Source organism: Schistocerca americana, chromosome 5 (assembly GCF_021461395.2).
Source record: "Schistocerca americana isolate TAMUIC-IGC-003095 chromosome 5, iqSchAmer2.1, whole genome shotgun sequence".
Classification (NCBI taxonomy): Eukaryota; Metazoa; Arthropoda; class Insecta; order Orthoptera; family Acrididae; genus Schistocerca; species Schistocerca americana.
Genome location: NC_060123.1, coordinates 412,184,408 through 412,256,496, shown reverse-complemented (window position 1 = coordinate 412,256,496; position 72,089 = coordinate 412,184,408).

The window sequence follows — 72,089 nt, the reverse complement described above, 5'->3', positions numbered from 1 at the left end:
TATCCTGCTGAAATGTAGGGTTTCGCAGGGATCGAATGAAGGATGGAGTCACGAGTCGTAACCGATCTGTAGTGTAACGTCCACTGTTCAAACTGCCGTCAATGCGAACAAGAGGTGACCGAGACGTGTAACCAATGGCACCCCATACCATCACGCCGGGTGATACACCAGTATGGCGATGACGAATACACTGTTCCAATGTGCGTTCACCGCGCTGTCGCTAAACACGGATGCGACCATTATGATGCTGTAAAAAGAACCTGGATTCATGCACTCAGGTTCGTCGTTGAGTACACCGTCGCAGGCACTCCTATCTGTGATGCAGAGTCAAGGGTAACCGCAGCCATGGTCTCCGAACTGATAGTCCATGCTGCTGGAAACGTCGTCGAACCTTTCGTGAAGATGGTTGTTGTCTTGCAAACGTACCCATCTGTTGACTCAGGGATCGAGACGTGGCTGCACGATCGTTACAGCTATGCGGATAAGATGCCTGTCATCGCGACTGCTAGTGACACTAGGTCGTTGGGATCCAGCAAGGCGTTCCGTATTACCCTCCTGAACCCACCGATTCCATATTCTGCTAACAGTGATTGGATCTCGACCAACGCGAGCAGCAATGTCGCGATACGATAAACCGAAATCGCGATAGGCTACAATCCGACCTTTATCAAAGTCGGAAACGTGATGGAACGCATTTCTCCTCGTTACACGAGGCATCACAACAACGTTTCACCAGGCAACACCGGTCAACTACTGTTTGTGTAAGAGAAATCGGTTGGAAACTTTCCACATGTCAGCACGTTGTAGGTGTCGCCACCGTCGACAACCTTGTGTGAATGCTCTGCAAAGCTAATCATTTGCATACCACAGCATCTTCTTCCTGTCGGTTAAATTTCGCGTCTGCAGTACGTCATCTTCGTAGGGTAGCAATTTTAATGGCCAGTAGTGTATGATTAATGCATGTTCTTCTAGACGATAGCACTTCAGTTGGAAGGACCACGTAGATAATATTGTGGGGAAAGGCGAGCCAAAGGTTGCGTTTCATTGGCAGGACACCTAGAAGATGCAACAAGTCCACTAAAGAGACAGCTTACACTACACTCGTTCGTCCTCTGTTAGAATGTTGCTGCGCGGTGTGGGATCCTTGCCAGGTGGAATTGACATCGAAAGGGTGCAAAAAAGGGCAGCTCGTATTGTATTATCACATAATAGGGGAGAGAGTTCGGCAGATATGATACGCGAATTGGCATGGAAGTCATTACAGCAAAGACGTTTTTCGTCGCGGCAAGATCTATTTACGAAATTTCAGTCACCAACTTTCTCTTCCGAATGCGAAAATATTTTGTTGAGCCCAAGCTACATAGGTAGGAATGATCATCAAAATAAAATGAGAGAAATCAGAGCTCGAACAGAAAGGTTTAGGTGTTCGTTTTTCCAGCGCGCTTTTCTGGAGTGGAATGGTAGAGAGATAGTATGATTGTGGTTCGATGAACCCTCTGCCAAGCACTTAAATGTGAATTGCAGAGTAATCGTGTAGATGTAGATGTAGTACGAACTTAATCAGAGTTTTGGTCGACAGTCTGTCGACATAGAACATTTGGTACTGATCTGAGTGTCTGGAGGTATTAATTGAAGGCCAGGTAAATTGGTTCCCATCGTTCTGGACCGCACAGCCTGCAACGACGACGAACACACTAAGCAACACAGCCAGCTGCAGACGGGCATCACAGACGCAGTGCGCCGACAGGTTTCAGCAACGGCGAGCGACCCTCATCGGCGCGTAACGGGCGCTCACTTTCCGCTGAGCCGACCGTACGCGCACGCACAGGCAGACGCACTCGTACGCAGGCGATCGAATCTGGCGCCGCGATGCGTGAGACGTGCTCGGCCAGGCGTCGCCGCAGACGCCCGCGCCGGCAGACAAAGGCCGCCCGCCCCCTCCCCTCCCCCATCCCGGCGACACCTGATTACCCGACCACAGCACCCAAACAAAGTCACGGCCGGTAGCTTTCCTACAGCTTTTGGCGCGTGGCGATTAAAAAAACGCCGCGATGAACCTGGAAAAAAAAGAGGCTACCTACTAACGAACGGAAATTGTGCTGTAAATCTTCTATTTACGTATTCTGTTGGGGGACGACTGCACCGTCAAACTCGAATGCTACGCTTCTCAACTAACGAATTTCTGACCTTTTGGGAGAGTGGAATGAGTACTAGTTTCTCATTTCTGTGTCACATTCAGCAACCGAGCGAGGTGGCGCAGTGGTTAGCACACTGGACTCGCATTCGGGAGGACGACGGTTCAATCCCGTCTCCGGCCATCCTGATTTTGGTTTTCCGTGATTTCCCTAAATCGTTTCAGGCGAATGCCGAGATGGTTCCTTTGAAAGGGCACGGCCGATTTCCTTCCCAATCCTTCCCTAACCCGAGCTTGCGCTCCGTCTCTAATGACCTCGTTGTCGACGGGACGTTAAACACTAACCACCACCACCACCATCACATTCAGCAGATAAAGATGCGTCGGTCATGCCCCACAAACGTGCTGTGGAGAGAGTTAATATTCACTATACAGGGTGGTCCATTGATCGTGACTGGGCCAAATATCTCACGAAATAAGCGACAAACCAAAAAACTGCAAAGAACGAAACTTGTCTAGCTTGAAGGGGGAAAACAGATGGCGCTATGGTTGGCCCCCTAGATGGCGCTACCATACCTCAAACGGATATCAACTGCGTTTTTTTAAAATAGGAACCCCAATTTTTTATTACGTATCCGTGTAGTACGTACAGAAATATGAATGTTTTAGTTGGACCACTTTTTTCGCTTTGAGATAGATGGCGCTGTAATAGTCATAAACAAATGACTCACAATTTAAGACGAACAGGTGGTAACAGGTAGGTTTTTTTTAATTAAAATTCAGATCGTAGGTACGTTTGAACATTTTATGTCGGTTGTTCCGATGTACCTTTGTGAACTTATCATTCCTCATAACGCATGCTGTTACGGCGTGATTGCCTGTAAATACCACACTAATGCAATAATGCTCAAAATGATGTCCGTCAACCTCAATGCATCTGGCAATACGTGTAACGACATTCCTCTCAGCAGCGGGTAGTTCGCCTTCCGTAATGTCCGCACATGCATCGACAAAGCGCTGGCGCATGTTGTCAGGCGTTGTCGGTGGATTACGATGGCAAATATCCCTTTCAACTTTCCCCACAGAAAGAAATCCGGGGACGTCATATCCGGTGAACGTGCGGGCCATGGTAGGGTGCTTCAACGACCAATCCACCAGTCATAAAATATGCTATTCAATACCGCTTCAACGGCGCGCGAGCTATGTGCCGGACATCCATCATGTTGGAAGTACATCGCCATTCTGTCATGCAATGAAACATCTTGTAGTATCATCGGTACAACATTACGTAGGAAATCAGCATACATTGCACCATTTATATTGCCACCGATAAAATAGGGGCCAATTATGCTTCCTCCCATAATGCCGCATCATACATTAACCCGCCAAGGTCGCTGATATTCCACTAGTCGCAGCCATCGTGGATTTTCCGTTGCCCAACAGTGCATATTATGCCGGTTTACGTTACCGCTGTTGGTGAATGACGCTTCGTCGCTAAATAGAACGCGTGCAAAAAATCTGTCATCGTCCCGTAATTTTTCTTGTGCCCAGTGGCAGAACTGTACACGACGTTCAAAGTCGTGGCCATGAAATTGCTGGTGCATAGAAATATGGTACGTGTGCAATCGATGTTGATCTAGCATTCCCAACACCGACGTTTTAGAGATTCCCGATTCTCGCGCAATTTGTCTGCTACTAATGTGCGGATTAGCGGCGACAGCAGCTAAAACACCTACTTTGGCATCATCATTTGCTGCAGGTCGTGGGTGACGTTTCACATGTGGCTGAACACTTCCTGTTTCCTTAAATAACGTAACTATCCGGCGAACAGTCCGGACACTTGAATGATGTCGTCCAGGATACCGACCAGCATACATAGCACACGCCCGTTGGGCATTTTGATCACAATAGCCATAAATCAACACGATATCGACCTTTTCCGCAGTTGGTAAACGGTCCATTTTAACACGGGTAATGTATCACGAAGCAAATACCGTCCGCACAGGTAGAATGTTACGTGATACCACGTACTTATACGTTTGTGACTATTACAGCGCCATCCATCTCAAAGCGAAAATAGTGGTTCAACTAAAACATTCATATTTCTTTACGTACTACACGAAAATATAATAAAAATGGGGGTTCCTTTTTTAAAAAACGCAGCCGATATCTGTTTGTACTAGTGGAGCGCCAATTAGCGGGCAACCATAGCGCCATCTTGTTTCCCCCTTCAAGCTAGACAAGTTTAGTCTTTGTAGTTTTTTCGTTTGATGGTTATTTCGTGAGATATTTGGCCCGGTCACTATCAATGGACCACCCTGTATACTTATACATGAGTTTTCTACACTACGCGACTTCTAATCTGTAGAAGAATCTCATCTACTGAAGCCTTGCGGAAAGGTACTATAGAGGAGGAGCGACCTGAAGGAAAATAATACAGGTCTTTGAGGGCACAACAATCGCAGTCCATCATATGATATGAACACTAATGACTACGTGTTTCTATTCTCATCGTGTTGTCATGACATTTCTCATGCACGTGATTTGCTCATAGACAAAGTGCGTTTTTTTTTAGTCCCAACTGAAGTACACTTTCTGACAAGTCGCCAGATGAAATGTTTCTCTCAGACACAATTAATTGCTATTATTTACGTGTAGAATTCAAGACGAAATACAGAATGCAATAATAAAACAAACAACTTCTCTATCCCACCAAAATATAAATGATTACTCTTGAGAAAGTAAAATTCCTTAACCTAAGTTACAATGATTCTGATATGTGACGTGTCAGAACGTTAATTAGAGTCAGTAGCGTAACTTACAAACAGTGAAGCAGTGCACGGCACAATTCCTGAATTAGAATGTGTCAGCATAGCTAGCGTGAAAGGCCTATCACTTCGTAAATGAAGCAGTGTGACTGTAGTATAGTTTAAGTGAAGCACTCAACAATTCGATTTCAGGTCGTCTTCCGCACTATTAGAGAATGTGGTGGCAGAGTTCCGGGCGTAGTCCAGGTGGATAACAATCCTTCGGATTTCAGCATGTTGACTCGGCTGTCCAGAAAGCTGTCAAGAGCGAACGTGCTTCCTACTTGCTGCACACCGGTTTTATAGCCCACAGGGGCGTGGCCTAGTTATGACATGATGGTGTTTATAGATGTGCCCCGTCTATTGCACCGCTTACATTGTGAATGGGAAACTCTCTTCCCAGTATCCTATGGTCGCGAGGTATTGCTGACCGGCGTCGTCTTGTTGTACACGAAATAGCAATGGAGACTCGTGTCTTCCGTGTCTCCTGTCTCCATGGTCCTGTCCTTGGTGCCAACATAGCATTTCAAGCAAAAAGACCTTATTATTCTTGGAGGCTGGTATAGAGCTCAGCGTAATGCAATGCGTGTTCCAGTTTATCGGTTAATGGTTTGAGTGAGTAAAAATTACTTGGATTTAAATAGTCAACAAAACTGCTGGTCCTTGTATGCCTCACATGGTTAAGACGCAAGTTTGATGCACTTAAGTGGTGTACAAGCTCGCTCACCGGCCAGTCGTCAGTGGAAGTTAAGAACTTTGTATGTAGTTGAAGTAGACCAGAATGACGAAATACTCCGATGTAGCAAACCCAAGTACAAATTTTCTGCCAAAGGTGCGAAATTCCTCAATTCCGTGCACAACAAGGTCCCCAAACGGAATGTTAAGCTTGTAGCTAATTTTGTTTCTGCTACTCCTCAATATTTTCTCTTTGTTTTACTCCTAGTCCTTAATCTCTGCCCCTTACTCGTTCTATCCAACACGTCCTGTCGCTCTCGCTAAAATTCACAGAGGACGGCAATATTATCAGTGGGTCTTAGTGTTGATATCGTTTCGTTCTGAGTTTTCTACTTGCCTTACGCCCTATTCATCTTTTTGCATTTTTCTCCTGTTCCTTCGTTGTCCTTGTATATCACTATTTTTCACATACAGAGCTTACTTATCTTTATATTACAATCTTTCTTTACATTCCATCTTCTTTAAATCTTTCTTTATATTTCATTTTTCTCGATCAACAAGCCCTAAAAACGTGTTTCGATTTTCATTACAGTCTCGTACTGTTACTAAGCATACCGTCAGATCTCCGTCTCTTCTGCCTTCACCTCTACAAAAGCCAAACAGATTATCACGTAACAGACATTCACTTTATATTTTCCATCATTTTTTGTGTATTATTCTTGGCAGTATTATTCTTGTCATCAATATGGATGCAAACATCATCAAGCCTATTGATAATTATTTAATTCATCTGCCCTTTATCTTCTGGGCTGTGTAGAGGATACTCCTCTGCATGTCTAGTGTTCTCATAGACTGCATGTGGCAGTACTAGAAGTGGAGGATATATAAAGCGTGTAGGGAGGACGCCGAAAACGGTGAAATAGTTGTAAAAAGGAAACGAAGTGATCTATCTGTCGTCCAAAAGGGCATGATCACAAACTTTCGGGGCAAGGATGAAGCGTTTCCGAAACGGCTAAGTTTATAAACAGTTCGCGTGGCGCTATGGTGAAAGTATACTGTACACGGCAAAACTGCGCTATGGAAAACCGGCGGCGAGGCATTTGTGGTGCGCCACTGGCCGTAGATGACAGGGGGGAACACCGGCTAAAGAGAAGTGTACGGACGAATAGATGTGCAACTATTGAACAATTGACCTTCCAGATGAAACTAGGGCCTACTAACTTTCTCTTAAACGACCGTCCGGCGAACAATGCTGCGTATACGTCTCCGCAAGAAGCGCCTGATTCACGAATCCATGCTGACTGCTGTTCATCAGCGACAAACGCAACTGGATCTCCAAGGCTCCATCGGACAGATGGTAAGTGTAAGTCGTGAAACGTCAGAAATCAAACACTCTGCAACAATCGTTGGAAGAATCCAGACCAGAGAAAGAAGCTTTACCATCTGGGGAATGTTTTAGTGGCATTTCCTGCTTTATCTCGTCATTGTGGAAGGCACAATGGATCAATACAACTATGCAGCTGTCCTTGGGATCTTGTCCCCCCTCACAAGTAGTCTGCTTTTACTCGCCACGATGGCATCTACCAGCTGGACAATGCAACGCGTGGGTCACTTTGGAATGTACATGCGTGATTCGAAAACCACCTGGGTAAGCTTACCGTACTCCCATGACCACCAGACACACCAGATTTAAACTAAATCTAGAATCTGTGGGAACGCATCTGTCGGGCAATTTCCGCAACTGATCGCCAAACGAGAAACGTAGCGCAGCTGATCACTGCACTGGACTCGGCAGGGTTCCACATCCCAGTCGGTACCTTCCAGAATCTCACTGACCCTCTTCCTGCACGTCTAGCAGAAGTCAGCGCTGGACAAGGTGATTATTCAACCTCCTCACAGGTATCCTCATAATATGACTGACAGTGTAGGTTCAAATGGTTCAAATGGCTCTAAGGACTTTGCGACTTAACATCAGAGGTCATCAGTCCCCTAGGCTTAGAACTACTTAAACCATACTAACCTAAGGGCATCACACACATCCATACCCGAGGCAAGACTCGAACCTGCGACCGTAGCAGCAGCGCTGTTCCGGAGTGAAGCACCTAGAACCGCTAGGACACAGCGGCCGGCGACAGTGTAGGAAGAGTGCGCTAGTTCCCGGCTTTTTGGTACTCTAGCGCTGCCTTCCATTATCTTGAGAGCGACCGTCTGTTAAGACGGTCCAGTATGATCAGCAATTTTCTCATTAGGAAACGAGCAACAGCTGCGGTGGTTGTTTTAGTGCCATCACATTGTTTTTCATCGCGAGAATAAAGCATCGCAACTCCACTGACCGCAATATTCTAGTCTCTGTCGTTCGGAACTTGCCTTTCTGCACACAATAAAACGGGCAATTTCTTTCTTATCACGAGGGCAAGGAAAGTCCCTCAAAGCCTTGGTTCGCTCTTGATCAATTTTAACTCCTTGGGCAGAAATGAGATGGCCCAAAAATGAAACCTCCGGTTTACACAGGGTAATCTTCGATGGCTCAACAGTAAGGCCGGCGGAGCGCAACCTTCCAAAAATTTGATCCAGATGAGTTAGATGATCGGAGAAAGAAGAGCTATAGATCACCACGTCGTTGAGGTAATTATATAAAAACACAAATTTTAAATCACCATGTACGGTGTCTAGAAGACGAGATAGTACGGGAGCTCCAGTTGGCAATCTAAAAGGTACTCGATTGTAATCGTATAAATTCCAATCAGTACAAAAGGCTGTGATTGGTTTGGATGATTCGGCCAAGGGTATCTGATAATTAGCTTGATTTAGGCCCAAGAGGGTAAACACCATAGCATCGCTGTTTCTATGAACTGGACCTTTACTCGTTCAGATTTCGAACTGTGTTTGATGTGGTTCTTCTTAGTTTCATTCCTTACCCTACATCAAGACGACATCTCGCCAAGTCACTCACAATGGTCACTTTCTACAAAACAATCTGTGTCTTCCTGTAATAAACATTCAGGTTTAATCGCATTGAGGGGCCAATCAGCGTTCTGTAGCTTTCACCCTGTCCTTTTTTCTCTAATTTAAAATGTCATTTACGTGATGAAACAGCTGCCAAGAGAAGTAGCCCGACGTCTTCACGATCCAGAGCAGAAGATTAGCAGGTGAGTCCTGTTACCTGTCTAATTGAAAAACGATGACTAGCAGTGATTTCTCCATGTTTATTCATATCTTTCATCAAGTATGCACTAGTCGCTACAGATCAGACCTTTGACTCTCCTCTATTAATTTATTTCCTTCCACTAGAGAAATTTGGTCGGTCCTCTTTATAGAACTCGGGACAGTTACTCCCTGATGTATACCGCCCCCTTCTTACGTGTAACACGTTATGATGATTATCAATTGCCAGTCCCTGTAATCAAAGTCGAGTCTTCAAAGGTCTTCCTACGTTTTGCAAGTTTTTTGGCAGCCTGAGGATACCACGTGCGTCGAGTGATCAGGTCTTTCTCTGAACTTCTGTATGGTTGGTAATGAGTGTGGTGATATCTCTTAAGGAGGCAGCCCTTACACCATAGCTGAACGGTGCAGAATGTTTGTCTATCAATGGAAGAGTTGAACCGCGCTGGGTGACCTGCTCCCTTGTCACCGTGCATTCTCTACTGCCATGCGAAGCCATCAGAAAACGTATTACAGTTCTGAAGATCATAGATTTGGACATGGGTGGAGTGGATGCGGCGGGAAGGGGTAATGGGGGGAAGGAGGGGGGGGGGGGGGGAATTGAACAATACAGGAGTATTGCCACCAATCTAAAACATTAAAATAACCGTAAACGTTCCCACTCAAGGGTCAGCAGGAAGGACATTCGCCACCAGCGAGTAGACTTAACAGTAGAATTTGCGGCAACTCGGGAACACGACTGGACCGGTCGTCGAAGTATTGAGAAAAACTGGAAACAAGAACTCCTGTTTAAACGAGAAGTACACCATTAATCAGTCACTCCGAGAAAACCTGAAAGTTTGTATATGTTACCTCTCTGTAGCAGGAAACACCCTTTTTCGAAGGTGTCCCAGTGTTGGATATCAGATATACAGTAGACACCTGTTTCGAAGAATGCGCGACATCAAAGAAACACCAAACTTAATCTCTTACGAGTAGTGGGAATGAGATTCAGCAGACAGAAAGAAACAGAAAATGTCGGGCGTTTCACCATCGAAAATGGGCAGTGGCCGAGCGCTCGCCTCCTGGCCCTGTTCTTTCTCTGTCTATTACGTACGTATTGGCAATTTCGCCGTGTAACAAGGAGTGTCGCAGCGGGAGAGCAATCGCAGAGAAATGCAGCAATTACATTTTTCCATTAGTGATTTGTGGGCGAGGCGGGTGGCCAGCGAGTTGTGGTGGGCGCAGAGGGTTACGTGTGGAAGGGGAGGGGGGAGAGGTGGGGGTTGACAGCGGCGGACGCAATATCTGCCGCGGGCGCTGATTGGTCGCCGGCTCGCGCTCCGCCCCACGCCTTTTTATAACGCGTCGAGGGTATATTTCATCCCCCACCCGGTTACACGCAGATGTAAGAGGCGCACGGTCACCAGCAGGGATAGAGTTACACTACATTTTTCTATTTTCCTCAGACATATGCCCTCTCTAGCCTCACAGTTCGCATATTATAGCTACTGACATGGAGGTATTTTTGAAAGGGAAAGTGGCCATCTAATTGTCTTGCATACCATTCTCTCGATAAACCAATTAAATGTCGCGTGGCTACAAGTTTGTGGCGTTCCGTTACATTTGACACCGCTTCGGCGACTCGAGCGCTTGTTACGCTACTTGTTTTTCCATGCTGCGTTTCATTGGCCCGTTATATAATTACAGATTGTCATTATTGTAATTATTTTCTATCGTATTAATGAGCTACTTACTATTTTCAACTAACAAAATACACATATAAAACGGTGAATTTAAGACATAAACCAAATACAAGTAAAATAAACAGTTAGAAATGTAACGAACGTTCAGGGATTTTAATTAGGCAGTTGAAAATACTCTGACAGCACACTGTGTACAAATTATTATCCAGAAATGGTACTTAAAAAAACAGCTTTATTACGCACAGATGTATGTCCCTTTAAATCCTCTTTAATTTATATTGTAACAAACGTTTTCATTTTTCAAATTTCATTACTAATGGTGGGGTATTTTGCAAAATTGCAATTGTGGCAAAAGGTGATTATACAGTTTTCAAGAATATTAATTATTTATCAACTTTCACATGAAAAACGTTTTTTGTATGTCATAATTTCGAAGATATTCCCTCTAAATCTAGTATGCCAAATGACCTATCAGTATGTGTTTTACCCCTTCGAAGCGAAACAGGTTACAAACAGAAAATACGTATTGCATTGTTTTGCTCCTTGTACACAACTGTCAACTTTCATCAGGAACGTTTGCTGACACTTGGAAGTGTTCCCCTGTGAGTTGCACATGTTCCAGAATTATCAACTGTAGAAAAAGACTGGTGATAACAGGCAACCGAACAAAGCACCTCAATTTCAGTAGACAGAGGCGATAATGACTACACAACTGACGCAGCCTGTGTTGTCAGTCATGCTATGGCAACCTCATAAAATTTTACGTAGTCATTTCTCAGGACTTCAGTCTGTCCTTCGTCTATTCACATAGGCTGCTTTCCTGTCTTGATGGTTATATGAACATTGCTCTCGATCAAGCTGAAGAGTATGCCAGCTGCACCTCTGGTGGATTTACCTTGCCTTAAGCCAAAATGACCGTCATCTAACCCATCTTCAGTTTTCTTTTCCATTCTTCTGCATGTTATACTTGTCTGCAACTTAGATGCATGAGATAGTAAGCTGATTGCGGGATAGCTCTCGCACTCATCGCAACCTTTCTATATTTAGGCCAATGTATATATCTTTCCGAACGTCTGATACTCGCATATTCTGTAAAACTACTTGAATAATCCCCTGATGGGCAAATCTCATGATGATTTCAAAAATTGTGAAGGAACATTATCTATCCTGGCTGTGTTATTTGATCGCAGGTCTTCCAAAGCTCTGTTAAACTCCAATAGTGGGTTTCATTTGTCTCCATACCGACCCAGATTTCTTGTTGAATCATCATGCAAGTCATCCCTCACGCAAATGCCTTCAGGGAATTCTTTCCACCTACCCACTCTCACCACAGCAGTTTACACTGGAATTCCTCATGCACGCCTAATGCTGACCATTTTGCATTCAATTTCGCGGCAGTTTCTTTTACAAAAAAGAATCCAGTTGTGCCGAAGGAATCCTTGCCACAAGATTTCTTTTTCGATTTTGTTTCCAATTTCCTGCAGGCATTTCGCCTTGGCTTCCCTGCATTTCCTAAATACTCGTATTTACTTATTTATTTCATTCTTAAGTGACTTATATCGGTACATTCTTGTATACTGAGTGAACATTTTTGCACTTCCTTCCTTCTTCGATATTAATCGAAGTATTTCTACTGCTATCATTGGTTTTTTCGAGGTTACCTCCCTTTCACGAGGGGTGTGCAATAAACAACTTCCTTATTTTGTTGAAAACATTACATACGATTTATCATAGTGAAACAACCTTATTGTCATTGTAACAGAAGCATTGTAAAATGTCAATAAAATTATTTCATCATGAAAAATCATGTGTAACGTTTATATATAAAATAGGGAAACTAACTTAATAGATGCCCCTCCTTCTCCAGTATGGGGTGTAATTGTCGGCCGGCCGAGGTGGCCGAGCGGTTCTAGGCGCTGCAGTCTGGAACCGCGCGACGGCTACGGTCGCAGGTTCGAATCCCGCTTCGGGCATGGATGTGTGTAACGTCCATAGGTTAGTTAGGTTTAAGTAGTTCTAAGTTCTATGGGACTGATGACCTTAGAAGTTAAGTCCCATAGTGCTCAGAGCCATTTCAACCATTTTTGTAATTATCGTGTAGTAGCGACATTTGGTACACAATGTAATGCGTTAAAGTGGAACCGATTTACTCTGTAAAACATTACTTCCAATTCTGGACACCAAGTGCAAATCTGGCCCTCTCAATACAAGGAACACGTATAGAAATATTTCCACATGAATGGACTATGAACGAGACGAGGGCAGCAAATGTCACACAAGTGAGAAAGGAGCAATGTTTATTTTATTGTTAACCGCCGCTTACATAATTTGTTCAGTAAGAGCACCAAAGATGTCGGCGAGATGCTGCATAGGTAAAACTACTTGATGGACAGTTACTCGCAGCGGTTCCGGGGGAATCTGATCAACGCGGTCCTGCATACTGGCTTTCAGATCACGTAGGTAATGAACCCTTCCCTGGTAAACGCGTTCTTTCAGACATCTCCAGAGCCCAAAGTCACATGGACTCATATTGGATGATAACGCAGGCCATGCGTCGGGAAAACCTCCGGAGATAACATGTTCTATGTTCCTGTAAGGTCGCAAAAGGAAATCATTCGGTATACGAGCGACGTGAGGTGTTGCGCCGTCTTGCATGAAAAAAGCAGTTTCCACACAGTTGCGCTCTTCCAAAGCAGGAATTATGTGCTGTACAAGGAGGTACCGGTAAGGTACAGACGTCACGGTACACCCAACAGGCCCTCCATTTTTTTGTTTTTTCTTTTCTTTTTTTGTCCTCAAAGAAGAACGGACTGAGAATAAAGATGCTTGTTCATCCGCACCAGACACATACGTCCAGAGCAGCTGTTCTTCGTACACTACACGTGGTTTAACAGAACCCCAAATTCGGTATTTCTGTATATTCACTGCAGCCTATAGTGCTAAATGTGCCTCGTGTAATTAACTTCAATTGGGGCCAGAAACGGAAGAGTACATTCAGGACGCTGCTGCGGATCATCGGGTTTCAGTTGCTGCATAGTCTGGATCTTGTGCGTGTATCAATGTAATTCTCATATAAACCGCAAAGCTTTCTGTATGGATGACTACGGGATGGACAGTTCTCGTGATACTGGGCGAGTACCACCACTACCCGGGGCACGTGCTGCGTGGCCAGTTACGGCAACAGCATCCTAACCAATAACTTCCACCGGGATAGGACGCCTTCCTCTTCCAACTGTCACAACCAGCTCACCAGTGTTTAGAATTTCATTATCATCGTCTTCAAACTACACAACTGGCCATTAAAATTGCTACACCAAGAAGAAATGCAGATGATAAACGGATATTCATTGGACAAATATATTATACTAGACTGATATGTGATTACATTTTCACGCAGTTTGGGTGCATAGATCATGAAATCAGTAACCAGAACAAACACCTCTGACCGTAATAACGGCCTCGATGCGCCTGGGCATTGAGTCAAACAGAGCTTGGATGACGTGTACAGGTACAGCTGCCCATGCAGCTTCAACACGATACCGCAGTTCATCAAGAGTAGTGACTGGCGTATTGTGACGATCCAGTTGCTAGGCCGCCATTAACCAGACGTTTTCAATTGGTGAGAGATCTGGGAATGTGCTGGCCAGGACAGCAGTCGAACATTTTCTGTATCCAGAAAGGCCCGTACAGGACCTTCAACATGCGCTCGTGCATTATCCTGCTGAAATGTAGGGTTTCTCAGGGATCGAATGAAGGGTAGAGCCACAGGTCGTACCACATCTGAAATGTAACGTCCACAGTTCAATTGGACTGCGAACAAGAGCTGACCGAGACGTGTAAACAATGGCACCCTATACCATCACGCCGGGTGATACGCCAGTATGGCGATGACGATTACTCGCTTCCAATGTGCGTTCACCGCGATGACGCCAAACACGGATGCGACCATTATGAAGCTGTGAACAGAACCTGGATTCATCTGAAAAAATGACGTGTTGCCATTCCTGCACCCAGGTTCGTCGTTGAGTACACCATCGCAGGCACTCCTGTCTTTGATGCAGCGTCAAGGGTAACCGCAGCCATGGTCTCCGAGCTGATAGTCCATGCTGCTGCAAACGTCGTCGAACCGTTCTTGCAGATGGTTGTTGTCTTGCAAACGTCCCCATCTGTTGACTCAGGGATCGAGACGTGGCTGCACGATCCGTTACAGCCATGCGGATAAGATGCCTGTCATCTCCACTGCTAGTGATACGAGGCCGTTGGGATCCAGCACGGCGTTCCGTATTACCCTCCTGAGCCCACCGATTCCATATTCTGCTAACAGTCATTAGATCTCGACCAACGTGAGCGGCAATGTCGCGATACGATAAACCGCAATCGCGATAGGCTACAATCCGACCTTTATCAAAGTCGGAAATGTGATGGTACGCATTTCTCCTCCTTACACGAGGCATCACAACAACGTTTCACCAGGCAACGACGGTTAACTGTTGCTTGCGTATGAGAAATCGGTTGGAAACTTTCCTCATGTCAGCACGTTGTAGGTGTCGCCACCGGCGCCAATGTTGTGTGAATGCTCTGTAAAGCTAATCATTTGCATACCACAGCATCTTCTTCCTGTCTGTTAAATTTCGCGTCTGTAGCACGTCATCTTCGTGGTGTAGCAATTTTAATGGCCAGTAATGTATTTAAGGACATCAGGCCTCTCCTGAGACCTTCCAGTCGGCGATACTCTCTCAATGCAACACTCTTACCGTTCACGACTTTGTCACTAACAGTGCAAGGACTCTCTGCTCGATAGCCATACTGTTCACTGCCGTTATGGCTTGCCAAATGACAGTGTGGATGTCATACGATCAGGCAAAGAATCTACAGCGCCAGATTTGCATCTGGTAGCCACAATTGGAACAAATTTGTTTTCCAGTGTATATTGGTTCCGCATTAACGCATCAGCATACTACTAAGTTTCGTTGACTTACGATAATTATAGCCCACACTGAACCTCTGTTAGAAGCTGCATTTTAATTATAACCATCCGGTACTTGTATGTTCGGTCCCTGCGGTTGTTCTAGTTAGACATGTCCATTTCGCTTCAACCTAACTTCCTATTGTAGCATTCACCATCTAGAGCTGAAATGCACTTCATCATAACTCATGACCTCAGCATCCTTCTTCTTTCCACAACGATTCTTTCGGACACTTGTCTAGAACATTAGTCTACATCATTACTAAACTGTAGTCCGAGGTTACATTTGTCTCTGGGTACATGTTAAAGTCCAGTATCTGATTTAGAAATTCCTGTCTCACTAAGATGAAGTGAACCTAGACTCCTCTCATGTCTCCAATTATATCTCTTCCTCTTTATTGAGCAGTATGTACGCTATTACTAGGTGATATATATTGCTACCGACCACACATTCTCCCATGACAATTTTCTGTGCTCCTACTGCAGTGTTCCGATCATTCGTGATTATTAAATCTTCATCTTCTGTTACATGTTGCATTACACGTTCAATATCATTACATAGATTTTTACCTCTTATCTACTGCATGCGTAAATGGGATGTATACCTGAACAAATTATTTCGTCGTGGGCTTACTGTCGATTTTAATGATACTAAAGGTATCAATGAACTATTCACAGTAGCTCTCTCTCGCGACGAATCCTACTCCTGCAACACAATGATCTGCTGCTGTTAATTCGTCTGACCAGAGATCTTTAACCTCTTTCACTTTTCCGATCACTGAAAATTCTAGATTAAGCTTTTGCATTTACTTTTCAGATTTTTTAGCTTCTTTACCTCATTCTGACTCGAAGAAACTAACAACTTCGTTAATTATTCAGTTATTTCCTCAAGACCGCCATTCCATTCGCAGTACCCTTGGATGTGGTACTAATCCAGAAACTTTTCTAATGGAGATATCATCACTGAAGATCTTTGTCGCATGTCCCGCGAATACAAGTGAAGTGGTTTCCATTGCTTCTGGATACTCACACCTTTGATCATTGGTGTTCTTCTGTCTTTTAGGGGTAGTTTCCTACCCAAAGGGCAAGAACGTGACCTGACTGTCCACTCATCCAGCCTCTTTGACAAGGTCGTTGGCCGAACGAGAGCAGCGTCTTGTACAGGGAGTCTTCGGCCGCTACTGCATTCACAGTTTAAGCAGTCGCTAGAAACGAACGAGTCAGGATGGACGCTTTTCTACTGGTCTTAGGTGCTGTCCCTAGCCCATAGTGACGGATTTGTCATTAAGAGCATCACTGTACCGTTATAAAGGATTTTCACTGCATTCTCATTAGGCTGCAGATCTTCCAAGAAGTTCAGGTTGATCTATTACAGGCATGTACTGCTGAATACTCTGTTTTACCTCAGTGGATGCATTCCTCATATGAATCCTCTCAGAAAACAGGCGTCAAACTGCCATTCGAACTCGGTCTAATGTGTGGCATTTCAGTTGACAAAATGCTGGAACTTTTAAAAGAATGGTTAAGGGAATGATTTTAGTTTGAATGAGGTTCACTGAAGGCCGATGTCTTCCGTGCGTTTCATCCAGACCAGGACGCGTAAAATTTCTTGCGTCCTGTTCCCCAGACATTCACCCTTGAGCCCACGAAGCTGGAGAAACACTTGATTCCTTACCGAGTTGCTGCGAAAAATGTACAACATGTCTTAAGATCCACAGACGCTGATAGGTAGGTTACTGAAGAGTGACGTCACAGCGCAATAACGCGATAATAACAAACGACATTAAAATTTAAAAGTCAAGTGAAGAATAAGAAACACATATTTTATAAGGAAATATTTTTGTCCTAAGTATTATACTGCTACCAAATACTTATGTTTACACTATGTTATTTCTTCAGTTCAAGTACTGACCTTCGCATAGACATGAATCATCGATTTATTCTTTTTTGAAAAAAAATGTAGTTGCTCATAACGACGTTACTAAATCGTGTAAAATACCTTAAAGATATACGCTTTCCTCTAGTCTACATTTTCTTTCTTAATCTCATCCAATCATTAAATCACAAAACTGTAAAGTTTTATTCAATTAAATAATACAGCTGATATGCTAGGTTACAAGTTTTAATTTGAAAATCGCTCTAAAATATGTTTGCGGATTAGATAAAATCATTATACAAATTTTCTGGCTCAATTTATTCAAGATACCTTGTACAAAGCAATAGAAATCATGAGGCGCAGACAACGCGTCAAAGTTGATAATTTGCCACCAATTGAAACATCGTCCGCTGAATCGACAGATATTCACAAAAAAAACGCTGGGATAGCGACAGGAACTTGACATATTGTCGCTTAGTTCTGAGGATTTTTGAACAGTTCTATAGAGCAAATTTCTCAACAGGCGCCTACACGATTGAACGTTTTGGATTAACATAACGAAAGAGAGTGGGATAATTCAAACGCATTGAGTCAAGAAGGGAATTAGTAGTAGAAGCAAAGTCACATCACACGCACAACTGCGAAAGGCACTGCTGGGCTTTCCTTGGCGATATCAGATTAGTCAGCTCACTGGCTGGCAACGTGTGCTTGTGTGAGTGTATGTGTGTGTCTGCGTGTGTGTGTGTGTGTGTGTGTGTGTGTGTGTGTGTTTGTTTTGCTGACAAGTCGTCTCACAAATGACAACTCAGGTAAACACAGACTAGGTCGATTTAACTAATCTTTTGAGTGCCCTAAAATAGGATCTAAAAAATAAGTTCATCTGTATATGTACATGTTCCTCTGTCTGAGGAATGACAGTAGCATCGTTTTCGTATCTTGCAGATTGTATAGATTATTTGAGTATTCTTGACGAACAAATGAAAATTATAAAGAGATTAGGTCGTCTAGGAGGTCAAAACATTTTACCGTTCTTTCTAACTTCTCCATTCCGAACACGTTATGAAATTTTGTCAAGACTGCATATAGCTTTTAATGATTTGTTTGCTGTTTAGATTACGTCGTCACAGACAGGTAACAACAATTCTCTGCTCAGTTTTATTGTACCTGCATCGCTGTTCTATCTGAGAGGCGTTTGCTGCAACTGAGATCGGGCAGCACGAGAATAGTTCAAAGACTGCTGTTGTGATCCGATGACAATACAAGACAGATGTGCTGCGAGAGACCATCTAAAAGCAAACCAGACTTTCGTATCCTGGTTCTAGATTTAAGAATTGAAAAAGAAAATATATAGTGCATGACATCACAAATTACCTGGAAGGCATAGGAGATGCAGATAAAATGTGCCGACGGTCGCGAGGCTTGCAAAATAGATTTTCTGCTCTGACGAACCGTGGCACTAGAATGCCCACTGTATTTGTGCTTTACCCAATTCAAAATGTACCTCGATTGCCAGTAAACACACCATTCTGGGCGGAATGCTTCAGATAATCACTTCAAGATTTTAGTCGTCACTAAAGAATAAGCGTTAGCTTGGACGAATGGTATAGTACCTTCCGCCAGTTTTTAATGTCTGCTCTTAGTGTTCCAGTTTCTACATACATACTGCACTAAAAGTCTTCCACAGTCTTTGTCTGCCTTTTACCGTCCATTGCTCGATCTATTTACAAGTTAAATATTCCTCTTCAACCTCTGTTCATATTTTATCTATTCTCATTTTTTCTTCTTCCCGTCACTTTTTCGACTTTTCCAGTAGTCTGTGTTTGACATCCATTTAACGCTGTACAGCAGGATCATCTTCCACACTTTCATGACAATATCACGATACCAACAGAGCTCCGTAGTTGAAAAAATCCGCCTTCTTCTGCCCATCTGCTTCTGGTGTGTTCCTAACTCTGATCATCTTACATCTTGGTCAAGACAGTACCACGTCATTTTTTGCAGCTATATCTTTTCCAAATTTTATGTTAAGCATCTCATATTTGCTTTCCTCTAGTCTTCTTCCCCACCATCATCATTAATGCTTTATTCACCCTTAACCCACATTCTGTGCTTTATATTCCGCCACTTTCATTCACAATAACTTCTAAGTTTCCAAACTGTTGGCCAAAGGAGCTATGAAAATGAGCAAATGAAGCACTACCATCCGCAGATGGACTATGGTGCCCGACCAACCTCCGTGACATCCTCAGCCCATGGTGCTGTCTTGTGCGTTATGGAAGGGTGCTCTCCCGGTCATTTTCGCATTAGAAGACCTGGTGTCTTTGCTTCTCACTGAAGTAGTTTCTTAGTTATCATTGCTAGGCAGAGTGCATCCTGTTCCAGTCCTCCCACCAAGGAAAACTCCCTGGCAGTAGCGGAAATCGAACCCGCGTCCTTACATGTCGGTCAGCCCTTTTGGGCTTAAATGTGTGAAAAACAAATGATTTCTGTTTTGATCTTCGATTTTCATTATTCAGATTTGGCGTCTGCTGTAATTTAATTCTCTTTGTATTTCAGTTCCATACTGAATCATTCCCATAAGCTGTCTCCCATTAGTTCGCTGGGATCTTTACCGTTACTGTAAGCGTAATGATCTTTGCACAATGCCTCCTCCAATTTTATCTCTTTTTCTGTATAATGCTTTAATAGTTGGTTATACGCTTGAAATCAAAGACTGATACATACATTGCCTAATCGGAAAATTGTGAATCTGAAGTACATCGCATTACCTTACCAGGAACCTAACATACAGTCGTTCTTGCCCGCTAGAATAAAGATTTCAGTTGACGGATCCGTACGTTTCAAAACGCGTTAGCTAGCAAGGGAGTAATAATTCTTCTGTAACTCAGCACTAGCTGCTAAATCAGATGAATCCTTTCACTATCTATTAAAGGTTAAATTAATTTACTAATAATATAAATAATATTTCGTTGTTGCCACACATCTAAAAATAAAATCTCCCCCTAGAGAGAACACCAATACTTAAATGGGCGCTGGGGAGGTGGGGGGGAGGGGGGTGCGCGCCGGTCGCAGTGGCCGAGCTACGGTCGCAGGTTCGAATCTGTCTCGGGCATGGATGTGTGTGATGTCCTTAGGTTAGTTAGGTTTAATTAGTTCTAAGTTCTAGGGGACTGATGACCTCCGCTGTTAAGTCCCATAGTGCTCAGGGACATTTGGGGGGGGGGGGGGGGGGGATGGAGGTGGGTAGGTGACGAATAGACTAATAAACGTGAATCATTACTACACAGATCTATTCATGTTTCTAGGTTAAAATAAGAATATTCACACATATGTGACCTATTCTTTCACGAGAGATACAGATTCTCAATAGAGATACTTTCGACACAGGATTAAGAATGTGTGGTAAATCACTGACCTTTTTTCTTACTGTACAAATATGCGATAGTTTATCAATGACGTAAATGGACGTGGACGCTATGCAATTATCGTTTGTGTAATTCGTGTTTGTTTAATGAATATTGTTTCATGTGACGCATATCCTAAAAAAAGGGTGATAAAGCGACAAAAGATTATAACCACTTATACCGAGGAAATGGAGCACTCACGGTAAGAAATTAATAATTAGTAATTAATTAGTAATTAATGAATAAGAAAATCCGCATATCAGTTTTTGTGTCACATGAGAGTAACCGAGATATGGTTCATGGCAACTTAACGTCGCAGAAGCGTCCTTCCAGAAGTGCTGCAAAAGACTCTTTGGCCATAAAAATTAGTGCCGCTAGGTGGGCTGACTGTTTCCTTTGATACCAGAGGTTTTGAAAGGCGCCAAGGCTATCAACACTGGAGAGGACCAAAACATACATCTGTGACAAATACAGTCGGCCCTCACATGACGTAGGACTACAGTTTAGGCGCCATGTTGTATCAGTGGTCCTGAGTGCCGAACCCTCAGAATTTTGTCGAAGGTTGCCAGTTTTCTGGGAACAAAGGGAACAAAGAATTTAAGCAACATGTTGCTCATTACTTGTGCCAACTCGATTAATAAATACTGCAAAAATCTAGATCATGGAACTTCCAGGCAGATTACAACTGTGTGGTGGACCGAGACAAGAAATTGGGAGCTTTCCTTTAGCGGGCAAGTGCTCTATAGACTGAGCTATCCGAGATTGACTCCCGAATCACCCTCACAGCTTTACTTGCGCCAGAACCTCATTTCTTGACCATGCTGAACACCACATCTAACACTAACGTTAAATATTAATGAAAACCACCTCAGCTGTATTATTACACATTTGCTGCGTTAAGAGCAATTTCGCTCGTATACCATCTTTAGTTTGCCTGCACATAAACAAAACAGGAAGTTAGGCTAAGCTACAGTATTTTGACGAAAAAAATAGAGAACCATGCTGATCTTCACCGAATTGTGCTAAATTCATGGTATAACTAGTTTGGTTGTCGTACGTAATGTTAAAGGCCATATCCAAGAAAACACAGGTCATAAACATTCTGCCTATCACCTGGTAGACGATTGCCGAGCAGAATCAGCATGCCGGACAGTAAACCGGCTAGATAGGACTGCTCCACGATAGAGGTAATAATTTGAACATAGTACTTGTCTTTTGTCGAGTAATTACTCGACCTCGCGATCAGAAACGTTACAAGCACTCACGAAACCTTAAGCAGAGAACTGATATTAAACACTACACAATTAAATCAAGCAATTGAAACGAATAAAGCTTAACAGCACGACTAAGCACAATAACAAGGGAACAGGTGACAGTGCTTAAACTAATCTGCATCATTTGACAGCTATGACAGTAAGTGAATAATTGTAAAGTATATCTGAAATGGTAATTCTGATCACAAAGGCCGGCCAGGGTGGCCGAGCGGTTCTAGGCGCTACAGTCTGGAAGCGCGCGACCACTACGGTCGCAGGATCGAATCCTGCCTCGGACATGGATGTATGTGATGTCCTTAGGTTAGTTAGGTTTAAGTAGTTCCAAGTTCTAGGGGACTGATGACCTCAGATGTTAAGTCCCATAGTGCTCAGAGCCATTGGAACCATTTGATCAAAAAGAAAGATGATAATTCATGAATAACGTAGATACAGAAGATGAGTTGTCTTTGTATATGTAGAAGAGCTAAAGCTTCCAAGTTGGTGGTAATATATGCTGTTAGTAAAATTACCAGCGACCTATAGTAAACCAGCTACAATTATTTACAATGGAAGAGAACATATGCCAGTGGTTACACAATGCTGTATCGACACTAACTTGCCAACGCCGCACGATTTGTTCTGCAATCGGATGTGAAGTAGTTACGTACAACACAAATGAGCATGTAATTGTTAGTTAAAAATTGATCATAACTACTGAATAAAAGAAGTTACAACAAAGAGCGTCTTCCCTTGTACGTATAAAAGATGTTGTTATTGTTGTTGTGGTCTTCAGTCCTGAGACTGGTTTGATGCAGCTCTCCATGCTACTCTATCCTGTGCAAGCTTCTTCATCTCCCAGTACTTACTGCAACCTACATACTTCTGAATCTGCTTAGTGTATTCATCTCTTTGTCTCCCTCCACGATTTTTACCCTCCACGCCGCCCTCCAATGCTAAATTTGTGATCCCTTGATGCCTCAAAACATGTCCTACCAACCGGTCCCTTCTTTTTGTCAAGTTGTGCCACAATCTCCTCTTCTCCCCAATTCTATTCAATACCTCCTCATTAGTTATGTGATCTACTCATCTAATCTTCAGCATTCGTCTGTAGCACCACCTTTCGAAAGCTTCTATTCTCTTCTTGTCCAAACTATTTATCGTCCATGTTTCACTTCCATACATGGCTACACTCCATACAAATACTTTCAGAAACGACTTCCTGACACTTAAATCTATACTCGATGTTAACAAATTTCTCTTCTTCAGAAACGATTTCCTTGCCATTGCCAGTCTACATTTTATATCCTCTCTACTTCGACCATCATCAGTTATTTTACTCCCTAAATAGCAAAACTCCTTTACTACTTTAAGTGTCTCATTTCCTAATCTAATTCCCTCAGCATCACCGGATTTAATTTGACTACATTCCATTATCCTCGTTTCGCTTTTGTTGATGTTCATCTTATATCCTCCTTTCAAGATACTGTCAATTCCGCTCAATTGCTCTTCCAAGTCCTTTGCTGTCTCTGACAGAATTACAATGTCATCGGCGAACCTCAAAGTTTTTATTTCTTCTCCATGAATTTTAATATCTACTCCGAATTTTTCTTTTGTTTCCTTTACTGCTTGCTCAATATACAGATTGAATAACATCGGGGAGAGGCTACAACCCTGTCTCACTCCTTTCCCAACCACTGCTTCCCTTTCATGCCCCTCGACTCTTATAACTGCCATCTGGTTTCTGTACAAATATTAAATAGCCTTACGCTCCCTGTATTTTACCCCTGCCAACATTGTCAAAAGCTTTCTGTAAGTCTACAAATGCTAGAAACGTAGGTTTGACTTTCCTTAATCTTTCTTCAAAGATAAGTCGTAGGGTCAGTATTGCCTTACGTGTTCCAATATTTCTACGGAATCCAAACTGATCATCCCCGAGGACAGCTTCTACCAGTTTTTCCATTCGTCTGTAGAGAATACGCGTTAGTATTTTGCATCCGTGACTTATTAAACTGATTGTTCGGTAATTTTCACATCTGTCAGAACCTGCTTTCTTTGGGATCGGAATTATTATATTCTTCTTGAAGTCTGAAGGTATTTCGCCTGTCTCATACATCTTGCTCATCAGATGGTAGAGTTTTGTCATGACTGGCTCTCCCAAGGCCATCAGTGGTTCTAATGGAATGTTGTCTACTCCCGGGGCCTTGTTTCGACTCAGATCTTTCAGTGCTCTGTAAAAATTTTCACGCAGTATCTTATCTCCCATTTCGTCTTCATCTACATCTTCTTCAATTTCCATAATATTGTCCTCAAGTACATCGCCCTTGTACTAACCCTCTATATACTCCTTCCACCTTTTCGCCTTCCCTTCTTTGGTTAGAACTGGGTTTCCATCTGAGCTCTTGATATTCATACAAGTGGTTCTCTTTTCTCCAAAGGTGTCTTTAATTTTCCTATAGGCAGTATCTATCTTACCCCTAGTGAGATAAGCCTCCACATCCTTACATTTGTCCTCTAGCCATCCCTGCTTAGCCATTTTGCACTTCCTGTCGAACTCATTTTTGAGACGTTTTTATTCCTTTTTGCCTGCTTCATCTACTGCATTTTTATATTTTCTCCTTTCATCAATTAAATTCAATATTTCTTCTGTTACCCAACGATTTCTATTAGCCCTCGTCTTTTTACCTACTTGATCGTCTGCTGCCTTCACTACTTCATCCCTCAGAGCTATCCATTCTTCTTCTACTGTATTTCTCTCTCCCATTCCTGTCAATTGTTCCCTTATGCTCTCCCTGAAACTCGGTACAACCTCTGGTTTAGTCAGTTTATCCAGGTCCCATCTCCTTAAATTAGCACCTTTTTGTAGTTTCTTCAGTTTTAATCTACAGTTCATAACCAATAGATTGTGGTCAGAGTCCACATCTGCCCCTGGAAATGTCTTAAAATTTATAAGCTGATTCCTAAATCTCTGTCTTACCCTTATATAATCTATCTGATACCTGTTAGTATCCCCGGGATTCTTCCATGTATACAACCTTCTTTTATGATTCTTGAACCAAGTATTAGCTATGATTAAGTTATGCTCTGTGCAGAATTCTACCAGACGGCTTCCTCTTTCATTTCTTCCCCCAAATCCATATTCACCTACTATGTTTCCTTCTCCCCCTTTTCCTACTGACGAATTCCAGTCACCCATGACTATTAATTTTTCGTCTCCCTTCACTACCTGAATAATTTCTTTTATCTCATCATACATTTCATCAATTTCTTCATCATCTGCAGAGCTAGTTGGCATATAAACTTGTACTACTGTAGTAGGCGTTGGCTTTGTGTCCATCTTGGCCACAATAATGCGTTCACTATGCTGTTTGTAGTAGCTTACCCGCACTCCTATTTTTTTATTCATTATTAAACCTACTCCTGCATTACCCCTATTTGATTTTGACCAAAAGTCTTGTTCCTCCTGCCACCGAACTTTTTTTAATTCCCACTATATCTAACTTTAACTTATCCATTTCCCTTTTTAAATTTTCTAACCTACCTGCCCGATTAAGGGATCTGACATTCCACGCTCCGACCCGTAGAACGCCAGTTTTCTTTCTCCTGAAAACGACGTCCTCTTGAGTAGTCCCCGCCCGGAGATCCGAATGGGGGACTATTTTACTTCCGGAATATTTTACCCAAGTGGACGCCATCATCATTTAATCATACAGGAAAGCTGCATGCCCTCGGGAAAATTTACGGCTGTAGTTTCCCCTTGCTTTCAGCCGTTCGCAGTACCAGAACAGGAATGCCGTTTTGGTTAATGTTACAAGGCCAGATCGGGCAATCATCCAGATTGTTGCCCCTGCAACTACTGAAAAGGCTGCTTCCCTTCTTCAGGAACCACACGTTTGTCTGGCCTCTCAACAGATACCCCTCCGTTGTGGTTGCAGCTACGGTACGGCCATCTGTATCGCTAAGGCACGCAAGCCTCCCCACCATCGGCAAGGTCCATGGTTAATGGGGTATAAAAGATCTGGAAAAAAACAGAACTAGTTAGTTACTATGCATCGCTAACAAGAAAAGATCTGAGAAAAAAACGGAACTAGTTAGTCATTATGCATCGCTAACAAATTAAGAGCAAGTTCTGCTGAATTTGCTACGTGTCTGTACAATAAAAGACCAGACGGCAAAGTGTACTTAAGGTTTAACTGACGTTAGACGGATAAAACACGTAGTTATATATCTTTGACATTGAGTCGGCAGCTGAGGGCGATTTGAATATCAGGTACGCCAAGATATCTAGCAAATCATTTTAGTGATTACCGATTTCGGAAGATCTCTGCTGTCATCATCGGATATGTTATAAGGTCTGATGATGACGGTATATGTTGAAACCTGTAATCAATAAAGAGATTTACAAGCGATCTTCGCATACTTGATAATTCAGAATAATAAATGAGTAACTGATTACACAAATGATGAAGTGATTGTACACAAAACAGAAAAAAAACAGTGAATGTTTTCACATCAAGTACAATTTCCAGTACAGCTTCCTTTTAGTTTGTTACAGTTTTAGATAATTATTTTGCAACTGCACTTTAATAGTATTTATTTACTGTCGTGGGTGTCGTAGCTGTCAGTTTACTGTAAGCATTGTCACCGGTTCCCTTGTTATTGCCCATAATAATATTGTTAACATTTGTTCGGTTCAGTTTTACAATTATTTGAATTAAGTGGCACTCTTTAATTTAAGTTCAGCACGTAAGGTCATAGCTTGTGAAAATAATGATCGCACAGTCGACTACCGCACTCGACGAAAGTCAGGTACTATGTTTACGTATTTACCTTTGTCGCGGACCAGCGCTGTTTGGGCAGTCTACTGTTGGCCGCATGCAGCACCTGCTCGCCCAACTTCCACCTGGCGATAGGCAGAACGTTTATGATCATTTCCTCTGGATTTGATCTAACATTACATACGAGAATCAGACCATTTGTGTCATGACTCGGTGAGGATCTAGTATAAGGCTGTTATCAGTAGCCGGCCGCGGTGGCCGTGTGGTTCTAGGCTCTCCAGTCCGGAGCCGCGCTGCTGCTACGGTCGGAGGTTCGAATCGTGCCTCGGGCATGGCTGTGTGTGATGTCCTTAGGTTAGTTAGGTTTAAGTAGTTCTAAGTTCTAGGGGACTGATGACCACAGCAGTTGAGTCCCATGGTGCTCAGAGCCATTTGAACCATTTGTTATCAGTACGAGTTCCCTATTTTATTGGTTAAAATACTGTAGCTTAGCCTGAATGTTTTGTTTAACTGTAGGCATCTTGAAGATATTGTACGAACGGATCATGCCGTAACACAACAAATAATCCTCTTCATTTTCTCAGCAGTGACTGCCAGTCCAGTTTCCTGTAAAATTGTACATTTTAAGCCCTCTCCATCACTGATCTTAATGTCATCCGTTAACTGACTGAGCTTCTTGTGTGTGTAGCTGAAGACAATAATGTACCTGTTTGCATGCCATTGTAATCTCCACGCTTTCCCTTAATTTCTCTAAGTACCTTGATCACAATCACACGGACTAAGCGAGAGGCCATCGCTAATTGCGCCTGCAAGCACAAGAGGAAGCTGAGGCCTGGCTCACTGTCAGAACAGCCTACAGAAAGACAATGTCCATTTCAGTGGGATCAGACAATTCTGGGAGGGAAAGTAAATAAAACGTAAGTGTTTTATGTCAAAAGAAAGTATCTGAATCCTCAATTTTAATACCATGAGTGCCCCGAAGAAGGACTTTAGCACACTACACTCATGACGCATCTAAGAATCTAAGTACGATAAGTACGAGTATGCGAGTATGCCAAAGTGAATCACATGTGGCGAAGGCGAAGGCGAACAACATTCCAGTCCTCAGTGTCACTACGTTGTGGTTCTACAGCAAGAGAAATATTTATGCTTTCCACGATAGCTTACCATATACTGCCAATTCCTAAAATAAGATGTAATCTTCGTTATTCGTGTTTATTTCATTTGAATCCTTTAAAATTACACTTGAGACACTGAACTCATTGACTAACAAAACATGGGTAGTTATTTTATACACGTCACCGGTATATAAAAACATATTTAGTCTTCCTTGGCTGACTTGCACAATCTCGTGTACTGGTCCATACCCCAGTCACTTCCCGCTACCGACATAAATAGCGCTAGTCATTCGCTATTGGCGTAGTCTTCGCGTTTAATTGCGCCTGTTAATATATATATATGTAAACTGAACATCACATTAGCGTAATCGTGGAGCATATTGTCGAATGGGAACATAAAATTCCACTTTAAGAAAATAGGTTTTTACGAGAAACAGATCGACATATTTCGTTGACACTTGGCAAACCATGAAACACGTAAAGTATGTTGTCAATTGGCTGAGACTGTCCACTCCATGTTGTACAAACTACACGGTAAATATCTACTGAAACATTTGAGATAATTCGACTCATTTCCTTTGGGGAGACATCTGGTACTCGTACTCTGTTAATTAGTGGTCCCAGTATGCAATTCTAAGGAACTGCCCGAGGTGCAGAGATCTACTTTGTTGACAGTCCATATTATCGAATCATACAAATAAGTGTCAAATGAAATTTACCGCTATCCCCCATTGCACAAAGCTAGGAGGAACAAATAATAAGGGAAATCCTGTTGCCTCAGAATAAATGAAGGGAGAGAAACTGTCAGCACTAGGGCCCAGCAGTGCCACTGCTCGTAACCGGCTTCTGCGTATCTGTGTCACAGTGCGCAACATTTCAGTGGCGAAGGCGACGGGCGTCAGGTATATCCCGCAAATAATAAAAGCAGCAGCTCGCCTTGGAATAAATCGGAGAGCAGGCGAATTTAAGACAGCAATTCCGGAGCGTGCAGGTGCACCTAATGGGCTCTGAAGTACGTAACGTATGGGCACCGAGCTAGGGTCCTGGTCCCGGTTCGCGTGGGCGGCGCTGCACAGCTGCGCGCGCTGCTCTGGCGCCGTGACGTCACGGAGCCGACCCGCCGCCCACGCGAAGCGAGCACCGCTCGCGGCTGTTTCCGGGCACGTAATGAGTAGCGCCCGGCGCTCGGCGGCCACTCCCCACCTGTGGCCCCGCCAACGGCTAACAAAGGCCCGTCTTGTTCGCATGCCTGCAACCAGTCTGTGGCGAAAATATGACTTGCAGGAAGATGGTGTCCAAACATTCCAAATACATAGACTATTAATTAAAATTATTGCTATCTTACGTCGATCTTATTCAGCACTACGAGCTTCAACGTCTCACCTTGTGGGTGAATATAAAGATCGCAATCTTCCAGCAATTGTTAAACTGCAGGCCGGAAGTTTTTCTTTGTTGTGGTTCTCAGTACCCTTTGCGATTCCGCTTGAATGTCCTCTGGTGTATCATATCCTTGCCTCTTCAGCTTTTCTTCTTCGGTAGGAGAACGAAGTCGCACAGAGCTGCGTCTAGGGCGTGCGGCGAGTGGCAGCAAGTCATTCTCAATGGAGAGAAGTCTTCTGAAGTACGAGTGATTTCAGGACCGTTGCTACTCACAATATACATAAATGACTTTGTGGATAACATCGGAAGTTCACTGATGCTTTTTCCGGATGATTCTGTGGTATATCGAGAGGCTTTAACAATGGAAAATTGTATTGAAATGCAGGAGGATCTGCAACGAATTGACGCATGGTGCAGGGAATGGCAATTGCATGTCAATGTAGACAAGTGTAATGTGCTGCGAATACATAGAAAGAAAGATCCTTTATCATTTAGCTACAATATAGCAGGTCAGAAACTGGAAGCAGTTAATTCCATAAATTATCTGGGAGTACGCATTGGGAGTGATTTGAAATGCAATGATCATATAAAGTTGATCGTCGGTAAAGCAGATGCCAGACTGAGATTCATTGGAAGAATCCTAAGGAAATGCAATCCGAAAACAAACGAAGGAGGTTACAGTACACTTGTTCGCCCACTGCTTGAATGTTGCTCACCAGTGTGGGATCCGTACCAGATATGGTTGATAGAAGATATAAAAAAGATGCAACGGAGGGCAACGCGCTTCGTTACAGGATCATTTAGTAATTGCGAAAGCGTCACGGAAATGATAGATAAACTCCAGTGGAAGACACTGCAGGCGAGACGGTCAGTAGCTCGGTACGGGCTTTTGTTGAAGATTCGAGAACATACCTTCACAGAGGAGTCAAGCAGTATATTGCGCCCTCGTACGTATATCTCGCGAAGAGACCATGAGGATAAAATCAGAGAGATTAGAGACCAACACATAGACATACCGACTATCTTTCTTTCCACGAACAATACGACACTGGAATAGAAGGGAGAACCGATAGAGGTACTCAAAGTACCCTCCGCCACACACCGTCAGGTGGCTTGCGGAGTATGGGTGTAGATGTAGATGTAGAAGTGCCATCTTGTATTTTTGTGAAATAGCTCTTGCATGCAGTGTTCCATCGTCATGGTGGAGTACCCAATCGTTCTAACGCCAGTTTTAAGGACGTTTTCTCCTCATGTCCTCTCTCAAACGACTTAAACCTTCGTGAAAGAAAGCTTTTACTCCTGTCTGACAAGCAGGAACGAACTCTGTTTCCAAGATACTCTCAATACAGAAATAAAAAGTAACAGATCAACAAGGACGTAATGCTGCTGTGTATTCTTCTAGATGATTTTGGCTCTGGTGAAAAGCAGTTCTTCCACTTTGACGATTGAGGCTTAGTTTCAGGTCCATAACCATAAACTAGGTTTCATCATCGTGTTTCATTCCAATAAAATTTAATCGGTGTTGCTTTTGATCGTCTTGAAGAAGTTGCGATTCAAACTTCATCGGAATCCTAATTTTCAATAATTCTTATAGTATCCATTTACACATATTTTAAAGCTTTTGAGGTGTTGAGTGGTATGGCCATGATTTTGAAGAATCGGATCCCTTAGGTGCTGAAGGTTATCTGGTGTTACGCTAGCTGGCGGCAAAGTGGAACGGTCGTAGTTATACTTCCACGCTCGTAAATTTTTAAACATTTACACAAGTCCTGCATCGTTGTCTGATCCAATAGTCTGTGGGACCTTATTTCCACTTTTGGAATGTTTTCGCAGCAGTTTCACTAACAAGGAAACATTCTTAAACATCAGAAAATGATATTAATTAACATGGGCAGGTCCAGTTCTGTTGAATTATTGTGATTTCAATATGGATTTGAGAAACGATGCAGTCAAGCTGCAGTTCCTAGCAAATAATCAGTTCTCTTTGCCAAGGCTTACTAATGTAATGAAATATACCTGATAGAAATCAGAATATGCAGAGGATCAGCAGTAGAAATTTGAAATACTGCTAAATTTCGCTTGGCATTGTCTTCTCCGTTCTGTATATTACACGAAGAAACTGCGTTCGTTTCATGTGCATGGCGTAAAAAACGTATGTTTCAAGCATTTATTTACAGATTTTCGTTATTGTAATTATTTGCTACCATAATAACGAGTTACTTATTATCTTCAATTGACAAAATACAAATATGCGAAATGGTAAACCAAAAACAAACACACATTGATGTAAAACGTGAAATAACAATTTCGAACATAAAACAAAAATAAGTAAAATAAATAATTGGTATATAGTGAATGTTTAGATATCGTAACTAGGTATGTTGATGTTGAAAACACTCCGATAGCACATTGCGCACAGTTTATTTTCCAAAAAAGTTATTTCAGAAACCAGCTTTGTTACACAGGGATGTACGTCAATGTTTCTTTAATTTATTCTAAAAGTTTTCATTTTCAAAGCTAATTAATGGTGGTGGGATATTTTGCAAGATTTCTAATTACAGTTAAAACTGATTATACAGTTTTCAAGAACATTAATTACGTATCAGCTTTTATACGAATAATATTTTATATATCATCGATTCGAAGAATTCCCTCTAAACGATATACCCTCTAAACCTAAAACGACAAATTATCTCTTTGTGTGTGCTTTACCCATTAAAAGTGAATCGGGAACAAACAAAAAAATGCATGTTGCACTATTTTGCCCCCACCCCCCTACATACCCGCGAAGTTTCATCAGGAACGTTTATTGGCATTTGGGAATGTTCCCTTGTAACAGTAAAACAGAACTTTACACACGCACGCTGCTCCTTCAGGTCAGTCATTGAAAAACGGCTAACATGATACCGCCAGTAACTAAGGAAACCAATCATCCCGCTGCCAGTCAAGGAGGATATATGGGGAGACACCTATTGGTATTTAACTGTATTCATAATCATTTGTGGCCAAAATTCAGATTTCGGGAAATTTTGGATATCACTTCGTATTTATGAGATTATTGGCCTCAACAAGATTGCAGCTGACGTATCAACCAATAAAAGCGTTGGCCTCCTCTTACCATCATGATGTCTGTCAGGGTTGCAGAATCACATGGTGTTTTGTATTGTCGGTTCGATTATACTATACTGCAGTATATTATATTATCTTAGCGACGCTAATGTGAATTTTTAAGGAACATGTTAGCATTTTGAAGATAAGAGACCATTTCTATCACTGATATAAAAGAATTAAAAAGAAAGGGCTGCATAATTTATTCAGCAATAACGTATGTTTTTTTATTAATAACGTTGTTGTAAACAATTTTAACAATTCAAACAGTTTTGCCTTCTACGGGATTTTTGAGCAAATACAGGTATATTTTGGGTCGTATTTGAGCTGTCAAATACTAGGGACTGGTTGAACGTGCTGCGCCAGCCGGAGTGGCCGAGCGGATCTAGGCGCTACAGTATCGAGCCGTGCGACTGCTACGGTCGCATGTTCGAATCCTGCTCGGGTATGGATGTGTGTGACGTCCTTAGGTTAGTTAGGTTTAAGTAGTTTTAAGTTCTAGGGGACTGATGACATCAGAAGTTAAGTCCCATAGTGCTCAGAGCCATTTGAACCATTTGAACGTGCTACAAAACAACAATTTTTTATGTTTAGACTATTATACTGGTAACGATAGTGTGAATATTTTAAGTATCATACAAAAAATGAACAGAAGAGATCACATTTTCCACTGACATAGTTTGCAACAAACTTTTGCACCTTTTTATGCAGTAATAACGAATATAATTGAGTGCACTAATACCACTATTGTAAACAGTTTTAGCTGTCATTGTGTAATGTTTTTTTTTTCATAATGGTTGCAATACTGTGGCCAGACGACTGTATGTCTCTCTGCTGGTATGCACTGAGGCTCTGCAAAATGTCACTTCCTGAGCACATTCTTTGAGTGTTGCCCCTTTCCGCATTTTTATAACAACTCTCTTTACGTCTGTGAAAGCGAAAGTACACGCCGTGCCATTAAATAAATTGCGTAAGATGTTGAAACAGTTTGATAAAAGCATTTTAGTTATTTGACGTGTTACAAAATGTTTTGCTGTGTGCATTATGCGATTTGCATGGCTATATACACATTTTCCCATATATATATATATATGTGTGTGTGTGTGTGTGTGTGTGTGTGTGTGTGTGAATGAAAAAATCCCATGTTGTACGTAGCACCAATTTTCTTAAAGCTGCGAGATTTCCGGTATCATGTTAGCCGTTTTTCAATGACTGACCTGAAGGAGCAGCGTGCGTATGTAAAAATTACAAGGTAATGTATGTGTACCATTGTACAACATAATATTTGAGATTTAAAACGCTTATTACTATTTCTTCTACGAAGTCTGACAAGTTTTTTACCTCCCTACCTTCAGGCGGAATGTCTTGTCACATTAATGATTTCTAAGTGGTGCTGAATTAATGAGTGTCCGTGTATCGTCCCATATAGCTTACAAAATATCACTACTTCATACAGGCATCATTTTGCAGAAGCTGAATATACATCACTTCCTGCTGCAGTGATGAAAAACCTCCACCTAAAGCGTAAACTCCCTAAATGAATTCAAGAAGAACTAAATATTACTAGCGACTTTCTACTTAGTGTTGTATTTGTACCGTGTATAGCAGTAACAAAATTTTAAATTAAATCCTGTTGGATGCAACTGCACATAAATAAAAATTACATTTATCTAGAGCCTTACATGTTTGTCGTAATGACAAAGTTAGAGAAATTGAAATTTATGTGGAGAAATACTGACCATCAGTTTTTCCTATGCAGTGTTGGTTGACTAAATAAGAGTGATGGTAAATAACTATGGTGCTCTGCAAACACCCCCGCCCTTAATTACATACGATGGTTCGTGAAGTACAGCTGAGAATCCCCCAGAGATTATGCTAGGCAAACTGCATACAAAGTTCTCTGTTCTTCGCCGCGTCAAATTCGAATAAAATTCCAAGCTTCCGATGATTGCCTATCGTCAGCGTCAAGAGCTAAAACTGACTGTCGTGAACTGGCGAGTTTCCCACTTTTATATCCACATATTTCCCGCTTAAAAGAGAAGTAATTCTTGGGATGCCATTAAAACAGCCCGGAATACACAGTTGCTTCGCTGCTTATAACGTTAAGTCCTCATTAGCGCTTTGAACGCCCAGACATTCTTGGAATCCTTTCTGCCTCACTGGACCTGTATACGATGATTACAGAAACTTGAAAGTTCGCCTGAACAACGTTATACGTCCATTAACCAACAAAGTTTTAATGTGTTAGTGAACTGCTGCGCTGTCAGAACTTTAGTTGTAGCTTCGTAACTACATTCCGTCCACACAGATTACTTAACGGGCCATTGACTTGGAGCTTTCCGTTATGGAGGCCTAAGACACCGTACATTCCCTCGTGTGGAAGTGATTTATCGTCATAGGCTAATAATGTGAGTGTGCATCAAGTTCAAAAGCCTTCCTTAAATGAGAGTACAAGTATCTTCGTCTAAAATGTTGCAGCCGTTTCGACATTTCCTCGCATAGTAGCTCAGATTTCCTTCGAGAAAGCCTAATAATTCATCATTTATGTAACCGGGTAATTAATGTCATCAGTTTTCTGTTATTGAACGAGCCTATACAGAACTACGTACTTTTTTTGCTACTCCCCGTGGTGTATCATGATGCATCGGCCTTGAGCGTAATGCATTCAAACGCGCCCTCGGACGTTTATCATTAATTTCTGTTAGCACTGCGTCACAGCAGTAACAGGAGATAAATATACAGGGATCCTGTATTAGTTATCGGCATTACGAAGTTAAATTTTGTTCTCTGACAGTGAAAGGCAGGATAGATCCGTGGACACAAGTATAATACACGAAAAGGTCTGCACATTTAACTCCAAATATTACCTTTGACTCCTAACTTAGAGTGTAGCCGCATGTCCCTGCATGGCAAGCACGTTATTTGCTACGTAAAAGCAGTAGCTGTGCGCTCACAAGCTCCATGTCAGCACATTCCGTTCGACCAAGCAATAGCTTAATCCGAAAGAATAATATAAGTAGAAATTAAAACTTAATTATCAAACAATAAATAGTTCAAAGTTTACTCAAATTTCTGCTGACTTACAGTCTCCGTAGATTAGCATTTCTACCTTCTCTTAGTTGGTGTACATAGTTCTCACACAAACCTTCAACTGAAGATGGTTGGCTGAATGACCAGTTGCATTTTCCTTGTGTTAACGTTTCTTTACTGACGACTTCAGCAGGTGGAGGAGTTAAGTTACCCCAGTACCTGCGTTGTGTAATAGAACAGGAGAGTGGACGTCTCTTTTGTTTTACTTTTTAATGACGTTACATTTATGTTATTGGTACAGTGTGATACTGTTTGAACAGCTGTTAAGGAAATTAAATTGATTACCGAATGATAAATATTTGATACTATTTAGTAAAACTGAATTGCTTCACAAAAAACAATGATATAAGAAAGGCAACTATACTAGTCAATGTACGGCTGATACCTAAATAACAGCTGGTGTATACACTTTTTATTTTGATTCTGAATAAAAGATTATTTTGGATGGTCAGGATAAATGGGACAACCCGTATACAGACTCTTCTTTCGGTTGTGCTCCACGGGTAGTATAAAAATCAATTTCAGGTATCTAAAACAACAAATCTAATAAAATATTTCTTTTTCTGGCAGCTAGCTTCGACAGTAAGTAATCTTCTCGCAGATTACGATTTTAAAAGGGTGTACATCGCATATCTCAACTCTACAATAAGTCATATATTTATTTTTCACAGCGAAAGTAAGTGTGCAACCTATCTGAAATAGAGCATATCACCTAGCCCAGAAAGCCGTAAGTAGATACTCAACACATTTTAATGTTTCATACATATGGTATACATCTTTCAGAATTGTAAAGACTGCCTGACGAGTACACACTGGTAGCTAGACAGCTAATCGATTTTGCCGTTTACTATTTTTCCTTTGCCTCGTCGAACCGGAAAGAGCACGGAAATGTATCATCAGGGGGAATTGTCTAATCTTTAGGGACGAAGATTCTATTAATCTGAACTAGATTTCGCAATTTTTCCACGCCAGACAAGGCGTAACTGTTTGCTACAGTGTGACATCTAGAATCCTGTGCCACACTCTGCGCGTCTGTTTCCGACTCATTGTTCCTCGCTTCTGTTTATCCGGCGTAGCACTGAAATCCCCGTCTGAAGAACGGATTAATTACATTGCCGCAGTGCGCAATTCTCCGCCGAATGAACTTCGCTGACCGTCGCAGCAGAGGTTCGGGTAGGATACTATTGACAGCAAGTATCATCACTCAGTTTCAATGTGAACATATTTGGTTTGTAGTTAAGCAGTCGCTACCCATATGTCCGGTGATTAAATGGGTCTCTGGTTCTGTTTAAACGCAACCCTTTGTTCCCTCTCTGCACTTTGTGAAGCAGATGCGGACTGGAACGGCACAAATTGCTGAATGTAGACCAGCTCCGCGCACCATGAGGGAAAGCGTGCGGCACTACCTGGCAGTGATGTGCAACATTTACCTACCGACTTTTGGGCTCCGTTGTGTCTCCCAATGGAAAACCGATGGTACAAGGTTGCGGCAGTTGTGACAAACGATGTCATAAACTACATTTAAATATTACTGAATTAATTCAATTGATATATTACGAACACTTATTCAGTGAACTTGTTTAGAAAGTACACTTTTAGTTATGTTTGATGCTGGTAGTTGTTCAAACATAAATCCCACGAAGCGTCCGTATGTGAAGTGGTAATCCTAGATGAAGAATAGTATTTGAAACTAGTAACAGTTATTTTAACTGAGTTAGCTGGATTCTTCCTGAAACATTGCTAATATTAGCTGAAAACCTACATATTTTCTGTTTTCCTCACATTTTTATTTTTCAAGATCGAGGTTCTTTTGTTTTCTCTGCACTTGTGGGTAACTACATGAAAATATGATCGATCACTACCCCTCCCCCACGTATTCCATGTTGTAAACATTGTACAATATTTACATTTTAAATAGCTGTAGACGTTACTGAAACAACTTTGACTTACTTTTGTGTACTGTACAGTACACTATTAACAATCTTATGAAATGAGAATCTTTTTAAATGTTGCAAACTGGGCTGTTAAAATTTTGCCTTGGAAGTTGGGACCACGTTCTAGATCAAAGTCAAGATGCATAAGAGCAATACTCATTGTAAAACAAATGTTTGATCGTATTAGACAAGCGAGTGCAAGGCTCATTTCATTTTATAAATTCTTAATATAGCCTATCATTGCGTGTGGCCACTGTGCATAACGATAACGCCATCAACAATAAGCTAAGGTTGCACCAGGCTATATTTATCACTACTAGGTCACCTAACTTTGGAAAAGTTGTAGGACAATATAAAGCGTCTTAGAATCTAAGTCACGGCTGAGACTAAGGATAGTTATTAGCTGTAACGTCTGACAAAATCACAGTAAACGCTAACGGAGAACAAATTTCTTTAAAACTCAAGTAAAATTACAAAATGATGCTAACATTCTGGGGAGGTACCGAAAAGTGTGGAAGACCGTAAGGAGAAAGTGCAACGAGATCTGCTCATGTGGGCAGTTTAAAAAATCAAAACTGACGACACAATAATGTGCCACAAATTGTAATCAAATTATGCAACACAAGTTGTACGGCAAAATAGCGAAGAAACGGGCTGCTCGGAATTAGGACCATGCAACTGCAACTGCGATATTTCAATTTCCCCAAAACCAGCAGACCATCTTATGGAAGAAAATATGGCTTATTTCATGAAATAAAAGGGCAAACAGCATGAACTTCTCGTACAAAGTACACTTTAACAAACAAGAGACTGTTGCCGTGATGGAGATTCTTCGAGCCTAGCATGGTGGTGGGACGACTCAATTCGACTGGGCACACCAGATTTTATTGCAAAACCAGTGGACATTCCCATGCTTGGTGTCTCCGTGTCTCGAGCTTTTATGTCCGAACAGAATAGAAAAAAATATCATGATCAGTTACTCTCTGAACATGGAAATTACATGATCACGCCTTCTGCTCCAGTTCTGCTGAGGAAACCATGAAGCATGCCACAGCCCACTTCCGCGAAAAGTGATCAGCTCCCAAGGGACCTTCACCCATTGTAATGAGTTTCACTGAAGGTCTCTTGCTGACAAAGAGGAAACAGAGGCCACACTAAGAGAACAAATTCACTGTGAGGAAAACACAAAGCTTCTCTCCTAGCAACAGTGCCTAGTACAAAATAAAATTAACTTGTACAAAATAAAATTAACCTCGAAATGGTGCCAAAAAGGAATCAATATTATGTGGCTATATGTGATAGCAATGTAATCTATTACATGCTACATAAATGTCTTGTATGATTATTTCATTTATTGGTTGTAAGTGATGAGGGATACCAATAAACTAACTATCTTGAGAACAAAAACGCAGTCACTTATCTAGCATTTTAGCTGGATCCCTCCACAGTCATATCAAAAAAAAAAAAAAAAAAAAAATCTCAAACGCTTTAATTGCTGTCACAGGCATGTGGAACAAACTGTTCTGCACTACACTAACATTTCAGTACCATTCTCACGTTGAAAAAGAAGGGTGAAGATCCTCCGTTAATCATTCCGTACGTTTCATTCACAAATTATCGTTTCTGACCATTTGTGTACCCCAAACGGAGAAGCAAATTCTCTGTTCATCTTCCAATTAGATTTCTCACTCCATGTTTCGCACATTAGTGTGAAATGGAAAGGCCGTCTGTGTTACATCTAGATCTTCATATATACTCTAAGAGTACTCTATGGTGTATGGCGAAGGGTAGTTTGAGTACCACTGTCGGTAAGCCTCGGTTTGAACTCTAATCTCTTCGATTTTAAGATCATGGTCGTATCGCGAGATGTATGTGGGAAGAAGCAGAATATTGGTTGACCGTTCTAGGAGTGTGCGCTCTCAGAATGTTACCAATAAACCACACCATAATGCACAACTCCTACCTTGTAGTTCCTGCTACTAGAATTGGAGAGGCATATCCGTGACATTTCTGCTCTTTCTAAATGATATTGTAAAGAAACACGTTGATATGTTTGGATATTCTCTTTTTGCTGTACCAGTCTTACATGGCCAAATCCCATATTGATGATCAATAAGCTGATAAACGGATTTAGTAACTTGCATTATTTGTGGGTGGATTTCCAGAAGCATCTTTCAATGAAATTCTGGCATCTACCTTCATTACTATTAGTTTCATCTGGACTTTTCGCTTTACATCGCTACGTACCAATTCCTTCCGATATTCCACGTATCTTCAGCAGTCGTCCTGCCTGTTTATGCACAATACATTTGTTTGCGTTGAGAATCCAGTCTCAGTCGCTGCACCAAGCCTCGATCGCCTGTAGGCCTTCCTTTATATGCGCTATAAGTTTCTACTGTTGTGACGTGTCCTTTTTTCTTGTTTCTTTTCTTTTTTTTCAACAGTTTTCTAGCTCGGTTGCTGTTGTCCTACACGAATTCCTTTTCTGTGTCAAACACTGCATTCAGAATCTTTTGCACCCAACGCTCTCAAGTATTCGTTAACGTGTTACAATCTTTGTCTCGCTCCACAATTTTTAACCTCTTCAGCGCCCGCTAGGGACAATGCAGTTTTTCCTTACTATATTAACATGCGTCCTGTCATTCAGCCTCATCTTCTTTTCAGTTTTTTCCAATCTACCTTTCTTTGACGGTCTGCGGAGAATCTCCTCGCTCCTTATCTTATCACTCCATCTAATTTTCAACATTCTTGTGTAATACCACATCTCAAGGGCTTCGATTTTCTTCTGTTCCGTTTTTCCCACAGTCTGCTACTTCTAACTAGTTTCGCTTCCTTCGATTTACTCGTAATTCATTTTCTGTATTCTTTAGATTTCATTCCATTCAATTGATCCTGTAATTCTTCTTCAGTTTCACTGTGGACAGCTGGACTCATATTCTTTAACGCTGAATTTGAATCCCATTCTGGAAACATTCTTTTATATCTGTTATTGCTTCTTCTAAGTATAGAGTGAACAGTAATGGCGAAAGACAGCTTTCTTCTCTTGCACCCTTTTTAATACGAGCACTTGATTCTTGGTATTCCAATCTCGTTACCTAGCACACTGGACTCGCATTCGGGAGGACGACGGTTCAATCCCGCGTCCGGCCTTTCTGATTTAGGTTTTCCGTGATTTCCCTAAATCGCTTCAGGCAAATGCTGGGATGGTTCCTCTGAAAGGGCACGGCAGACTTCCTTCCCTAATCCGATGAGACCGATGATCTCGCTGTTTGGTCTCTTCCCCCAAACACCCCAACCCATTACCTCCTTTTGGCTCTTGTACAAACAGTATTCGCCGTCTTTCGTTGAACTTGACACTACTTTTCTCAGAATTTCGAACGACTTGCATCTTTTACATTGTCGGACGCTTTTACTAGGTCGACAAACCCTATGAACGTGTCCTGATTTTCTTCCGTCATTTTTTATTTTTATTTTTTACCAAGCGCGCCGTCAGGGTTGACACTCTGGTGCCTTTACCTATCCCAAAGGTAAACTGATCGTCATATAACAGATCCTCAATTATTTCCATTCTTCTATACATTATTCTCGTCAGCTGATTGTCCGATTGTAGTAGCACTTTATTTGCATTTGCTATCTTCAATACTGTGTACATGATGTCTTTCCAAAAATCTGACGGTATGTCGCCAGTCTTATTGATTCTACATACCAACCTGAATAATCTTTCGGTTGCCACTTCACCAATGATTTTAGAAATTCTGAGGGTATGTTACGTACCCTTTCTCCGTTAACTGATCTCAGCTCTTCCCGAGCTCTTTTAAATTCTAACTCTAATACCAGATCCCCTATGTCTTCCACATCGACTCTAGTTTCTTCTTCTATAACGTCATCAGACAAGTCATAGTCCTCATACAGGCCTTCAGTGCAATCTCTCCATCTATCAGGTCATTCCTTTGCGTTTTGCACTGGAACTCGCGTCACATTCTTAACTTATCACCCTTGTTTTTAATTTCACCGACGGTTGTTTTACCTTTTTCCAAAGCCATGTAAGTCCCTCCGACGATCAGTTCTTTATCGATGTCATAATATGCGATGCCATAAGTCGCGATGTCATAATAAGCGGTCATAACACACGTTCCAACACACTGCAACATACTGTCGACAGCGCTAAATGTCTATAGTTTTGTGCTAATTGGTTTGTCCCGACGACATTTCACCCCTAGTGGTCTGGTAGGGGTAAGAAAATACTGAGATAAAAAATGAACGGTAATGTCAGTAAATAATGTATAAATCAATCAATTAACATCGTACCTCGCTTGATTCGCATTCTGGTCGTGTGATATCATCCGTTGCAAAGACGGGCAGCGAAGAGCGTGATTGAATCATTATTTTGCTCAGACTAGAATGGATATAAGGCGCACCGGGCTGCATTTCTCTGTGAAGTTGAGAGTCGGTCGCACTCGCCCGACGTATCGCTCGCCGTTCCACAGTGCACGCCGTGTCGTCAGCCACCTTACATAATGCACACGGCAATCTCCCGCCTCAGCTGCGCAGTGTAGCTACGCTTTGCCGACTCCATTGTCTTTTTGCATTACTCAAAACGAAAACACGTTTTCTCTCCTGGTCGCTGGACCATACAGGGAAAATGCGAAGGGCTGTCGAACAGACGCGTACAAGTTTATATCACTGGCGTGTATTTTATGCTCGCATGTTATGGGCTTTCTAGAGACCGAAAATCTCCTCTGCAGGAATCAACACAGATTCCGCAAACAACGATCGAGTCAAATCCTCCTCGTTTTGTTTGTCTGGCGCACAGATTGAAGCTGAGTACCTTGACTTCCACAATGCGTTCGGCTAAGTTTCGTGCTGTCAAAATTTCTAAGACGCAAAAATAACTTCGAGTGTAACCCAGATGATCGCTACTGTTCACAATTACTTCGTTGCCTTCATGAGGGTGGGTCCATATGACGCTGTTGTAGACCGAGAAGTCATAGGGGAAAGCAAGAAGACTTGCAGGGAATCGACGCTTAGTGCGTGGACTAGTAGCTGAAGCTCAGCATTAACAAAGGTAAAGTTTTACGTATAAACAGATCTGTTATTGTATGATGACACGATTGTTGAAGAATCAGTACATAGGGGTGTTTCGTCTGGGGAGATCTAAAATGAAACGACCCTGTAAAACCAATCACAAGTTGGGTAGATATCAGACTGAGATTCAGTGAAAGAATCATCTGGAAGGGTGGTGCACCCAAGAAGGAGGTAACTTACGAAACCCTCATTCAGTCGATCCTTTAGTACTGTTCATCAGTCTGGGACTCAGACCATTCAACGCTGGTAAAGAAAATTGGCTAGATCGATAGAAGCGCAGTGGGTTTCGTCATAAAAGTTCGTTTGATCAGCTAAAAAGCCCCACAGACATGTTCGTTCAATTCCAGGGACAGATGCTACAAACTAAGCGTTGTGGATCAGTGTGTGTTTTACGGAAAGTCAGGAAAATTTTACACGAGTTGTTAACCTAGAAACAGCTTTCGACAAAGTAATTTGGAGGAAGATGTTTGAAATCCTTAAAAAGGCAGCCACCTGCCGTAGAGAACGGTGGCTAATGTACTACGTAGATGAACCGATCAGTAAAAATAAGAGTCGACCACCAAGAAAAACTGACTTGGATAGAAAGGACCTAAGGTAATGATGCAGTTTTCTGCTGTACTGCTGAATCTAATGAAAAAGGGCTGTCGGAGGAGACTGTTGCAAATGCTATGTCTGACACCAACATCACAATTGACTAAGAGACAGCGCGACCAATAGGACAGTTAAGGTCAATAGGAAGTCACAGCACTGAGTCTTACCGTTCTCGGTGCAAGAAAAGTTGCTTGTAAAATTGTTTCTCATTTCTCCTTTGCTATGGGTCATCAGTCTTCTGACTTGTTTGACGCCACCCTCCAAGAATTCGTCACTTGTTTCGCCCTCTTCTTCTCATAGTAGCACTTAGAGTAGGACTTGCACCCAACGTCTTAAATAATTTGTGGATTCTGTTCCAAACTCCATCTTCCGCTATAATTTTTACCCTGCGCTGATTTCCCTAGGACCAGGCAACTTATTCCCTGACATCTTGACAGAAGTCTTATCATCCTGTTTATCATGGTGTCAGTGGTTTTTACACTATCCTTTCGTCACCAATTCTGTGGAGAAGCTCCTCATTCCTTACCTTATCAGCCCACCTGATTTTAACATCCTTCCTTAGAAACGCATCTCAAAGGCTTCGATTCCCTTCTTTCCTGTTGTCCCACACTATATGATTTATTAATATACAATGCTGTTTTCCAAACGTACTTTGTCAGAAATTTCATCATCAGGCTCCGGCCTATGTTTGATTCTAATACACTTCTCTTAGCCAACAATGCTCTCATTCCAAGTGCTAATCCACTTTTTATGTCCTTGCTTCAACCGTCGTATGTTATTTTGATTGCAAGGTAACTGAATACATTCACTTAGTCTATACCTTAGGCCACAGCATTAATGTTAAGCACATCGCTGATTTCATTTCTGCTGTTCCTCATTAGATCCGTCTATGTTCGATTTACACTTAATCCATATATTCGTCTGTTAGACTTTTCATTCCCTTCAAAACACTCTGTAATTCTTCTTCACTTTCACTGAGGATAGCAATATCATCGTCGAATCTTATCAGTGATATCCTTTGAATCTGCATTTTAATTTCGCTTTTGAAACTTTCGTATTTTTCCGTCATCGTTTCTTTAATGTATAGATTCAACAGTAGGGCCGAAAGACGGCATCGCTGTCTTACACCTCTTTTTATCCGAGCACTTCGTTGTAGGTCTAACATTATGTACTAGCTTAGTGTCCTCTACGCCGTTCGCGTAGACTGCTCTATGGCCTTCAGATTTTTTATTTTTATTAAATCAAATTTTTATGTTGTTTACAAATTTCAGTACCCTCTAATCTTTCCAGCCTAATTAAGCCCATATAAACATGGTATTTTGCGAATGCACTTTCGACCAAAAAGCGTGGAGCCCAAAGTTTCTGTTAATCACGCCTTTTACGTTCTTGTGGGCATATTTCCATAGCAGCTTTCATCCCATACCAAATAGGGGTTGAATTTCCAGAAACCCTGAAAGGTATTTTTTTAATTTCTAACTGAGAAGTCATGTAACAACTGTCATAGATGTGGCTTTAAAATCCTTTAGTACTTCTTTAGTAATTATTTGTTTTCAAAAAAACTTTCACCCAATATTTTATCCCAGTAATGGTTGGGTTTCCAAAAATGCTGAAATACGTGTTTTTTATTTTACAACTGAGAAACTAAATACCAGTTTTAGAAGTTCTAACTTCAAAATACCCTTAAGAACGACATACTTTCAAAAAGCCTTTCATCCCGTATTTCACCCACCTAGGAGGGGAGTTTCTGACAATCCATCTTAAACGATGCCTACAGTATAAAATTAACACCCTCTCAAAACTTTGTGTTCTTAGAGGTTTACGCTGATGATGATGAGTCATTGAGTCAGTCTGACCTTGTTTCACCCCCTTAGGGGTTTACTTCCAGAAAATAGTGAAATATTTATTTTTTCATCTGTAATCGAGAAGCTAAACACCAGTTTTCAAAGATCTAGCTTTAGAGATTCTTTCGCAATGAGATATTTTCATAAAACGTTTCACCCATATCACATCCCCCTTTCCAAGACCAGTGATATGTATATGTTTTATTTCTAACAGAGAGGCCCAATACAAATTTTAATAGATTTAGCTTCAAAATGCTTGAACAATGAAATATTTCCACAAAAAGTTTCAAGCCCCTATTTCACCCCCATAGAGGATGAATTACCAAAAACAAGGAAACACTTGTTTTTTTTATTTCTAACTGAGAAGCCAACTTTGAATTTTCATAAATTTAGCTTTAAAAATGCTTTCATAATAACATATTTTCATAAAAAGTCTCATTTCGCATTTCACCTCCTTATGGGTTCAATATCCAAAAATAATGAAGCAAGTATTTTTGTGACTGAGAAGTCAAACACCAACGTACATAGATATAGCTCTAAAAGTAGTTTAGTAATTCTTTAATAATTATATTTTTCAAGAAAACGTTTCAGCCAATATTTCGCCCCCATAGGGTTAAGTTTCCAAAAATGCTGGAATGCATATTTCTTTATTTCGGACCAATAAACCACATATCAATTTTCGTAGGTCTAGCTTCAAAATTGCCTAGCGAAAGTTTTTAAAAACATCCTGCATCCCCAATGTCACCCCCTTAGTGTTGGAATTTGGAAAAATCCCTTCTTAGACGATTGCTACAGTATAAGATCCACACCTGCTTCAAATTTCAATTTTCTATCCATAGCGGTTTGCGCTGGGCTATGATGAGTGCGTGAGTTAATCAGACTTTTGTATGTAGAGAAGACTATCCGTGTTTCCCTACAACTGACATCTATTTTTCTCAGAATTTCGAACATCTTGCACTTTTTCCATTGCCGAAAGCTTTTTCCAGGTCGACAGATTCTATGAGAGTGTCTTGATTATTTTCAATTATTGCTTCCATTGTCACACGCACCATCAGAACTGCTTCTCTGGTGCCCTCTGCTTTTTGAAAGCCAAAGCGGTCGTCACCTGACAGATACTCAATTTTCTTTTGCGTTCTTCTGCCTATTATTCCTCTCAGTAACTTGGATGCAAGAGCTTGTAAGCTGATTGTGCGCTAGTTTTCACATTTATCTGCCATTGCTATCTTCGATGTGGGTGACAAGTTTACGAATTTCTAACGGTATGCTTCCAGATGTAGATATTTCTCCAGGCACACCCCAAGTGGAACCGTCGCTTGATTTCCACTTGCCCCAGTGATTTCAGAAAATCCAAAGGAATTTTATCTCTCCGTTCTGCTTTATTTGATTTGCAAATTTTCCGAAGCTGTATTAAAGACTGACTTTATCCGCTATTAATAGCTGACATTTATACAAAACGCAATTAGGCTTTCTCCTCTCCCATCCATATTCACCATATTATCCAATTTCAGCGTTTCAACCCCATGATTATAAAATTATCATCTCGTTTTACACACTGAATTATCGTTCAAAGTCCTCAATACTTGTTGTGTATCTCTATCTATATTTTACTACCATACAATTCTGTACTCCAAAAGTACATTCTCAAACTTTTCTGCCTGAAATTCGTGCCTACGTTTACTAATGGTAGACCTCTCTCGGCCAGGAATGCCTTTTCTGCCAGTGCTAGTCTACTTTTGATGTCCTCCTTGCTGCCGGCCGCGGTGGTCTCGCGGCTAAGGCGCTCAGTCCGGAACCGCGCGACTGCTACGGTCGCAGGTTCGAATCCTGCCTCGGGCATGAATGTGTGTGATGTCCTTAGGTTAGTTAGGTTTAAGTAGTTCTAAGTTCTAGGGGACTGATGACCACAGATGTGAAGTCCCATAGTGCTCAGAGCCGTTTGAACCATTTGTCCTCCTTGCTCTGTCCGTCATTGGTTATTTTGCTGCCTAGGTAGCAGAATTCCTTAACTTCATCTACTTCGTGAACATCAGTCCCGATGTTAATTTTCTCGCTGTTATCATTTCTGCTACTTCTCATTACTTTCGCATTGAAATGTCATCAGTGGATCGTATCATTGATATCCTTTTGCGTTGAATTTTAATTCCACTGCTGACCCTTCCTCTTATTTCCACCATTGCTTCTTCGATGTACAGATTGAGCAGTAGGGTCAAAAGACTACATCCTGTCTTACATCTTTTTTCATCCGAGCACTCCGTTTTGATCGTCCATTGTTATTATTCCCTCTTGACTCTTCTACATGTTGTATATTACCCGTGTCTCCCTATAAGATCTTCCATCACCTTACATGGTTGAACGCTCTTTCCATGTCGACAGATCCTATGAATGTGTCTTGACTTTTCTTTCAATATGCTTCCACTACCAAACACAACGTCAGAATTGCCTCTCTGGTGCTTTTTCTTTTCCTAAATCCTAACTGATCGTCATCTAACACATCTTCAATTTTCTTTTCCATTCTTCTGTATATTATTCTTATAAGCAGCTTGGATGCATGAACTGTTAGGCTGATCGTGTCATAATTCTTGCATTTGTCCGATCTTGCAGTCTTCGGAACTGTGTGAATGATATTTTTCCGAAAGTCAGATGGTATACCACCAGTCTCATACATTCCACACACCAACGTCAATAGTCTTGTTGGCACTTCCCCTAATGATTTTTGAAATTATAATGGAATGTTATCATTTCCTTCTGCGTTATTTGATTTAAAGTCCTCCAAAGCTATCGTAAATTCTAATACTGGATCCCGTATCTCTTCTATATCGACTCCTGTTTCTTCTTCTATCACATCAGACAAATCTTCCTCCTCTCTTTCCACCCATCCCCTCTCTCCTCTACATTTAATAGCGGAATTCCCGTTGAACTCTTAATGTTACAACAACTGCTTTTAATTTCACCGAAGGTTGTCTTGACTTCCAACGTCAGTCCGTCCGACAATCATTTCTTTTTCGATTTCTTCACATTTTTCGTCCAGTCATTACGCTATTCCTTTTTGCTGTATCTATAGCCCCCGAGGACTTCAAGCGTATCTCGTCATTCCTTACTGCTTCATGTCCCACTTTACTGCGTATTGACTCTTCCCAACTAAGCTCTTAAACTTCAGCCTACTCTTCACCACTACTTCATTGTGATCTGAGTCTATATCTGCTTCTGGGTGCGCCTTACAATCCAGTATCTGTTTCGGAATATCTGTCTGACCATGATGTAATGCAGCTGAAATCTTCCGTATCATCTGGCCTTTTCCAAGTATAGCTGTTTCTCTTGTGACTCTTCAGTAGAGTATCCACTATTACTAGCTGAAATTTATTACATGACTCAATTATTATTTCTTCTATCTCATTCCTTATCCCAAGCCTATATTCTATTGTAACCATTTCTTCTACTCCTTTCCCTACAACTGAAGTCTATTCCCCCACGATTTTAATCTCCCTTTACTACTGTATTATCCTTTCAGTAGCATATACTTTTTCTATCTCTTCATCGTCTTCGGCATGTATACTTGAACTACAATTGTCGGTTTTGGTTTGATGTCAATTCTGATAAGAACAACACTATCAGTGAACTGGTAACTGTAACACGCTCTCTGCTCTATCTTCCTATTCATAACGAAACCTTCTCCCGTTATACCATTTTCTGCTGCTGTTGATGTTACCCTATACTCATATGACCAGACATCCTTGTCTTCTTTCCACTTCACTTCACTGACCCCAACTATATATAGACTGAGCCTTAGGATTTCTCTTTTCAGATTTCGTAGTTTCCCTATGTCGTTTAAGCTTCAGACTTCAGACACTCCACGCCCCGAGTCGTAGAACGTTATCCTTTCGTTGGTTATTCGATATTTCATTCAGAATTACCTCCCCCTTGGCAGTCCGCTCCCCGTTTTCCGAATGGGGGACTAATCCGGATCTTTTGCCAGTGGATAGATCACCATGACAATTTTCAATTGTAGGCCACGAGCCTGTGGATGTGTGTCATGTGTCTTTAATGTAGTGGTTTCCATTACCTTCTTGATTACCATCCCGGTGATAATTTCTGATTTTTCCGTCTTTATGGGCAGTTTTCCACCCCAAGGACAAGAGAGTGCCCTGAACCTCTGTCCGGTCTTCCTCCCTGGCGACAAAACCGAAAGTCTGAACTAAATAAGAAAAGATCCTGGTTACTGGTTAGGTAATAGTAGCGTTCCCGCAAACAGTTTAGGCTGAGTGGTGTCTCGCGTCGCTTTGCGGCGTTTGCTGTGGCTGGCAGGCAAGCACGGCGGCCTTTGCAGTGATGTAGGCCTCCCCAGCCGCTGCCGGCTTGCGTAGCGGGTTTGCATAATGCCCTGTGGCAGGGCCGCACTCATGCACGCCACAGACGCCACCACCCACACCGCCACCGACACCGCCCCAGCGTCAAAGGTCTGACGCGGCACCCTCTGAGGCCCATTGTCCCTGCCCGTACTGCTGTTCTTCATTCATTTCTTATTTTCCCCACACATGTCTTTCTCTGCATGAGACGAAATCAGCTGTACCACAATGTTCAGTCTTGCATCCTGTACTCTTTCTTCTGTGACAAAACTGCTCTAGACACAGATTTCCTCTCTTTTTCCGCCTACACTTCTGTGTTACCACATTCATGCAACTTGTATACTCAGATTTGGAATGTATCCGTTTTATACGTTTTCTGTATTATTCCTTTTTCTAAACCGCAATTTCCTATTGCCATCATTTACACTGGCATTAAATTACTATAATCCTGTGTAACATGTAGCATAAATCTCTTCCCACTGCAAAAATTAACTTAATAATTTTGTGTCCCTATGTATTTTGTGCTATGATTTAGAGGGCAACAGATATTTGTTCTGAAATCCCTCTAACGTACAGCAGGCACTGTTTACAATGTAATTAATCCACTCTTTACTTGATTCCCTTTACAGGTGCACCACACAAAACCACTAACGATTGTAATAGTTGGATATGTAACACGAGTGTTGAGCATTCTGTTTGACATATCCTGCCGGCCGGTGTGGCCGTGCGGTTAAAGGCGCTTCAGTCTGGAACCGCGTGACCGCTACGGTCGCAGGTTCGAATCCCGCCTCGGGCATGGATGTGTGTGATGCCCTTAGGTTAGTTAGGTTTACTTAGTTCTAAATTCTAGGCGACTGATGACCTCAGAAGTTAAGTCGCATAGTGCTCAGGGCCATTTGAACCATTTGACATATCCTGTCAAATGTAATGATCAGACATTTTACGTGTTGTCAAAAACCTATGTTTTCGTGGTTTGGTTTCCTTCACACTTATGTATTTGTGAACGCTAGTCCAATGTTGTCTGCTGATGAAATCCGGCCGAAGTGGCCGCGTGGTTCTGGCGTTGCAGTCTGGAACCGCGAGACCGCTACGGTCGCAGGTTCGAATCCTGCCTCGGGCATGGATGTGTGTGATGTCCTTAGGTTAGTTAGGTTTAACTAGTACTAAGTTCTAGGGGACTAATGACCTCAGCAGTTGAGTCCCATAGTGCTCAGAGCCATTTGAACCATTTTTTTGCTGATGAAATGATATTCAGAAACTCGCTTGGTAATAAACAAATATCTACATCTACATCTACATCCATACTCCGCAAGCCACCTGATTGTGTGTGGCGGAGGGTACTTTGAGTACCCCTATCGGTTCTTCCTTCTAATCCATTCTCGTATTGTTTGTAGAAAGAAAGATTGTCGGCATGCCTCTGTGTGGGCTCTAATTTCTCTAATTTTATCGTCATGGTCTCTTCGTAAGATATACGTAGGAGGGAGCAATACACTGCTTGACTCGTCAGTGAAGATATGTTCTCGAAACTTGAAGAAAAGCCCGTACCGAGCTACTGAGCGTCTCTCTTGCAGAGTCTTCCACTGCAGTTTATCTATCATCTCCGTAACGCTTTCGCAATTGCTAAATGATCCTGTAGCGAAGCACGCTGCTCTCCGTTGGATCTTCTCTATCTCTTCTATCAATCCTATCTGGTACGGATCCCACACCTTGAGCAGTATTCAGGCAGTGGGCGAACATGTATACTGTAACCTACTTCCTTTGTTTCCGGGTTGCATTTCCTTAGGATTCTTCCAATGAATCTCAGTCTGGCATCTGCTTCACCGACAATTAATTTTATATGGTCTTTCAATTTTAAATCACTCCTAATGCCTGCTCCTAGGTAATTTATGGAATTAACTGCTTCCAGTTGCTGACCTGCTATATTGTAGCCAAATGATAAAAGATCTTTCTTTCTATGTATTCCCAGCACATTACACTTGTCTACATTGAGATTCAATTGCCATTCCCTGCACCATGCGCCAATTCGTTGCAGATCCTCCTAAGTGTAAGAAAACCCGGCTTGTGTTTTTTTTTAACTGTAAACAAAACATTTTCACTGTCACTGACATTAGCAAACAACGTTTTTACCAGCTCTGAAGCTTAAAACATCTGCTGCGAGCTAGTCCTGTTGTATCCCTTGATCCTGCTGGGGGCCGCGTTTGCAGTAATTTTTCGCAACTGTGCATCCGGAAGTTGATCACCAACTCCCTTGTCTGTGATTGAAAGTGAGACTGATTCATAACTTTAGACTAAGTATTGATGCACTACCGTCAATAATTTTGTTTCATACCAAGAAAAAAAGATGACTGGTTTTGCAGGACGTTCTGCTCCTCTAATGAGAAAACTGGTCATATTCTTCCTAAAGCGTTGTCTAACGTTTCCGTCAAATGTAGTGCTTAGTGCGTGAATTTTTAGCATACTCTGGAACGCTGGAGAACCTTAGAGTCCCGGCCCAGTGATGTCATTTGAATTGCCGAATGAGGATTTGAGCAGCTGGATTGAGATAAATTGCCTAACTAACGTTTTCTGACCCATTACAATATCTTGCAACCTCTTCTCTTACTTTTCACCTGAATGCGCCATTTCCTGCTTTCATTTGTTTGGCAATGCGATCACATTTGAGGCTGATTCATTCATTCTTAAACACTACTTATCATTCAATTAGTCAGGCAACGTAACTAATTATTGTCTTGTTTATAGAATTTCTTCAATACATTTAGAGGACCTAAAGTTATAATGCTACTACAGAACAAATTCCAAACCACTAACCTTGAAACATTTGTTAAATTATGTAATTGTTGTGTTGCTTAAGCCTTTCCCAACGGGCTACTCGTAGTAATGGTTCTCGAGCGAGGCGTCGGATGGTCCCCCGACCCTCCCCCCCTCCTCCCCCCATCTTTTAGTCGTAGATTTCCCGATGAATTTGGCGTGCGTGTTCTCAGTCAAAATGATAAGTCTTTACTGATTCCAAAAAGTGGTGTACCGTATCTGAGACAAAAATGAAGACCATACCCTGTGATTTGCAAAGTACTCTAGTAGCTTTCTTCCTGCATACTGGATTCTCGAAAATCGACTACATCTTTTGCATAAGAAATTTTGGTCTTCAGGGCACAGAATATCAGTCAGTATCTCCTAAACATGGAATTAGTGTTTGTCTTACTCAAGAACGTATCAGTCGTCGGAATGCCCAGATTTCCTTGACCGAATTAAAAGCTGGTATTACGGTTTCATGAGGTTCCTATATCGATAATACCATCTTTAGCTGTCACGGCGCATATAGACTGTGCGATTAAAGGCCAACAGAAGATTTGCATAACTGCATCAGAAGATAGTATGATAGTATAAATTATACAATGGCGATAGTTAACGACGTGCTTGTGTGGTCATTATTTCGGTTAGGCGTCCCTGCAGAAAACAGCATGTTAATCTCTCTTGGCAAATGTATCAGAGACAGAGCTACAAAATATTATTATGATGATGTTAATTAACTAAGTAACGAAAAACACTATAAGAAACAGCATCAGTGGCGTGTCTCGTACATGTGCGTTGGTATTCCTTATTCCTCTCTCTCTCTCTCTCTGTCTGTCTGTCTCTCTCTCTCTCTGTCTGTCTCTCTCTCTCTCTCTCTCTCTCTCTCTCTCTCTCTCTCTCTCTCTCATGTAACTTGCGAAGTTTTTCTCTTTACACTCATGATGACAGATTGTAAACAAATAACGGAAGGAAAGAAAAAGCGCAGCCAAAACTGAAAACATATAACACAAAAAAATATATCATGGCCGTAGACTCCGAATCTAATTAATCAAAACAAACTGCAAAACATATAGAAAGCGTACTACCACAGTCCTCATGCTGAAGAGTGCAGGTTGAACATGTTACAATACATACAATTATTTATAAACAGAGTTTTGTTTTCTGCAGTAGTTATGTGACAGCGCTAAACGTAGTGAATGATTAACTAAAGGTTTTTTTGTAACATGTAGTCCCTAACAGCATTGCCCATGAACGCCAAGGTTTCGTGTTCGAGTCTGTCACACGGTTTTAATATGTCAGAAAAGCTCAAGATTGTGACAACTTCACCGCTGATGTGAAGCTACCGTTACTGCTGCTTTACCTTCGACAGTATCATCGCAAGTTTTGCTTATGTGATATTTATTTGCTTATTTTTATTTCATCTGGAAGGATTCGAGCCTACAGGTCGTTTCTTGCAGCTAACCAGACGTCCTGAGGAAGTTAAGATCTCAACTTGTACGAATGTGAGCAACATTTAATAAAAGTAATAATAATAATACTACTTTCCACACAGGCTTAGAAAATCGAATTGCAGTGACTGGCATAAACCACGGAAATTGGTCACAATGGTTCACAGCACAGTGAGAGAAGTACCAAATATTGAGGGTGCTTGAAAACCATTGGCACTGACAAAATATCCATCTACCAAAAAACAGAAAGTCACTTTACTGAAACCTGCAAGATTTGTCTGACGATACATGAGTTAAAGCAAGGATCTCTAACTGATGTGTCGCAAGGAGAGATAAGAGTAAAATATGAGCAATGGAAGGGATGTAAGGCATTAATGCTCACTGTCACCGAAGTTGTTCAACGAATATGGAGAAGAAATGATAGGTAAGGCCACAGAGGAGGCAAGAGATACTGCAATTTGTGGAGAAAGGATAAATACAATAAAACACGCTAATGATCATGCATTAATGGCGGAATCAGAAGAGTAACAACGTCAGATAATAGAGAATATTGCAAGAAGGGGTGAGGAGTATGGAATGAAGATAAATACAGCAAAGACAAAAGTGATGGGAATAAGCAAGAAGTACAGCTGCAGTTAACATACTGTTAGAAGGAAAAAAGATGAAACAAGTAAAATTCTTTGTGTTCCTAGGAAGTTTCATGGTATGTAGCGAAAGCTATACAGAAAAAATAAAGAGTGTTACTGTGAGGAAGAGCACATTAGACAATGTGAATCAGCTACTAACATTTGGAAGACTTGCACAGGGACTTGGTAAATGTTACGTCTCTCGTTTAATATTATACAGCTGTGAATAATGCATAGTTTTAAAAAAACGAAAGATATTTAGAAACTATTGAAATATGGCTATGTAGAAGAATACTCAAGGGGAAGCGGTCGGGAAGAGTCCAGAACAAAAGTGTAACTAAGAAAATATGGACAGAACAAAAATCATTGGAAGTGATCGGAAAGAGGAAAAAATCTTGCCTGGAACGTATACTGCTTAGGAGTTGTCAGGAACAAATAATTTTAGCAAGAAAAGGGGAAGGAATGAGAGAAAGTGGTAGCATGGAAATTGGAGTTATAGCCATTAGAAGAGGACGAACGTACAAGCAGATGGAGAGAGGTGCTCAGAACTGAATACGATAGTGAGCCTCCAGCTGTTAGCTCTCATAAGATAGAAACACTTAGAAAGTGTCAGACTAGTAATAAAATACTAAAACCAGCGTGGTGCGCAATTGTGTTCGCTGTGTTGGTAATAATAATAATATTTACAGTAAAAAAAAGTGGAACTTAAGAAATATCGGTCTTATCAGCAATGAACAGTTCCCTCATCCAGTCTTTTCGAATGCGAGTAGCGACATCTAATGAAACGTGTGACAACAGTACAGGAGGAATAAATGTGGAGGGGAACTTGACTCGTAACAGGAAGTGTGAGAAATTATTTGGTAAGATTAGAAGCTGAGGTAGAACGAAGGAAACAAAAAAAAAACGACAAACACACAGATACTTTACAGCGTGGCAGAAACACTGGTTCTATGTCGAGAGGGAAACTAAGCCTAAGATAAAGCTTTAATATCGTTTTTGAGGATCTAAGTTTCGGTAAGTTGGAGAAGTACAAATAATACGATTCGCAGTGGTTTGTAAGGGACATGTAGAAAAGAAATTGACGGTGTAATGTTCAGTCGACGATGAGGAACGCTTTGAGGTCCTAAGCTGGGATTTGGCTCTTTTGGGGAAGGAAATCAGGCGTTCTACGGGAATCATAACGGTATTCGCCTAATACGATTTAGAGAAAATGCGGAAAAATTAAATCTGAATACCCGTTCGCAGGTTTCAGCGGGCGTCCCCCATGATGCGAGTCCTTTGTGCCTCCTCACTCGGTAGGACTTACAGAGGAGCTGTTGTAGAGATGATTACAAAACCTGCTGATAAAGTCGAGATTAGCATAGTGAAGATGTGGAAGGGATAAGAGGAGCGGGACCAGAGAAGCGGGCGACGACAGCAAGTAGGGACAGCTGTAATCTGCGTGAGGCAGGTGACGCGAAAGGAATGGGGATTGCGGACGTCAGACACAGCCCGTGGAGATTGGCTGCGCGGCACGGCGCGGCGCGGCTGGGGACGCCGTATTCCCGAGTCTGCTATCTCGCCCACACTCTGAATTCCAATGGTCTGCAGGAAGCGGGCAGGGACCGCGCGGCGCGGCGCGCCTTCCCTCCGCCACCCACCGCTCTCCTCGGCTGCCGGCGTCCGGCGTCTCATGGGAAATGTGCCCGAGCGCGCTAGCCCTGCTGACTCGGCCGCCGCGAGTAGCGAGTAGCGAGCGGCGGGGAGGCTGCCTGCCGTGACATTTCGCGCCGCTTACGAATGGCGGCGGGAACTTCATCCGGCTGCGCGGCACGTCCCACGGCTGCGGAACACAACTTGCAGACTAAGCAGCCGAAGACTTTAGCGGGCGTCGCTTGCTCGCGTCCCTGATTATCTGGTAGCAGTCCCGCTAAGACTGACGTTAACTGGGATATTGCGTCTTTCAAATGCTGCATAACAGACGACGCAAAATTGACTGACGATCCTTAGATCTTTCTCTGATTCACGACTAGATTTGAGGGTCCCCTATAAAAAGATAGTCATAAGGTAGTGTTTTTTGGGAGGGGTACAGTACTATCAGCCGGCCGCGGTGGCCGAGTGGTTCTAGGTGCTTTAGTCTGGAACCACGCAACTGCTCCGGTCGCAGGTTCAAATCCTGCCTCGGGAATGTGTGGTGTGATGTCATTAGATTAGTTAGGTTTAAGTAGTTCTAAGTTCTGGGGACTGATGACTTTAGATGTTAGGTCTCATAGTACTCAGAGCCAAGCCAAGTACCATCATGAGCACTTTTATAAGTTGATAGACAATAGCAGTTTTTACTTATTAAGGTTGAGCTACATGTTTCGGTTATAAGAATCGAATAAACATCAACGTTACAACGAAATTTTCCTTCCACTTATAGTCATCTGACTACTTCCTTGCGACCCACCACTATTTCCCATCCTATGTCAACCTCTTCAATTTAAAGTAGTACTTACACAACAGTGTCGATTATTTGTTGTATATATACCGACGAAAAGAGTAGCAGCACCAAGGAGGTGGTGGTGGTAAGTTCCTTTGGGACGAAACTGCTGATGTCATCGGTCCCTAGGACTACACACTACTTAATTTAACTTGAACTTACTCTAAAGACAACATGCCCACCCATGCCGGAGGGAGGACTCGAATCTCCGATGTGGGGAGCCGCGTGAACCGTGGCAAGACGCCCATGACCACGCAGCTCCCCACGCGGCCACCAACAATGCCTGTGCAACATAAGCGAAAGTTCGTCGGGGTGTTACTACTCCTGAAAGAGGATATCTACACTACTGGCCATTAAAATTGCTACTCCACGAAGATGACGTGCTACAGACGCGAAATTTAACAAGACAGGAAGAAGATGCTGTGATATGCAAAAGATTAGCTTTTCAGAGCATTCACACAAGGTTGGTGCCGGTGGCGACACCTACAACGTGCTGACATGAGGAAAGTTTCCAACCGATTTCTCGTACACAAACAGCAGTTGACCGGCGTTGCCTGGTGAAACGTTGTTGTGATGCCTCGAGTAAGGAGGAGAAATGCGTACCATCACGTTTCCGACTTCCATAAAGGTCGGATTGTAGCCTATCGCGATTGCGGCTTATCGTATCGCGACACTGCTGCTCGCGTTGGTCGAGATCCAGTGATTGATAGCAGAATATGGAATCGGTAGGTTCAATATGGTAATACGGAACGGCATGCTGGATCCCAACGGCCTGGTATCACTAGCAGTCGAGATGACAGGGATCTTATCCGCATGGCTGTAACGGATCATGCAGCCGCGTCTCTATCAAATGGTTCAAATGGCTCTGAGCACTATGGGACTTAACATCTGTGGTCATCAGTCCCCTAGAACTTAGAACTACTTAAACCTAACTAACCTAAGGACATCACACACATCCATGCCCGAGGCAGGATTCCAACCTGCGACCGTAGCAGTCGCGCAGTTCCGGACTGAGCGCCTAGAACTGCTAGACCACCGCGGCCGGCGCGGCTTTATCCCCGAGTCAACAGATGGGGACGTTTTCAAGACAACAACCATCTGTACGAACAGTTCGACGACGTTTGCAGCAGCAGCAGCTCGTACATCATGGCTGCGGTTACCCTTGATGCTGCATCACCGACAGGAGCGCCTGCGATGGTGTACTCAACAACGAACCTGGGTGCACGAATGGCAAAACATTTTTTCAGATGAATACTGGTTCTGTTTACAGCATCATGATGGTCGCATCGGTGTTTGGCGACATCGCGGTGAACGCACATTGGAAGCGTGTATTCGTGATCGCCATACTGCCATATCACCCGGCGTGATGGTATGGGGTGCCATTTGGTTAACCGTCTCGGTCACCTCTTGTTCGCACTGACGGCACTTTGAACAGTGGACGTTACATTTCACATGTTTTACGACCCGTGGGTCTACCCTTCATTCGATCCCTGCGAAACCCTACATTTCAGCAGGATAATGCACGGTCACATGTTGCAGGTCCTGTACGGGCCTTTCTGGATACAGAAAATGTTCGACTGCTGCCCTGGCCAGCACATTCTCCAGATCTCTCACCAAATAAAAACGTCTGGTCAATGGTGGCCGAGCCACTGGCTCGTCACAATACGCCAGTCACTACGCTTGATGAACTGTGGTATCGTGTTGAAGCTGCATGGGCAGCTGTACCTGTACACGCCATCCGAGCTCTGCTTGACTCAATGCCCAGGCGTATCGAGGCCGTTATTACGGCCAGAGTTGGTTCTTCTGGTTACTGATTTCTCAGGATCTATGCACCCAAATTTCGTGAAAATGTAGTCACCTGTGAGTTCTAGTATAATATATTTGTCCAATGAATACCCGTTTATCATCTGCATTTCTTCTTGGTGCAGCAATTTTAATGGCTAGTAGTGTATTGCGATTTCGGTTCAGTCGCATAAGAGTGACGTTAGTGGCGCCACTATGAGGATCTGAAACAGGTTTGCTTTAAATATAAGCTGTATCGCCCTTGAGCACTAGTTGCGTTTCAGATTAGGAGTGGTGAGCTGATGGTAGTCAAGAAGCGACGAAGGCGACGTTATCAACACCTCACTAAGTGTGAAAGTTGCCGTATAATAGGGCTACAAGAAGCTGGATGTTCCTTACGGAATGCTGGGGAAAGAATTGGCAGGAATGTAGCCACTGACCATGATGTCTCACAGCGATGGTCACAAGAATACTGGGCTCGGGATAGCCACGTGGCACTACCATTGGATATGGTGATTGGCTCTGGTGCATAGTACTGCATCTACAGCAGCAATCTGAGCAGCAGTTGGCAGAACACGAAGTGTTACAAATTAGTTACTTCAAGGACAGCTGCGAGTCGGAAGCCCGTAGCGTGCTAAACCCAAACTACCGCTATTTGCAACTTCAGTGGTATACACCGACAGCTCATTGGAGGGCAGGGTGTTGGTCTGTTGTTTCTTCTGAAAGTTGGTTCTGCCTCGGTGCCAGTGATGGCAGTGGTGAGAAGGACCAGATCTGCCTCCAATATAGCACATATGGCACATCGCTGGACGATAACTCCAGCGTCATCTATAAACAGCATAACCATCTTTTTATAGAAAGACCAATTGCTTTGGACATGGTTCTCCACCCAACAAACTTGCGTCCGGCACCTGTACAACTGAATGGACGCAATTTTGCATGCTTGCGTTCAACATTCTGACGGTTACACAGGTTATTAACGCGGGAGCATTTCATATTTTCCATGGCTTACCTCGCCCTTACATTAACCTGTGAGCTCACAATGCTAATCACTTACATATGTTACCTAGACAAATGTATTCACAAAATTTAGTTATTCCACATTAATTATTTTTTGTGTTGCGATTTTTTTCATATCTGTGTCTTCCAGTTTCTGGCACCTCCTACACCTTCTGCTCTCCACTGCTTCCTGAAGGACCATGGTAGTTATTTCTTGATGTCTTAACACATTTCCTGTCATCCTGCGCCTTTTTACTGTCCGTATTTTCGACCTGTTGTTCCTTTTCAAGATCTGCGGATCAGTTTCTCAGCTATTCTAATTTGCGGGCAGCCAGAATTATACTTAACACCATGTGTACTCCTTTACTGCGTTCATAGGAATATGTCATACCACCTCCATACTCTCCTAGAATCTAATAGTAGTTTGCTGCGCCAGTTGTAGTTTCTGTTTATTATGGGATGTAGCCTTTGACTGTCGTGAAATGTCTCTTTTCACTTTCAAAGACAGTAGGAAGCACACATATCACGAAATATTTCTGTCTTGAAAGCCGATGAGAAGTATGCTTACCACCAAAGTAGTTTTTAGGCGAGACATGGACGTGGACTTACAGCAAAACCAATATTTCTTTTTGTGGACTGCGGGAAGCATACATATCACTTTCATCTTGTTTTACTATGCACATGGGACCTGTGTCACCGCGTCTATGGTATGTGACATCTTGCGATAGAGCACTGTACCTGGTGTATATAGAATGCGTGCGTGACGTCTTGGGGGAGTATGCTGCACCAGGTGTATAAAAAATGCTACATTAATCAGTTTCTTTTTTTCGTGAGATCACTTCTGTTGTCACTTGCGAAGTCGGAACATATTGTTCCGTTTCTACAGCTCGTAGTACTACCACTTGCTGCGTGTTGATACACTGGCTGGGACGAGCAGAAATCGCCAAACTGCCAAACCAAGTGCACAGTGAGTCGGTTTCAATGGTGCTTCACGTCATCAACGGAAGTTCGAAGTTTTCGTAATGGTAACAAACGACACCTCACAAAAGGGCAGTGGATAGAATACTCACCACCATAGTTTTTTATTCTAAATCACAAAAACAGAATTTAACTAGACATAGTCAACTGATCATAGGTCTAGTATCATATCAAATAATTAACTTTGATGAGTCACTGCAATAACATACCTGAGAAAGGTTATCTTACACTTCACCCAGTTCTTACCATCGATCTATAGAACCGCATCTCAAACGTTTCATTTCTTTTATTTTCCTGTTTTCTGGCGTGACTCACTGCTGTACAGTTTTGTGCTCGAAACATATGTTCTCAGAATATCTTCCTAAAATTGTGGCCGAAGTTTGACATTAGTAGACTACTTTTGGTTCGGAATGGCACCTGTGACTGTGCTAGTCCGTTTATATGTCCTCCCTATTTCGTCAGTCATGTATTATTTTGCTTCCAAGATTAGCTCAATTCTTTCACTTTGTCTGCTTTGTAGTTCCCAATTTTAATGTTTAATTTACACTTTCCCGTTCTGATTCTTGTACCAATTGTATATTACGCACCTTACTCACAACTTACACCTATTTTTCTGAGAATTTGCAACACCACTTATATCATTTTATATTTTTAATGCTATTTCTAGATTGACAAATTGTATTAACATGTCTTCACTTTTCTAAAAATTATAAAGTACGCCATCAGAACTGGCTCTCTAAAATCTATACATATCCTAAAGCCAAACTGACCGTTTTACCACCACGAAAAAATAAAATAATTTTTTGTAAAATGCCGTTGTTAGAAGTTAGCTTAAAGAATGTCTAATAGAAAAGACAATTGATCTAAGCGCTAAAACCATCCTTTTATTACAGGGAAGTGAAAAAATCTTTGTAGCTGAAAATTTAGTTATTCATTTGTTAACTGTTGAGAATAATGAACACTTGCAGATATAGCAACAGTTTTTGAAAGTACAGCAGGAATGCCCTTCTTCTTTGATTCGCTCAAAATTTTGTTGATCTCCAGTGATGGACAGTGGTTCTTCGTTTCAAAATAACTGAGTTTCCTATTGAAAGATGTCACTACATCGGTTCTAGTAATGAATAGGGTCTTGGATCTTCTTTTGAGATCCACAGACATGAAGTTTGACTAATAGCAGTCTTCGAGGCGTTAATATATTTTAATGAGTAACTGTCAGAATCAAATAAGCTTTTTTGAGTAGTGTAGGACCTCCCACCGTATCTTGTCTCGTGGTCCAATTTCGTTTCACGCTTTCCATTACTTGCTGAAGTGAAGACTGCAACACCCGTTTGCTGTAGGTATCCAAGAGGAACAATAAACTAAGAGAGAAGGAAAGAGCATTACAGTGACACAGAGGCTACACACCCCTGATGGTGGTAACCTGGAGAAGTCATTATGAGTAGCTGGTGTGTAGTTACATTTGGACGTAGCACCGGTGCCATCTATTGGCGCCGGAAAAGGACTATACATCTCTACATTGGCATTATGGCGTTTATTTACGTTTAACTTTATAATTTGATGGGTATTCGCTCTGAATGACCTATCTGATACTTACTCCTCTTGAATGTTTGAATTTTATCTTGTATCCATTCTTCATCTGAAAATTAAATTTTCAATATTTGTAGCCAGTATATATTGTGAGATTATGATTGAGCTTCAAGTAAAACCCCTGTGATCCTATGAAGACCTTAATCCAGTGATCTATACAACGAACAGACTGCTGAGATCATGTGGACTGTTAAGAAAAGTGGCACAACGGATGCAACTGAACATTTAAGTTTGAACAGGTGTGTCCAAATTGAACACGAAATACGGTTACCACAGCGCGCATAGATATAATGAGAAAGGGTTCCATCTGACTATGGAATGAGACCGAAGGTCATAATAAAGTCATCTTCGCCTCTAAAACATGTTAACTTGATTCCAAACTTTGAATAGATAATACAAGTAATAGCAATCATTAAGTGCACAATAGTGCAAACGGATTACTAAACATAAACAATAGTACCTTAGTACAGGTGGATGAAAAAGAAAAGGAAATAATAATAACGACATTCAGTTAACTATGTCCATGTAGTCTGCCAGCGATTAGCTAACGGACTAAAGAAAAGCCCAAATTGAGTTCAACTACCTGAGTGCGTGAATTAATTCCGAAAAGCAAGACTGAATAGAAACAAATTACTTCGTTTCTGCCTTATCACATCATGTGCAAATGCAGCACATGGTTACCGTTATTCTAAAACTCAGATGCAGAGTATGGCTGCAACGGCAGTTGAAAATTACGGCTGCTCCCTCAGTATCTGTGATCGTCTCTTAAACAGAGCGTCAAAATGAGCATCACGTGAAGCATTGTCTGATGTACGCACAGACAACGTGAAGTGTTCCGCTTTGAAGCTCTAAGATGAAATGCCTAAACGCTTGCCTTTTAAAAATCTTGTTGATTCTGCCAGAATTGGATTCTCATTAGTCAGTTGCTGTGGACCTTCTGAGATTCATCCAGTGAAAGATTCATAAAAACTTTAGCAATCTCCCTTGTAAATAATCTGCTGCAATTAACCAATAACACACATTTCTCCGTTAGGGTAAGGCAGAAATCAAAAATTCTCTCCCATTTTCAGGTTGCTTTTACGTTTCTGTCAATGATACCCGCTGCACGCAGACACTCCCGAGTTTTCATCCCTGTTACAAAAATAAGTTTGATGAGCCAATTCTGGGATCCCCTTAAAAAGTTTATGCACCAATTACTGTTGACCTCCTCCGAGTCCAGCAAATTCCTCTCGCTTTGAGTTTCTCATGTTTTCCCATCCCTACCTTTTTAGAAAGTATTCATTTTAGTGCATCTTAAAACGTGAGTCCGACCTCCTGCCCTGTGGTGCGGCCACCAGCGGGGTACAGAGCTCCGCCACAAACAGCACCTATCGCCCAGTGAATACGTGCCTTGGCCTTTTAGTGAAAACAGTTTTACAAGCCACTTACTGTTCTACCCAAGACCTTCGCTTTCCCACAGTCAGTCAGCGGACTCAGCTCACAGAAAAATAACACATAGCATTCAATAAGAAGTAGGAGCGAAAGCAAAAAGTGCTTATTAACGTCACAGGCAATGAGATTTGTTTCCATCAAATGTATACTTTCATGCATCACTTGTAAGTTGAATTGAATTGCTAGTCTAATTTGAATAGTGGGTTATTAATTAGGTTATGGAACAGTCCTGAAAAAAAAATTTGCCATTTAACAATATACGTACATCCTCTCAACCAATGTTGTTGCAATTCCAGTAGGTCATTATTACCATTGTTATAAGTCTTTCTTCGTTTATCTTCTTTCCAAATGAGTTTAAGCTTGACTGCTTCGTTTGATAGTTTCTACCTTCCACACCATCCCAAAATCTCTTCATGAATTCACTATGTTTTTACTTTGCTTATGCTCTCTTGACGCCAGTCTTCTTTATTCGCTTCTCTGTAAACTGAATCAGACAGCGTTAAGAGAATTATATTACGAAACGGTATACTAAAAGTAGTCGATGAGCTTTCATACTGGAGCAACAACATAACTGAGGTTAGTCAAAGTAGACAGGATGCAAATAGAGACTTCCAACAGCGAGACAAGTACTTCTGAAAAAGAGAAATTAAATATATAAATTTAAGACGTGCGTGTTCAAACTGAAGCGGCCAATGAAAATTTGGACTGAGGCCATGATTCGAACCCAGGTCTCCTGCTCACTAGGCACATAGCCTTTGCACCACAGCATGGACTACTCTAGCCCATCTATCTTCTCTGTCCAAATTCCTATTCACTTCTTAGCCCACTTGGCATGCCCCCTTAAGCTCAAACATCATTGTAGAGGCTCTCTAATTGTATTGGAACAGTACTTCAGCATCGAATGAAATGGGGGATCCTGACTGAAATTCAGCCATAGGTGTTTTCATCAAATTGAACTATGTGGTTCCAGAGACCTTTTCAAGTTTCAGACAATGCAGTTGCGCAAAACCACTTATGCGAGGACGGTGTAGTGGTTAGTGCGTCTTCCTAGTTCGAATACTGGCCTTGACAAAACTTTTTATTTGTCATTTCAGTCTGCATCTACACATCATAGATGTTTGAGACATGAAAAGGTCTCAGCATCTACATGGTTCCCTTGCTGTAAGTTAGGAAGTCTTTTCTGAATTTATTTGGAGTGCAGCCTTTTATGGATGTGAAAAATGGACAGGAAGAAAACAGAAGCTTTTTAAATGTGATGCTACAGATGAATGCTGAAGATTCGGTGAGAAGATAGAATAACTAAAGAAAGAGGTACTGAATCGAGTTGTGTAGAAAATATATTTATGGCCTACCTTGACTAAAAGTAGGGATGTGTACTAGGACATATCTTGAGGGATCACCTTGGTAATGGAAAGCAGTGTGAGTTGAAAAAAAAAAAGATTATAGAGGGAGATCTAGGTTTGAATACAGTACATGCCGCGAGGGATTAGCCGAGCGGTCTAAGGCGCTGCAGTCATGGACTATGTGGCTGGTCCCGGGGGAGGTTCGAGTCCTCCCTCAGGCATGGGTGCGTGTGTTTGTCCTTAGCATAATTTAGGTTAAGCCGTTGTAAGCCTAGGGACTGATGACCTTAGCAGTTAAGTCCCATAAGATTTCACACACATTTGAACATTTTTTGAACACAGTACATTGGTTCAACTGGATGTAGGCTGCAATAATTATGCATAGACGAAGCAGGTTTCTCATGACAGACTGGCTTGAAGAGCTAAATGAAGACCACAGCAGTAACAACCTTGGAGCTGTGCTCCCTTACTAGTGATTCAAAGCCCAGACGATTTACTAAGTTTCCTACCGTAATTTCCAATTCTTATAAATCTTCTCAGTTTCTTCCAAATAATATTTATCTCCTTTCAATTACATATACTTAATAATCTGTTGCTGATTTTATTTTCCATTCACAAAACATGGACACAGAATTTCTTGGATCTTTTGTGCATGCTGTTAATGAAATTACGTTTGTGTGTAGAGATCACATGTTCTTCTTTTCATCCAAATTGAATTTTCTTGTGCCGGGGTCTATAATTTTCTACAATTTTTAGTTCTTTCTCTTTTTACAATTTTTGTACAACTAAAGAGTTCCCTCCAACAGCTGTGGTCTCTGTTACACATAGTGCTTCCGTTGATAGAAATGTCTTATAACGTGGCAATTTCACATTGTATCGTATTACTTTTTTGTTTTATTGGTTCCATGGAATTCTGAATGGCTACTGATGTTTAATGAGTTGCGCTAGTGCCAAACCTTGATAGCAATACGATCTCTCCTACGTATTCGAAGGAGGATTGTTTCACCGGTTGCGTTACTGCCAAACTTTGATAACAATATGATCTTTCCTAGGTATTTGCAAGAGGATACCGGTGAACTCGTCCAATACTCCATGGTTAGTGGAACTTCCCTACTACTTTTATGCTGATTTTCCGCTTAATTGGTTTCCTCATACCTCTGAATATACCATTATTATTGCTCATCAACATAGATTTTCCACATAATCGGTTATCTGGTATATCTTAAGATATTATTATTTTTATTATTATTATTATTATTTATCATAATCGTTACTAAACCCCGTATTGTAATGAATAACAACATGTAACAGGATAATAATATATCTTATTTTGGCGCTTAAGTCAAACACTTTTCAACACTACACATATTGAATTACTTTAGAACACAACTTAATTTCAAAAGAAAAAAGTTAACAATGTCACTTTTGCCTTCATAGCTATGTGGAAGAGGTAATTTGTATTTTGCTGGAAATTTAACAAAAGTTGTTCCTGTTCTCATGTAGGCTGCAGTCGGCAGCGTAAACAGATTTTCATAGTTAACACTGAAACACAATAACTGTGTTGGTACTATCAGCTCCTATTTCTGAATGATTGCTTTGAAATGTGTTTCCTTGTACGAGCAACATGTACAATCTCTGATGGTGTTTTTCAATGTATCCTGACGACAGCCGGCCGGGGTGGCCGAGCGGTTCTAGGCGCTACAGTCTGGAACCGCGCGACCGCTACGGTCGCAGGTTCGAATCCTGCCTCGGGCATGGATGTATGTGATGTCCTTAGGCTAGTTAGGTTTCAGTAGTTCTAAGTTCTAGTGGACTGATGACCTCAGATGTTGAGTCCCATAGTGCTCAGAGCCATTTGAACCATTTGAACCTGACGAAACCAATGATGGCCACACTAAATGGTTTCGTCAGCTACAGGCAGCCAACCACTGGCCTGTAGAAGAAAATATTTTGCCAAAAAAATGAGACGTGTGTAAAGTGAAAACTGTGTGTCGGACACGTATCTCCGACTTCAAATAAGGCATGTAATGAAGAGAAATAAGAGAATAACAGCTTGCTTAGCATTAAAATTCGGAACGACAAAGTAGTATGAGAAATGAAATATTTCACTCACTTCTGAAAGAAAGCATGTCTCAAGCAAGAAGGATATCAAAAATACATCAGCTAAGATGAAAAATGTTTTCATCTACAAAAGAGCTTAGATGGTATCAAATATTTAAACAGAAATGAGTAATAAAGGAGGGGGATGTATGGAAGCAAAAACTGTACTGTAGGTAATCCAGAGGAGATAATACTACGAGCATTCGAAATATGGTGCTATTGAAGAATGTTAACAGTGAAGTGAAGAGATAAAATACGAAATGAAGAGGTTACATGGAGATCAGGTGAGGAAATGAGTCTAGGAAAAACCCTTACCAAGAGAAGAAAGAGATTAGTGGGATTTCTGCTACAGCAAATAGGAATAGTTAACTTATACACGAAGGAGCAGTACTGGGAAAATAGTAAGGGCAGGCAAAAATAAGCATCCTTAAAACAAATTATCACTTAGAAAAAAAATGCGATACTGCAATACCTGTATTATTCGTAAATAAGATGCAACGTTCCTTTGGACATGCATGCATACATGTCCAATGGAAAGGGCATTGTGGTGACTACAGCTGGTATGAAATACGTTAAATGTATTCACAATTACGAATATGGACAACCATCAGCTTAAAAATACGAAGTATAGGAAGAAATTATTGGTTGCTCAGCAGAGTTCAGTAAGAACAATTTGTGTTCACCTCTGCTCGTCATTTAGGTAGAGTTAGGCACTTTAACTGCGTCTTCATAATACATACACTGCTGGACAAGAAAGTGAAGTACCCATAAGGGAAGGAGGAATCGAAATGAAACGTCACGAGTTGAGAGGTATGTGATGTTACTGCAGTGATGTTACTGCAGTAATTAAAAAATCGAGTCAAATTTACAAACAACATGGTTGTATGTATCTACTTATCAGTATGACGGTGCATCCCATCTGACCTAGAAGCATGCACTGGTTTAGGTCAGGAAGGCTGCCATAAAGTCATTGTCTCCTGTCTTGAGGTAAATGCCCATACTGGTGTAACAAGTCTTTGATATTCTCGATAGTGGCACTGGGACAGAGCTTACGTGCGAAGTGTCCCACACATGTTCTATCTGGCACCTTTTTTACCTTGGAAGTACCGCAACATTACTGAGACAGTTCATAGAGCGACTTGACGTATGTGGGCGAGGATTGTTCAGTGAAAACGTAGAACCACTATACCGTTGCATTGGATATGGCACATAAGATGCCTGTGATGTAGTGTTGTGTCATAACAGTTCTTCCAGTCACCATCAGTCCTGACCTGGACTCATACCCATTGGGATACTATGACGCAGGGAGTATATCGCTCTATCTCCACTAAACATTGGAAGAAAGAGATGCTTTCTGTGGTCACTGCACACTCACCCATAGTGGTCATCGGGGTTAATACAGTGATTCATCGTTAAACACAATGTGAGGCCATCCATCAGCTTCTCTCTGTCATCGCACCACTCCAAACGTAGCCCTTTGTACTGTGGCGTTAACGACAGCCTGCAGATGGGACAGTAATTCCTTAGTCCGTGTGCTGCTAGTCCGCTCCAAATGGTGTGAGTTAAGACAATGTTGCACTAAGTCTGTTACTTATTCTCAGATGGCACAGACGGAGATGGAAGGGGTTATGATGTGCTTGGTGCACAATACAGCAATACTGTTTTATGGTGGTCACACTTAGTTGACCAGAAACTTGACGACGTGTATGTCTGCCCTCAAATCCATGTAGCCTTTTTCTACCCATTACTAAAAGTATCAATGCCTCAGGAAATATTTCGATATGTAGCAACAGAAATTTTTGATCATTTGACGTAAAATGTCTGAGAGGTGGGAAAGAAGTTTTAAACGTAACCTAAAATCACTTCCGATGGGTAACTCTTTCTATTTCATGCATGAATTTTTAAATAAAAGGTAGTAGAACTAAAGTGTGACTGCATGACTAGGAGTAAAAAATGAGATGCTCATTATTGTTAACATTGATCTTTTAAACACACCGGGTAAACTGACTTGTTCCACATCGTTTTGATAAACAACCCTTCCAGTGATCTATGAAATCTGAAAAAAAATGGTTCAAATGGCTCTGAGCACTATGGGACTCAACTGCTGTGGTCATAAGTCCCCTAGAACTTAGAACTACTTAAACCTAACTAACCTAAGGACAGCACACAACACCCAGCCATCACGAGGCAGAGAAAATCCCTGACCCCGCCGGGAATCGAACCCGGGAACCCGGGCGTGGGAAGCGAGAACGCTACCGCACGACCACGAGATGCGGCCCTATGAAATCTGAAACTAACTAAATAACCAACTAGACAACGCTGGATGTTGTAGTTACGGAAGGAAGTGAGAAGTCCTACACCACTCAAACAGGCTGAGGCAGTGCAAAGCTGGAGAAAGCTAGAGAATAGCAGCAAACAACTCTTGGTCGCTTCTGTCGCTGCTCTGTTTATTACCTAATCCATACTCTGTGCGTGGTATGCCACCTATTTCTCAACGTAGGTCTTCCAAATGTGCCTTATTTCCCCCCCAGAAAGGCTATATTGTCTGCAAAACTTAGCATTAGAAATCTGTACTCCTGGCATTTACATTCCTCTTAAGAAATTTCTTCCACTGCCCTCATTGCTTCCCTGAATAAGACTGGTGATAGGCTGCAGCCCTGCGTTATTCTTTCCTTTCTTGAGCTTGAATTTTTATTACTTCCACTCCAGTATTGTTGATGGTCTCTGTACTTTAGCACCAATCTGTTGACGACTGCTTTGATTTTGACTATAAATGTTAGGAAGGCATCCTTACTTTTTCTTGAATCTTCCTTCCATTGTTAAGTGCAATATTAGAATAAATTTGGTAATCCTACTCCACCTTACAATGTCTAAAACTTTCTCTATGTTCACAAATGCAAGGAGTGTATCTTTATTACACATTAATCTGTGTTCTATTACTAAACACAATATCAGTAAGAATTTATGGATCTGACAGTGGAGGTCGGTTGAAACGTAGTTTGCAGAGTATTTTTGGATTGGGAATATGTTGTTACAGACACTATTTACCATCAGTGTTGTAAATAGTAACGGTTTAAGATTATCTTCGAAAATCAATAGTTGCTGAAAAACAAGATACAAGTGGAAACATGACCAAACTGTCGTCTAGCAATGCCTCGTTCCCGAGTGTATCACAAGAGAGATTTCATCATCGAAACTAGTAGTGGCTTATAAATTTTCCTGATTATGCAGTGATTTCGTTACTTGTGCTTCACTTGAAGGTCTTGGCCTCTCGGCTGTTCGGCTCTCAGTCCAGCCAACTCTCCCGTGATTTTCCTTATTATTTTGTAATTCAGTATTTGTTTTTGTGGTCTTCCAGCCTCGAGATGGCGAAAGGACTAGCGACTTTATTTAACCTTACTATTTCTTTAAATTACTGTCTTCGTTAGTTGCATCCATATTTGATTTTGTGGTTTGTATTTTTTTTTTTCATTTGATTTAATGGTGATTAGTTTAGAAAGCTTTCTTTCTCTCTTAAACCATAACCTTATTTAAAAATACATTAGACAAAATGTAAGATAGAAATTATTAAAGAGTACCGGTATGTAAACGGTTTGCTAGAAAACTCTTTGTATGCGCTAAGGCTCTGCATTTTACATTTTGACTAATGATGTACTTTCATCGTATGTGTTGCTTTGCACATGAATAAATACATTCTAAAATAGTCGCCATTAACTCAGATATGAACACAACTAAGAAAGAAAATCAAAGAAACAGTAACACTTGTTTTGTTTGCCTTTTTGTGGCATTTATTCTATCGGTTCAACCATTTTAATTTTATTTTATTAATTCGTTAACTGAATAAATTTCCAACTCTGCTCAGTTGTCTTCATTCCTTATACGATTCATAAGACTATAACCTCTTCTACGTCTCGCATATTTTATTTCAGTATTTTTATAATTTTAAACATAAATATTGAGACGAGTCTCGTAGTTTATTAGTGCAAGACGGCTGAAGATGAAAGAGTGTTTGGGAAATTCGAAACTTTCGGGTTGAGGAATGTATTAGTATAGACACTAAAATGTAAATCAGACGACGGACGACAGATTACGCTGTTTTGTGTCACTTCCTTTACTCACAGAGCAGCTCGGCTGATGTGCTGGGTTGCCTACCTCGCCAAACACATTGCTGGGAGGCAAGCCGCGCGTGGCCAGGTCCGTCCCGCAGCGGCGCGGTCGGGACATCGATTATCCGCTACGGCGTCGTCCCTTCTCGGCCTCTAAAGACATCCTCGAGCTTCTCCACGGCTATTTTTGACGCACCGTTAGGCTATCCTCGAGCTGTGTACCCGCAAAGGCAAGCCGCTTCTCTCGGCGGCCGCCAACGCCCTAAGGGGATAATCCGCCGTCGCGAGTGTCGAAGAATAACTGCGCGGTGGCCGGATCGCACAAGAGCCGCATAAATTTTAGTAAGGCTTTGTCGAGGGCTCCGGAGAGGCCGTATGGCGATCTTCCCTTCCCCATAATACGACGGTACACACTTCGACCAAGAGAAGGTATCTATAATTTGAACCCGAAACCTTTAGGAAGACAATTGTAAGGATACCACAGGTTCATACACTTCGAGATAAACATCTAATGGACGGAAATAAATTTTTAATGTTTATAGATATAAATAATTTGCACCATACAGTACAACTTAAGCTGAAAGTAGCGACTGCCAATAAATATTTATTTTATTCACATAAATAACTTGCAACTTAAACTCAAACTGACAACTGTGACATATATATATTTAGTGTTTTATTGATAAAAATATCTTATAGCTTGTACGATGGAGGTTCGATAAATAATCTAACACATTTTTTTCTGAAAGCAGGTCGGTTTTATTTAGTTTCCCATTTCCCTACTGTTTTTGTCACAAAAGCCTATTTTTCAACATAATCAACTTTCAAAACGATGGCTTTACGCCACCTTACTGGGACGGCCTGTTTGCTCACATAATACCACTCTACTGGTCTGCATCGGAGCCAACGTCTTACGACACCAATCATGTCCCGGTCATGCACGTACTACTTCCGGCGGAGTGCATCCTTCATTGGGCCAAACAGATAGAAGTCGGAGGGTGCAAGATCGGAATCTAGAGTGGCTGAAGAAAAGACCCAGTGAAGTTTTGTGAGCTCTCTCGGATGCGCAGCCTTGTATGAAGCCATCAGATGTCACGGAGAGCCGGTCGAAGTGGCCGTGCGGTTAAAGGCGCTGCAGTCTGGAACCGCAAGACCGCTACGGTCGCAGGTTCGAATCCTGCCTCGGGCATGGACGTTTGTGATGTCCTTAG